The 69904-nt window shown below is 40.0% G+C and overlaps 2 protein-coding genes across 2 annotated transcripts in view; both read left to right on the top strand.

Annotated features, from left to right (window-relative positions):
- Positions 1 to 1812, top strand: part of ADGRF2 (adhesion G protein-coupled receptor F2) — a 22238-nt gene extending 20426 nt beyond the window's left edge. Inside the window, exons 8-9 of the mRNA XM_037140844.2 lie at positions 440 to 522; positions 1630 to 1812. Of these exons, the coding sequence (XP_036996739.2) occupies positions 440 to 490 (51 nt within the window). The 3' untranslated portion in view covers positions 491 to 522; positions 1630 to 1812. The remainder of the gene's footprint in view (positions 1 to 439; positions 523 to 1629) is intronic.
- Positions 1813 to 5020: 3208 nt separating this feature from the next.
- ADGRF4 (adhesion G protein-coupled receptor F4) lies at positions 5021 to 27276 on the top strand. Its single transcript, XM_037140845.2, has 11 exons — positions 5021 to 5206; positions 6517 to 6559; positions 13250 to 13358; positions 14443 to 14497; positions 17352 to 17503; positions 18664 to 18915; positions 19748 to 21127; positions 23227 to 23268; positions 23684 to 23743; positions 24764 to 24820; positions 26544 to 27276. The coding sequence occupies exons 3-10, from the start codon at positions 13272 to 13274 to the stop codon at positions 24809 to 24811; spliced, it is 2076 nt and encodes a 691-aa protein (XP_036996740.2). The 5' UTR covers positions 5021 to 5206; positions 6517 to 6559; positions 13250 to 13271; the 3' UTR covers positions 24812 to 24820; positions 26544 to 27276.
- The last annotated feature ends 42628 nt before the right edge of the window (positions 27277 to 69904 follow it).

Raw genomic sequence — 69904 nt, forward strand, 5'->3', positions numbered from 1 at the left:
ACGTGGTAATAATTCTACCAGTGAATTAATGCATTACCTGTCTTAGGCAACACATACCTAAAACACAAGGTATTTTAGACTCTGGTTCATCATGAGGGGGTGTCCGTAGCATTGAGGATTTCAGGCCAGCTGAGAAGGAGCGATCCAGGGGCTAGCAAACATGTCAGTGTTGACCCCTTCCTCCATTCCACTGACCCACCTTCTCCCATTTCCCTCCCAAACCAGAGGCTCCTGCCGGAGGAGGTGGCAGGCCAGCCCCGGAGTGGGGATCTCTCCCACATCCCGTCCTTGTGCTGTCAGTGGTTCCGAATACAAACGAGAGAGGGAGAAATTAAAATGATAAAATAACTTGCTGTGGTCACAATGCTTCATGCACTTTGGATAATTGTGATCATTGTAAACAGACTAACAATAAGTGAAATGACACTTTTGTCTTCAGCAGAACCTTTCTTCTGATTACTCTTGTCACCCCACCAAAGGGCCAAGCTAACGAGCCAGCCTACTACGCTCCTAATTTGGGAGGTGAGTGCAAAGCAAATGGGGTCCCCATACATATACCATATATATGGCATTTCTTTAAATAGATCACAATCTGAGGACTTGTGATTGGAAATTATTTTTTCTTGGTTGAAAGGATTTTTCTTCTGCAATCTGTTCTCATCTAGCGAAGGTCAGAGATACATTTACCTGTCTCATTCTTGTCCTACTACTATTTTGGCTGTCCCCGTGAAACAGTCAGGCCTGTCTGAGAACGCTCTTAAACGAGTGTGGGTGTATTTAAGAGGAGAGTGAGCAGAGCTGCCATCTCCCCACGGCCTCACCCTCTCCTCCTCCTCTGGTTCCCCCGCCCCAGGACATCTTCTATGGTATCAACAATATGCCCAGATTTCCCACTTCGGGAAATCTTTCCCCTCCTGTTAAATGATCAAGGAATTATGAGAAACACTATCTATGTGAGGCTTCAGGGATAATGCAGAAGCAAACAGGCAATGGGAGGATTTAGACTCTGAGAGACGGAGAGAGAATGAAACACCCTTAGAGAAGTGGAATGACAGGGGAAAACAGAAAGAGAGACCCTTCCCCAGAGGCAGGGCGACTCTCTGTTGGAAGGGAGCCATCCAGCAACACAGACATGCGCGGAGAGTCTCCTGCCCTCTGTGTCCAGGTCCCTCTAGATCTAGACAGAGACCAGACAGGGAGACGGGGACACTCACATGGGGACACCCACATTCAGAGTCAGACAGAGAGATGAAAATAGAGGCCAAGGGTTGCAGAGAGAGACCCCAAGAAACACCAAAACAGGGAGAGAGAGAGAGAGAGGCATACACACCGAGACTCATACCGAGACACACGCAGAATGACAGAGACAGAAACGAAGAGAGATGCAGAGAGAGGCACCCAGATATGTACAGAGCACCTACCACTCCCACCCCAGTACAATGGGTCCCAGAAGCCTCTGTTGCTGAAACCTTCTGCAACAGCCAAGGGCCTTGTTCAAAGAACAGGGTATTTTCCAAGAGGAAAGAAAGTGGTGCAGCTTAAAGAGAGAGGGAATCAATAATGCAGTTCTGGTAAGGCTCTGGGTCTTGCTGCTTATCCATTAAAGCTGTGATTTCTGTTCTTGACAAGGTCACACATTCCAGGAATGGCAGAACCTCCAGGAGAAGTGTGCTTATTCCTGTGTTCTTGCCTCTGGGGAGTATGAAGGAAGCCTCCCAGGCTGTGGTGCTGATGGCGGAGGGAGCGACATGAGGAAAGGATGGAAGGCCTCGCTGCCTCCCGACTTCCGTGCTGCTGACTGCTTCTCCCACATCCACTGGCAACATCTAGTGCCATTCTTGGCATCCACGAGGGAACAGAAAGACTACATGGGTCACGGCTGGACCTTGGTCTTGTCCGGGCCTCCAGCTCCAGGCTGTGGGTCATGTTTACCCCCAGGCTGTGGCTCATCTTGGCAAAGGTGGCCTGAGATGTCACCTGGCTGGATTTTGTGGGTTGCTGAGGGAGAGGCCCTCATGAATAGTCACCAACAGTTGGGCTGACTCTAAGTAGGTCATTGATGGCTCTTTGTACAACAGGAATCCTACTGCTGGCATATTCCACCCTTCAGAGTTAAACTGATCTTCAGGCTCCCAGTCCTGGACTTTCTCCAAACACAAGGAGCCACTGAGGGACTCTGTTCTGACCATGTAAGATTAACCCTTACCAGCAATATGTTTGTTTTTGAAACCTGGGATGAGGAAGGGGAAATATCATGTTCCAGGTAGAGAGATACTCATACTATTAACTTTGTCTATAAACAAATTCAACATTCAAAGTGGGAGCCACTTGATAGGAAAGCAGTACTGCAAAAACAAGCCCTTTTAGAAAAAAATATTTAAAAGCTCCTTTATAAAGCAAGAACATAGGCGGATGCAGCAGAATTAGTGGATAAAGGAAATTAGTGGATAGAGGAAAAGGGGGCAATGGGAACCCCTAATTATCCTACCAAGAAGCCTGCATTAATGAAGTTACATTGCAAATGAGACCATGAGACTCACTTTGTGAATGGCTGGGGCATTTCTCTCTGTCTTGGTCTCCCCCCCCCCAATATTTCCTCTAGATAGGAAAGTTTGAGAAATAAAAATAAAATAAAGAGGCCAATCAGAATGTAGAAAAATATACCAACCTGAAGAGTGGATCACGTTTCAAGCGGCACTGCTCACGTTGTAACAACAGTCGCCCCTTTCTCAGATGAAGTCAGACAGTGGTTTGAGCTTGACATTTCCCAGTATGTCGGTAGGGTCTCTTCAGGCGAAAGAAATGGGACAGGCACAACGCTGGCTTCTCAATACAGAGATTTCAAGTGCAAAGAAATGTCACTTACACGGAGTAATATATTGAAATGAGGAGGGAATCTCATGAAGTCAAATAGTTATAGTATTATAAACCTGGAACTTTAGAAAATACTGGGTCCCACTGTCTCATTTTACAGATGGGAACTCTGAGCACAAGAGAGAGGGTTGGGAGAGAGAGAGAGCGAGCTCTCATATGCGTTGTGCATTGAGCAGTCACACCTGGCATGGAACCACGCTCTCCTCCAGTAGGATGGCAGGGAAAACATCTCCCTGGGGATTATTATTAACTAAGAAAGGCCCATGAATGCTGAGAGAGATACTCTGGAATTATTTGGGAATCCCTTGAACAAGCTGTTTCCTGTCTCCTGCAGCCCACAACTCCATCCGCCCCATCCTGAAAGATGTCAATAAACTTGCACAGGTTAGGGACTGTGGAAGACCTGCAGGTGAAGACACGTTCCATGTCCTGTTCACACCTCACGCAGGAAGTGACTTGGTCAGGTGGCTCAAGGAAACAATGGTGCTAACAGCATCTACGGCAGATGCATGGTTAGAACACTTAATACGTGGTGAACTTTGGCAGTTATTTAAATTTCTTAGATTTTAATTTCTTCATTTATAATTTAAGCAAATTAGAGCCTACCTCCTAGGGTTGTTGTAAAGATTAAATGAATAATTATAGGTAAATAATAGAACAGTGCTTGGCAAACACTATTTGCCCATTAAAATGTTAGCATCTTTCAGTACTCTAAAATATTAGAGTACCTGTGAATTATGCACACACACAAGCAAACACACAGCTAAACAATGAGTTTGGATGTAGACACTCTCCTGGGAGTCAGTCCAGTGACTTGTAAATGAGAGTTAAGCATTTGATTCAACACAATGGGTGTCATCCAGCAAAATCTGCTGAGCTTGCCATTGAATGGACCTTTCCCTCAATGTCACCAGGGTTGTAAAATGTGGTCCCTGCCCAGGAAAGAGTGTCTGCCACGGGTTCTACTCAGGGCAGCTTCTATCTGAGCTCTGCTTCACTCTTTTCCTTCCCTGCAGAGCCTTTCCCGATTAGTCCAACGGGAAGTGCTGGTTCTCCCCACCTGATTTCCTTTAATATTTATAATCTGTGTCATTCGCTTCACATTTTGTGTTTATTGTTACATTGTTGAACTTTTGTCTTTCTGTGTGCATGCATTTCCCAGACAAGACCGTAAACTTCTGGAGACAGGATAACTCACGTTTGTTACTGTGCACTCAATTTTGTAAGCCCAAAGTGCAGAGCAAGGTGTCCTCTTTTGTAAAAATTGTATTTTATTGATTATGCTATTACAGTTGCAAGGAGTCTTCTATGTTTAATAAAATTCTTTAATTACACAACCAAAGGTTTGATGATACTGACTTTTCCAGTTGCCGAATGACCTGGCACTTCACTAACAACCTCAATGGAACTGACCTATTTCCACAAGCAGTACCTTCTTGATCTTCCTTACTGCAGAAGACATAACAAAATTGCTTTCCCTTATTCTCCTTTATTGTCAACATTCCCCCTGGTGATACTTAAATGGAGGTTTGCTTCATGTTTTGGGGCCAAGAATATACATGAATAGAAGACACTAGGGTGGGGGTATGTGGGGCTATTTGGTGGTGAGGACAACCCAAACTGCTACCCTGTCGGGTCATGGGACCTATGCTGCAAGTGGAGATGGTGCCTTCTGGGCTGAATTCCCTATGGCCATGGCCCCACTTAGAGACTCAGTAAGAACAATGTGGCCCAATAACTAAAAATTAAAACAAAAATCTCTCTGGTGCTGAAGTAGGGATTAGATCAGGATTTACTGATCAATTCCCTAGCCATTTTCCCAAGTCCAACATCAGTACAAACAAAAACTTGATAGCCTCTTAAAATCATCAGGACAGGGGCACAATCTTGCATTTTATCCCCCACATCCCAACTGCACCAGCGCAACAGAGGCAACACAGAGTCTCATGTGATCACCTGAGATCAAGGTGAGAAATGAAAGGACAAACAAGTGACTCATTTAAATGGATACACTTCAGACGAGAGAAACCTGTAATTTCTCTCAGGCGTGCTTGACTTGACAGACGCATCACAGGGTGAATCACAGCCTTACACAAGCCTCGAAACCCTGGGCAGTTTTACAGTTCTCAGGCTGGCCTCTCGCAACGCACAGCTGGTTTGCTCGGGGCCTCCCAGGTTTCCCCTTCCAAAAAATGGAGAAGAAGGATCACTGCCGCTGAAGGGTCACAGTTACCCACGGGAGGTGCCCGGGTGGACACCCGTGATGGTGGGGCCCGGTGGTGGGAAGCTCAGCGCTGACCTTCCTGCTGGGCTGCTCTGTCTCCTGGATGCTGTGAGTACAGATGCCGCGCCGACACCTTTTGCCTCCTGAAGACAGGGTTGCTTTTGCACATATTGAGAATGGGGGAACTGTGTGACTTAGGATGGTGTTTTCTGAAACATCCGACTGGGTAGGAACCTTTCCCAATATTATTTAGAAATTGGCAGGCTCAAGTTTGGATTATTCGCTGTCTTCTTCACATTCGTTTGTCTTTAAAAAGCCATTCATCAGGCTCTACACTGCTCACTCCTAGGAGTGAAAATGCAAGACACCCTGTCAGGCAATTAGGCTGTCTCTTCTCTAGTTGTCCTCTTGCTTGATAAATGGATGAGCAAAGTAGCTTTTGATCCCCTTCCTTTAGGTTGAATGTAAAGTAAATTTAAAGAAATATCTTTAGAGGGGAAGGGGAAGGAGAGAGGAAGGGAGAAGGAGAGAGGGAGAGAAACATCATCTCCTCCCCTGCTGGACTCTGAACAGCCAACCCCCCGAATCCCTACTACACCACAGGCCTAGAATTTTTTAATGAGACTTTTTTTTCCTTTAAGCCTTCACCCAAGAGAGGACATGTTTGCTGACCTTAGAGAGAGAGAGGAAGGAGGAGAGAGAAGGAGAGAGATGGAGGGAGAGTGGGTTTGGGAGAGAGAAAGAGAGACATTGATGTGAGAAAAACATCGATTGGTTGCTCTCTGTATGTGAACTGACTGGGGATAAAACCCACAACCTACTATGTGCCCTGATAAGGGATCAAATCCGCAACCTTCTGGTATATGGGGCGATGCTCCAACCTATTGAACAACCTGGCCAGGGCAATAAATCATTATTTACTAGTTTTTTCTCCTAGTGGGCTGACAAAGCTGTCTTTATATCAACTTATAAGGAAACATTTCTTCCAGTTAGAAGTTGCTAAATCCTTTTTGCAAAAGCATCTCCTCTCATTTCGAGTGACCACTAGGACAGCACTTGATGTTTGTGTTTCTTATAATCTGAGGACAATTGTAGGAGTGCAGAAATGTTGCATCACAAGGTGCAATTTCTTTTTAACTGTCAGCATGCCAGTGAGCTTTCTTCATGGAGCAGATCAGTTGCTCAGCGGGTCAATTTCTTTAAAGTCATCTCAGTATCCACATAGTTGGTTAAGATGCTGAAAGCCTTCCAACTGTGAAATTGCGTGATTCCCCAAACTTGTCAGCATCTGAATCCACACTCCAATTCTCAGAAAAGATATTGAGCGACAAAGAGATTGGCTGGGAGCCATCTAAAATAGCCAAGGATGAGATGTTTCTGATGCTAATAGATCTTTTTTATCTTTCTTTCCCCCCAAGGCTCTTCTTTATGAAACAGCTCATCCATGGCAAGGGAGAACTGGTAAGAGTGACTGCATACACTGTGTGATTGAGGCCAAGAAACACTAACTCACTAGCCCTCTGACTATATAATCAGAGTTCTAATTACACTAGTGGAATAGTGGGGCGTGCAGTTATGAAATTGGGCTGTGGGGAACAAAGCACATACACACACCCCGAAATGTGGGCCACCCAACTCTAAGTTCCTCGTTCCCCACGTAACCTTCCAGAACTGGTCCTTCCCACCAGTGGGACTGGCCAAGGAGTGTGAGGTGAGATGCCACCTAAAAGATTGGCAAACCACTGAGAATATGCCCTCCCTGTCACCTTGGGGTGAAGTTGGATGGAGAGAAACACTTTGGGAAAGTGTCTACTTAGTCTATAGGAATTTCCACGCAGCTCACCTTAGGGTGTCGTTTTGCATGAAGAATGTTGGGAGACCACACCTTTGGAGGTGCTCCTTCCTCCCTGAGTGCAGTTACAGTTCCCAGGCTGTATCTTTTTAAAATTTTCTTTGGGAGTCCAGATGCCAGCTCTCACTCAGCCTGTTCAGACAGGCGGAGTGCCTGAGGCTGTGTGAGTCATTCCCTACAACTCCATCAGAAATCAGCTCCACAACCAACAGAGGCAAATTGTATCTTTGAATTCCAATTCATTCAGAAACTCAGCTCTAAGTACAAGGAAGAGGGGACAAATCAGAGATCTTGCACCGCCATACTCCTGGCTGACATCGCTCATCTGGCATGACATTATGTCTTGCTAAACCTCGACAGGACCTTACAATCCATTTTAACATAACGCTCCAGGTCCAACACAAAGGATGTCTTTAGGCTGGGGGCATTTCTACCTACATTGCCACATTCCAAAATTACTTGGAGTCACAAATATGCTCACACCTGCCCCTCTGAGACAGACAGGCTGCCTTGTGATTCTAAAACAAAATCTTTCCAAGCTGACATTGCTCTCTGCAAGGGTCATTCATTCATTCTTTTGTTTGTCTACAATTGTGTACCAAGTGTCTTTTATGTACCTTACACTCTGCTGGGGTGCCAGGGACAGAAAAACTTCCCTCCATATTCACATCCTGACTGATGGTAATATGATTTATTATTTTATTCTTTTAAAATTTTTCGCCTATCCTACTAGGTGCAGCCCAATTTCTCTTAGGCTCTGGGGCTAAGAAGAAATTAGCCTGGTACTAAGTCTCATGTTCTGTCAACCTCTTATCATTATAGCTTAGAGTCACAGCACTGGTGTGGGAGGTAGATCCCGAGACACATTTCTTCTCGAACTATTGGATCTAGTTATATTTTCCTTTAAGGCTCTGAGGACAGCAAATACTACTTTCTCTCTGTTAGAGCAGAGAGCCTGGCTTTCATTCAGCAGCCTAGAATGCTGTTTATTATTCAATGAGAAACAAAAATGGATGATAGTGGGCAATCACACTTTTACAAGGATGCACAGACAGAGGCAGGTTGTGGAAGCAGGGGAGAGAAATTCACGACATTATTTTTATAGGTGCTGAGAAGCTGCCATTCCAGGTTCCTTGTTGCTTTTATCTCTGAAATGTTGCCCTTTGGACACTTTGGGAACAAGATGCAGAGTTGCCTTTACTGGTGACTGACTAGCACACAAACTGGAGGGAGCTTCTCTGTAAATGCCACATAACTCTCCAAATGTGAAATTGCATGGTCTCCGGCAGGAGTTATTTTGCATCTTGTTTTATCTTCTGATTTGTTCTCCATTTCTGAGTCCCCTTCCTTTCCCTGGTGACCATTCCCAACTTCTCACTGCCATTCCACCCATGCCTGCTGTCCCTCACCTCTCCACCCTGAGCAGCATGTTTCGGGGTAATTTTAACTCACTGTACAAGTTAAAGGAGACCTGTCCACTGCCGATCAGGATTGACTAAGGCCAGGGCTATTACTCTGTAATGGGTGACTTTAGGGCCAGAGAGAGTAACTTCACGGAACTCCTCTGATAGTAGCGGCACGGGGACTGGCATGGGGTAGATGCTCAGCAGGTTAACAGACAACACCTTGTCCTTGAGCAGCAGCCTTTAATCCTCCCAGAGCACTTCTGGTGATCAAGTAAATGAAGTAAAATCTGGGTCAATCAGTCATTTTACTGAATAATCCCCAGAACTTTTGCTATGCATGCGTTTGTGAGAGGTGGCAGTTGTGGTGGTGGTACACATTATTTCCCAAACTGATCTGACTTTGGAACCCCTGAGACTTTTGTGAGACCAGTGTTCCACAGAAACCCACTGCAGGACATGATATCTTGGCTAAATAGAATGGATAAAACTCTGTGTTGTTTTCCTACTAAGAGTAAAGCAGGCGGACTTGCTGCATTGATAGAATGTTTAAGTCAGTATATAACGCTGTCCTCAGAGTTTTTCTTCCATTTTTCATTTCTTTTAGTTTGGTGCCTGCTACAAACTGTTGGCAAACAAATGGTGGGTCTCAGGCGTAACTATGTCTATTACAGCACTATTCTGTCAAGATTACTGTTTACTGCTTTTATTTACCCCACTGGGTACTAGGGTCTTGATTGACTAATTGGTTTTTAATGATCAAAGTTTATTTTATGAATGTAACATTGAGGGATCCATAAAAAAGAGACCCTAGGATTTTGATTTAAATACCCAGTGATGGTTCTTTCAAACAGTGTTTCCCAGACACCAAGCCCAAGGATTTATGGAAATAGGGATTTCACAAACACATATGATTTTTAGATAAATCTAATGCACTGTAGAACCAGAAGTCCATAAATGGTATAAAGGTAATTTGAGCATAACGTAGACAGGACAGCTTTGGTGTCCCCACGTGGGGAAGGATCTGATGCTGATTCCAGCCCCTCTTCGCTAGGAGCTGCTGGCACACCGCTCAGGTGGCAAAGGTGGACTCCATTAGAATCATGTCTGAAAGCCTCTTACGATGGCACTGTCTAGAGTGCTTTGCTCATGTTCTTCTGGAAAACCCACACTCTTCCAGTCACATTTAATTCAATGTCTTTAGATTTTGTGTTTTTGTTCTTTTCTTTTTCTCATTATTTCAAGAGATAACTTACTACATGCAGACACTATGCCAGGTATTGGAGAGGTACTTTATTTGTATTTGCAGATGTTTTTCAGTTTGGAACGATGCCAAACTGGAAGTTCACTTTAATCACTATATCTTTATCAGCAATACACCTAAGAAAGTGTGCTACCTTCATTCTGTTCTATAAAATGTCAACCTCCGATTTGAATTATGCCAGCAATGCTTCTTTTTATTTTTAAAATGCCTCCATTCTCAGAGTCCTTAGACACTTGTCATTCTCCACTCTGCAGAGCACTCTGGCTTTTGGCCTCAGCCAGGGTCTGATTCTGAAGGGAGGGCTCCCATTTCACAGTTTCGGGTGGGCAGAGAAACAGACCAGCTGGGGCTGGACTGAAAACATTTATCCATCTGGCCCATACATGCCAATAAAATGGGCAAAAAGAAGATTACAACTCCTCCTGGGTAGCATCGTGGGCATTCTCCACCCCTTCCCCACACACATTTATAACAACTGAAAGAAATTTACCATATAGTTATTACACCAAATGGTATGAGGGTTACTTATAGCAGACTACAAGAGCATGAATGATCAAGTAGCAAACTGATTAAAATTAATTAACCAAAACCCTCCAAATAACCAATTACACTCAATTCAAAGTTTATGTTTTTATGCCCATGCTGATGATTTATATTGCATATATATTTCTGCTAGTAAATTTTTAAATTTATATGAATCTGTGAAATGCACTATTATTTCATAATATTCCATGGAGAGCATAATGATCTACGTAAAATGCCATGACTATTGGACCCTCTACTTGAATGCTTTCAGGAGCTGCTCAGTCAGAGACCCCAATGCTGGCTGGGGTAGGAAACATTCACGGACTCCATAATTCACACCACAGCCCATGACATCACTATGCCAAATGCCTAACTTTCTTCCAGGAAGGTTAGCATAAGTGAAATTCCTATACTGGAAACTTAAATAGTAAGTGTGGTGCTTCTATGAACCTTAGATAGCAGGCACTCACCCACTGAACTGTGCGTTTCAAACTGTCTTCTCCAGACAGGTGAGAATCTCATGTGTCCTCAGCATCAGTCCAATTATTTGGTCCTAAATGCAGGTATCTTTTCTCCCTGATATAACAAAGAGGTTTCAACAGAACTGTAAGCCAAACAAAAGAGAAAGAATAAAAATGACTGCTTTCATGCAAAAAGTAAACAATTTTCAATTTGATAAGTACTGAATCTTATAGTCTATATTAATTACGCTTTTCTACTTGCAGGTCATAATGCATAGGGTTAAGAATTCAATTTACTTTTTTTAATTCAATTTAGTGGTGGTAACCAATCTTTAAGAGAATGTCAGACAAAACAGAATGTAACATAAGATAAAAATCATGACATATCATAGTGTCTGTTATTTCTTGTAGGTAGAAAGGATAAGTACTTTTATAAAAAAGGTTCTAAAATATAAAGAATACATATTTTTCAGTTTATATATAGATACGTACACATATATGTATATATATACACACACATACATTCGTCTATACACACTGAATCACCATGTATGATCTGTTCCCATTGTGTCATAATAAAACATTTGGTATATAGGTGAAACACATGGGTACATTTAAGACAGCCTATACTGGTTTTTCTGGTCCTTTTCATAATCATAAGTTAAAAATTTATCTAAATGACATTATCATTGCAAATTGCTTAGTGTGCCCATCCACCAATATGCTGCGAGCATGAGAACTTCTTTCCACCCACACTATAAGATCATGGATTCTGTACACATATTCCGACACCTATGCAAATCGATTACCACACTTAGCTCTTCATCCTGCCGCGTTCACTTTCCCCTGCTCAGACTTGCTCTACAAGACTGTGGTATAAATCAAAATACTTTCCCCCATGTTCAATGGTTAGGAATTCAAAGGCAATTTAAACTCAAAGACCATTTGGAAACCTCCCTCTAAGTGTCTGTGTCTCATCATCGCAACTGAAGGCCACTGGAGTCATGAAACCCCATCTTAGTCTTGATCCAGCCAGGAAAAGTTTGACCCCAGATCAGTGAGCTTCATCTGTTCCAGGGCCACTGCTTGCCGTGTGAGCCTGGAGAGAGCGGAGTCAGTTTATCTCCATTCGGCCACAAGGAAATTTCTGTATCCTGTAGGCTGGGCTGTCAGGCCTTGCTCAGTAGGTATGATATGCACATGACCTCTGTTCTCACGATCAGTTTGGCTTTCTTGTATCCCCTACTGCGTTCCCTTTATAAAAAGGACAGTAGTTTTTATGTATGTAATCCCAGTATCTGATATATTTCTTGGCAAATACAAGGCACTTAATAAATATTCATTGATAAAATGAATGATCATCCTGTACTTTATGAAATAAATGTGAAAATAAGCTCAGCAAGGGTCAACTAGTTCATCAACAGCGGGGATTAGATTACAATATAGCTCTTGCTGATCCTAAAACTCATGATACTTTAACTGTGCCTGCACTACCAGGAAAGTCATTCTAAGGGAATTTCTTCCCAATAAGGGGTCTTCATTGCTTCTATCCTAAAAGAAAGGTGTGCTGATAATGATCCTGATCACATTTATAAATGTCAACTGTTGTAAAGATAATTTCTTGTAGATCAGGCTTTGAAAGGTGAAACTATCCAGAAGACAAAAAACAGAGATGTGGCAAAAGAATACAGAGTTATTGTCCAGGGCCTCTAGTTTCTCTTTATAGTAGCTTACTAATTTAATAAGGAGTCTTAGTGCTTGTCTAATAGCAAACAATAGTCCATATTCATTTCATTTTAACTTACTTAACTACATATGTCTAGAACAACAGTATACTGTAGGAGAATGATTCTCATCCAGGCACAGGTGGCAATGTCTGGAGACATTTTTGGCCATCACAACTGAAGAGGGAGCTGCTCTGGCAACCAGTGGGTAGATGCCAGAGGTGTTGTTAAACAACCTGTAAGTCACGGGACAAACAACAGTGAAGAATTATCCAGCCACAAATGTCAATAGTGCCATCATTGAGAGACCCTGCTATAGAGATTAAGAACTGATCTCCATGCAGACTATATGGGTTGAACTCTTGGCTCCACCATTTTTCTTTATCTCATTGTTTGGCTTATAGTTTCTCAAGTCATTATCCCTTAGTTTCTCCACTGATAAAATGAAGACAGTAATAGTGTCCTGTATCATATGCTTAAATGAGTTTAATGAAACAAAAATACTTAGAATAGTGATTGGTAAATAAAAATTTTGAATGAATTTTACAATTTAAAAAGATATTGAATAGTAAAAACACTATTAAAGGATAGTAAACTCACCATTAAAGAAACTATGGATTAAATAGGAAATGATGCTTTGGTGAATATACAATCTCCCTGGTACTTCCATCATTCTTGTCTACTGTTTGTAAACATGTCAACAGCTAATAGTCTGGGGTTTTTTTTGTTTGTTTGTTTTACATCTTAGCTGGCTTGAATGTAGATGTTGGTGTCCTTCCCTGGGGTAGATTGTTTAGTATACACATTTTGGAGTACCCCGTGGAGTGACTACGTGGTTAGCTAGTCTTTAGTCTGTTTAGTATTGTATTATTTGTGTGACATTCTCACCCTCATCTGGATCCACCTTCATTCTCTATTGTAGGCGAAGATCCTAATGTGTGAAAATGAAGCCCCTGCCAACCATGATTTGCTGTTTAATGTTATTTCTGGCCACAGAATGTTCTCACTATAGAGCCAAGTTCCACACAAAAGTAAGTTTGATCCATTCTTATGTGGCCCTATGAGAAAACTGGCAGTTCCCCTAGATGGCTAGATTTATGATAAATAACATGTCATGTTAAAGAAATTTTCCAATGATTGCCATTTTACTCTTGCTGATAGTAGTTTTCTAAAGACGGGAACAAAGAAATGTTGAGAGGTGGCTGGGACTTGCAACAGTTTAGTTGCAAGGTGCAACAGGGTGCAACAACACAGAGGAAAAATCAAGTGGAAGACTACAGAGAACGTACAGAGGCAGCTACTGAGAGGAGAGGTACAGTCATGAGCCTCTTCATGACAGACATGCATCGTGATGTGATTTACACCATTGTGTGAACATCATGGAGTGCGCTTACACAAACCTAGGTGGTAGAGCCTGCTACACACCCAGGCTGTGTAATAGACCACTGTCGTACACATGGCCTGTCATCGATTGAACTGTGTGACTGTACTATCCTGGCAGGTAAGTAGTTTAGGGTCAGACCTTAACTTTGATTCTTATTAGTTACACAAATTGCTTTACTTTTCTGTTTTAATTTCCTTATTTATAATAAGAAGTGCTTTTTTTCTTTTAGATAATCTTTATAGTCTTTTATAGCTATAAAAGAGTTTGTGGTTCTATTATTGCAACCTAATGCTTATTTCTAGTATTGGCTTATTTATTCTTTTCTAAGAATATATAATATCTGGTGGAATATATTTGCGATATTGCACAATTACAGGTAAGAGAATTAGAGAAGAGCTTTAGGGGTTTTAATTGCTATAATTGTCCCTGTGTTCTCTCTGGGTACTTAAACTTTCCAAAAGATCCACCCAACTCACTAACCTGATCTTCACAGCTCAAGTAACCACTGTCCAGGTTCTAGACCTGCCTGGAGGGCAGTGTGTTCTCCGCCTATGCTCGTATCCATGTTTCCTTCAGCAAGTTCCTACAATATCATCAGCACATGAACCTGCTGCATTTTTCTTCCCAGTCCTGAACACATTTTATCTTCATATCCACATGGACACTCCAAATTCAGATGAGAGAGGAGAGTTCCACGGTAAAGAGGACTTTTGGGGATTTATGTTTTACAGGATGGAGATAAACATCAGCATTTTGAAGAGAAACCCAAGACTAGAAAGATACAAGGTATGTGGCTACAGAAGAGTCTGCTTCCATCTGGAGACATGGCAAGCATGTCCCCAGACTACAAGAATTCCAATAAAATAAAAATCTCAAGTTCTCAAGGTTTTCCAGTATTGATAGATTTTTGTACAATTGTGCCATTATCCATAGCATAGTTAACAGAGTAAGTTGGCAAATATTCACGTTATAGAATAGTAGCTAACTGTTTATTTTTGTTAAGATTTTATTTATTTTTAGAAAGAGGGTAAGGGAGATAGTAAGAGAAGGAGGGAAATATCAATGTGTGAAACATAGATCAGTTGTCTCTCACACCCCCACAGCTGGGGACCTGGCCAGCAATCCAGGCATGTGCCCCGACTGCAAATTGAACTGATGACCTTTCAATTCACAGGCCAGCACTCAATCCACTAAGTCACACTAGGACAAGTCTTTATTTTAAAACCCATAAGGGAAATCTGAATTAACAAGCTAATAAGAGGCAGAAGAGGATGAGAACAGAATTCATCCATTCCTTCATTCAAAGATATTTTGAGGTTGCTTACACATATGTAATGCTTTAGTGCTGGGGGTATGCTGAAATGGCATCACAAAGATATTGTTTTGCTTGGATTGGTTATCCTTGGGAAGCAAAAGGCAAACTATGGAAGTAATTGTTGTTTGAAAGAGAGTGAAGTTATGTGATTCTCACCCAAATAATAGAAATGACTAGATTCTGCACAGTCATGGCCAAGTATAATTTTGGTGGCCAATCAATCTATTTAGATATAGAACTGAGTAAAAGAAAGAGGAGAGAAAGGAAGATAACTTCACGGAGCATTTATGGCCTACGTGCTACACAAGATGCTATCTCATTCATTGTTTGTAATAACATCATGGTGCCTTTCCAAATGTTATGGATGAACAAATTGAGAAGCACTTAACTTAAATAACTTGCTAAATTAATACACTGGATAAATGGCAAGCAAAGATGAAAAGCCACTTGTTTCCTTTCTCTGTGAGTTGAGTCATCTACAAAGCTACCCAAGCCATATATATGGATGCATTCCTTAACTCACAGCCAAATGAAATGGTCCACACCTTATTTATTTATTTATTATTTATTTATTTTCTTTAAGATTTTATTTATTTATCTTTGGAGGGGAAGGGAAGGAGAGAGGGAGAGAAACATCAATGTATGGTTGCCTTTCCTGTGTCCCCTGCCGGGAACTGGCCTGCAGGGAACCAGCCTGCAACCCCCCAGTATGTGCCCTGACTGGGAAGCGAACCGCGATTGTCTGGTTCGCAGGCCCACGCTCAATCCACTGAGCTACACCAGCCAGGGCTGGTCCACACCTTATTGATGTCAACACTTGAATAGCTCTCAGCATCATTTACTTCTTTTCATTCCTTTGTCATTATCCTAGGGCAATTCTTCGTAGGAATCCTTCAACAGCCTCATTCCTGGGCACCCTATCTCAAGTCAATCCACTCTACTGATGGACCGAGTTAAGCCTGTCATCAGATTTTGTCAATAAACTTGTATCAGAACGCAGACATTCCCAGTTATTTATATATTGATTTTGACTGTTTTCATGCTACAAAAGCAGAGTTGAGTAGTTGCTACAGAGACTGTATGACCCACAGTGTTAAAAATATTTACTCTCTGGCTAGTGTAGTCATATTAACACATTAAAAAATAGGATGCCTAATTAAATTTAAATTTCAGGAAAAACAATGAGTAATAATGCATGGGCCATAGATACCCTAAAACATTGTTCACTGTTCATTTGAACATCCTCAGTTGATCCTCATTATTTGTGGATGCTGTATTTGCAAATTCTCCTACTCTTTGGAATGTATTTCTTATCTCCAATCAACACTCTCAGCTTTCTTGATTATTCAAAGACTTTCACAGAACAGCAAAAAGATTGAGTTGGCCATTGTGCAGTTCCCAGCTGAGACTAAAGATGGTGCTCTGCCTTCTTGCTCTGGCCATTACTATACACAAGCATTCATTTTGTGGGCTGTGTAGTGCCATGTGTTTTACTTTTCTGTTGATGATCTTGCTGTTTAATATGGCCCCCAAGTTTAGGGCTGAAGTGCAATCTAGTATTCCTAACAGAACTGTGATGTACCTTATGGAGAAAATATTTGTGTTAGATAAGCTTTATTTATATGCTATCATGAGTGAGTGTTATTGACCATAAGTTCAATGTCAACAAATCAACAATATACATTATAGAAGGTGACTTTAAATAGAAACTCACATAAACCAAACATAGATTAATACTTATTTGTTGACAAAAATGTTGCAAGCAGAAGCTCCCAGAAACTAACCCAGGAGCAATGGTTAGTCTGCTGATTCAGTGTTTGTGGTGGCAAATTCATAGAAAATAACTACTGCAAATAATGAGAATTGACTATATCTAAAACAAAATTAACATTTAACTGAGCTTCCTGTATTTTACTTGCCATTTGTCCCATCCTTTACAGAAAATTTTACAGACCCCTGATCTATGTTGCTGTTAATTATTTTTCAAAAACAAATTTAAGCTTGTCTTCTGGTAACCCCCATATGAGCACAGCATTCAAGGTCCTTCAAAACTTGACCGGAAGTCAAGTTCTGCTTTGCTGCCCCTCCTCATCTCTTGCCACTCTGATGCTCTCTCTGAACAAGCCTTTCTAAAGGACAGTGATCCCTTCTTTCCCTGTGCCATTCACTCTGCCTAGCAGACCTTTCTTACTGCTGAGAACCCAGGGCGATGTCACCTCCTCCAGAAGCAACCCAACCCCCCCCCCCAGTATGAGTTTGATCCCCCCCCCATCAAAGTGTAGAACTGCTAATTAGATTTTTCTCTCCCTCTTTCTTCCTTTTCAGAGAAATGTCATGGACCTTGCTTCAGTCCATTCAACTGCAGCGAACCTTGTACTCAGCCCTTTCATGGAGAAATAGGATTTACGTGTAATCAAAACAAGTGGCAAAAGTCAACTGAAACGTGTACCAGCCTTTCTGTGGAAATGCTCTTTAAGGTGATGCCTTTGTGTACTGCTGGCTACAGGAGCCAGTCCTTCAGGAGGTGGTAGAGACATTCTCAGTGTGTTTGTTCTCTTCAGTGTGACAAGTCTCAGATCAGGACTTAAGAAATTCTAGAGTGGATTGAATTGGTCTCTCCTTCCTTTCTTACCCAAACTCAGATTCTCTCCTCTGTCCCCACTGTCTTCTTCTCCATTTCAGAACCTTTTCTCAAAAACAGAACTGAGACTCATTTACATAATGGTAAATGCTTGTAGGTTAAAGTTTTAGCTCTAAAGATGGACTTGCATACTTCTAATCAACTAAATGCTTCTAATCAACTAAATGCTTCTAGAATCAAAGTTATTTTCAATTTTGTTCTAATACTTTCAATCACTTGACCAAAAGAAAGGAGAAGTGTTTGACCCAAAGGAAAAGAAGTCCAATGAATACAATAAACCTGAGTTCAAATTAAAATACCCTATCTTATGTCCTTTAACTTAAGCACTATGTCCACCTACCTACTGTCCAATCCTATAGAAGCACATGGATCTCACCTTAAACTCCAGCAGTGATTTCATGAAGGGGTTGCTGCGGAGTCTCTGTCGCTTAGCATAGATAGTGACATTCAAAAGTGAATTAAATGTAGTGAATTATTGACTTATCCAAAGTCACATTCTGGGTGACACTGGATAAAAGGATGAGGAAATGAGCAAATAATTTCTTCTAATTAGTGAACGCAGCTTTTTGAAATTGCCCTTCCTTTGTGTTCCTTGTACCTGCCAACCCCTACCACCACACCCTCCCCTGAAATTTCATATGGCTCCTCTTAAAAAAATAGTAATTAGGGAAGTTTTATTTCTAGAATTTCACCACATTTCTGGAGAAAATTGCCTTCCTCTAATGTCGGAGTTAAAGTCACAGTCCTAAAAGCAAATTCCAATCATTAAAGTCAGAATGCTGACTTCGGCAGGAATTCTGATAGCATCTCCTGCCTGTGTGCAACCTCACCTCACCCTCTCTGCCCTTCTCAGCACCAAAGCCACTTTCTAGAACCATTGGCTTCTCTGTCTGACTTCTCCGTGTGAATCATTTGTACCTTTAACTCATTTAGTCTGATACATGTTAGTTGCTTAATCATTTTTTAATAAAACAACATTTTTTTGTTAAAAAACAGGACTTAAATGGTGCATCACGCCTTTCCATCGCAGCACCCTCTATACCACTGCGCATCCTTGACTTCCGGGCCCCAGAGCCCATAGAGAGTGTGGTGCAAGGAATCCGCAAGAACTGTGTACAGGACTATGCCTGCATCGTCAACGTTGTGAAATCCTCGGAAGTCACGTCTGGAAATATTGCATTTATTGTGGAGATATTAAAAAATATTTCTACAGACTTGTCTGATAATGTTACCCAAGAGAAAATGAAGGTAGGTGTTCTTTGTTAATGCCATTAAAAACTGACCCTTATTTTCCCTGAATTCTTGCACTTTAACACTTTCAGATATATTTTTCAGGATAAAAACTCTCTCCACCACAAGAAGTGTAACAACAATACAGACATTTCACTTCAGTTTTTCACATTGATTCATTCTGGTTTATGGAAGTTGTCAAGAAGTTAAAACATTGTTTTTACACATTTTTGGACAGAATTAATGTTTTCAGAAAAATGTCATGTAGTGATGGCAGTGAGCAAGCTCATGTTCACTCTAGTGTTTCCAAAGTTTTCTTCTGTAGAACATAATTGTCCTGGGAAATGTTAACAGAGTTCATTTTTAATAGAGAGATCCATAGCATGGCAGGTGGAGGGACTTTGAGTTAAACAGGTTTCCTTGTGGTAGGACTTATTAGAGCTTTTAATGTGTTCATGAATATTGGCACTCTTTATAAGAATGGAATACATAGGGATATGGTATTTCTCAACCTTAAGTTAGAGAATCTACTCTCAACCCCCATTATTAAATAGGTCATATTATTTCATGGGTAACTTGGGCTATACATACTGCATTTTAGAAATGCTAGGCACATAATAAAACAGATAAATTTTATCAATGATACATTTTATTTTATTTTTATTTTTAGAATTCTTCTACTTTTTTTCCCTGCAGGCTTACTAGCATGAAATGCAATGGATAGGAAATTTGGAGAGAAATATGTCAAATAAGATTAGGTCATTAGACTCACAAATTTCAGGCTTTAGAAACCAACTTTGTAAAATAAAGTGTAAATTTTTAGTATAATACCCATTTTTCTCCATTGCAGAGCTATGGCATAGTGGCCAACCACATCCTCGATACAGCAGCCATTTCAAATTGGGCTTTCATCCCTGACAAGAATGCCAGCTCCGATTTGCTGCAGTCAGTGAATTTGTTCGCTCGGCAACTCCACATCAAAAATGAGTCTGAGAACATTGTGGATGAGCCCTTCATTCAGACAAAAGGGTTTCACCTCAACCACAATACCTCGGAGAAAAGTTTCAGATTCTCCAGGCACATTAACAATACAACGGAGGATATCTTAGGAATGATAGAAATTCCGAAGCACGAGCTGTGGAAGCTGCCACCAAATACAGTCCAAGCCATCAGCATAGCTTTCCCCACCTTGGGGGCTGTTCTGAAAGAAGCCCACTTGCAAAATGTGAGTCTTCCCAGGCCAGCAAATGGTCTGGTCCTTTCGGTGGTTTTACCAGAAAGATTAAAGCAAATCTTACTCACGTTTGAGAAGATCAATAAATCCCAGAGTGCCAGGGCTCAGTGTGTGGGCTGGCACTCCAGGAAAAGGAGATGGGACGAGAACGTGTGTGAAACGACGTCAGATACCAGGAACAAAGTGAAGTGCCGGTGTAACTACACCAGCGCAGTGATGTCTTTCTCCATCCTAATGTCCCCCAAATCTATAGATAACAAAATCCTGGACTACATCACCTGCATCGGGCTCAGCGTCTCCATCCTCAGCTTGATTCTTTGCCTGTTCATTGAAGCCATGGTGTGGTCCCGGGTTGTTGTCACAGAGATATCATACATGCGTCATGTATGCATTGTGAACATAGCCGTGTCACTCCTGACTGCTAATGTGTGGTTCATTATATCCTCTAACTTCAGCAAAAAGGCCCAGGACCACAAGTGGTGTGTTGCAATGACATTTTTTAGCCACTTTTTCTACCTCTCTCTGTTTTTCTGGATGTTCTTCAAAGCACTGCTCATCATCTATGGAATATTGGTCGTTTTTCATAGGATGATGAAGTCCCGCATGATGGCCATTGGCTTTGTCATTGGCTATGGGTTCCCGCTGATCATCGCCGTTACCACAGTTGCTATCACTGTGCCAGAGAAAGGCTACGTGAGACATGATGCCTGTTGGCTGAACTGGGACAACACCAAAGCCCTTTTAGCATTTGCCATCCCGGCCTTGGTCATTGTGGCTGTGAACCTACTTGTGGTTTTGGTTGTTGCTGTCAACACTCAGAGGCCCTTTATTGGCAGTTCCAAGTCTCAGGATGTGGCCATAATTCGGAGGATCAGTAAAAATGTTGCCATCCTTACCCCACTGCTGGGACTGACCTGGGGTTTTGGAATAGCCACTCTCATAGAAGGCACATCGTTGATATTCCACATAATCTTTGCCTTGCTCAATGCTTTCCAGGTAAGTTCCAAGAGGGAGACTTATTTTATTAATGAACATTATTAATGAATATTTTATGCATGACATTATTATTTTATAATTTGTTACTCTGGTTTTCCAACAAAAATAGCTCTGATTTTAAAGTATAAAATACAAAATATTTCCTCCATAACTTAGGGACATTTAGATGTGGTATCTCTCACAGTATTGATTATTAAGTTGTATTTAACTGATCCCCACTTCTCTCCCCATTGATCCACTTATTTTCCTCCTAAAGTTTCAATGTAAGAAGAAGTCAACCTGCACTTTTTAAGGACTAGCTAGTCTTTGGTCAAGGAGGTGTGAGGCTACACTCAGAAGTCATGCCTCAAAGCAAGCACCAATTTTTATCCTTTCTCAAGTGGTTAGAAAGCTCGGTGCAATGAGTCCTTTTCTATGGTGTGCATTCTGTTTGGGTGTTAGCCGGTCAGGCCTTGTCATGCCTCTCTTCCCTGTGATGCAATTGTAGGTTGTTATACGTAGAAATAAATCTTACCACATGTCACCCGATCCCAAGAAAATCACTTTTCTCTGGGCCTCAACCTTCTCACCTATAAGATAAAAAGATGGATCTAATATGACCTCTAGTGTCATTTTTCTTTAACACACCTGATTGGCACCATTATCCCTCTCAGAGCTGTGAGACTCCATCTTGGCTGCTAAGCTTGTGCATTTGATAAACTGCCATTAGCCACACTGCTTTCCGTACCCATGGGTAACAGACAATTTGGCAAGTTTATAGTCTTAATTATGTTTTTAATGAAGGGTTGGCAAACTATGGCCTGCTGACTGTTTTTGTAAATAGTTTTCTTGAAATACAGCCATGCTCATTCCTTTACACTTTGCCTCTGGCTGTTCTGAGCTCCAGTGGCAAACCTGGGGTACGAGTAACAGAGGCTGTGTGATCTGCAAAACGTGAAGTATTTATTATCCCCTTCTCTGAAGCAAAAAAAAAAATGAACTGGTATTTATATAAAATAAATATAACTGCACAACAAAGCAGAAAAATATTCTTGTTAACATGCCATTATCACTCTATTTAAAAATGTGGTACAAAATATAAAACGAGCTTCAAACAATTGCCAACTTAGATACGTTATACGTCTTACTCATAATTCTTTAATAGCTATGGTGAACACTTATTTCACTCTTTTCCTTGCATTACTTTAAAGAGAAAACGTTGCCTTTAGTTTTTTTGTTATATATATTTTTTAAACCAAAGGTTTTTGGGCTCATGTAAATCTCCCCACTCTTGAGAGAAGACAGATTTTCACCAGTTACTTAGGTCGCTAATGATCTCATCCTATTTTTACATTGCAACTCAGTTAATCTTCAGAAGGCTCCGTGGTTTTGTTCAGATCATTTATTTTCCTCCTTTCTTAATAGGAATAAAATACTAAAACAATTGTGACTCACATGTTAAAATTTCAGTCTTCTAATCAGTGTTTCTTCACCATAAAACTGTCTGTAGAAACCCAGGCTTCCTTCCATTCTCATGTCAGGATCCAGAATTTTCTCGAATCTCAATTCCCAGCTTTTGAAAAGATTGCCTTCTAATTACTGGAACTTCGTAAGCAACTAAGTACATTAACTCGAGGAGACTCTGACTTTATCAGTTTTGGGAGTTCTCTTTTATGCAGAAACTTCTCCCACCAACCCCAAAAGTCTAGTGTGAAATTAGTCTAGAATACATTTTACTTTCTCAAGACACCTTCCATGATTGTGACTTTGAGCTACAAGATCCCATGCCATGTCTTATTATTATCATGAGTGAGAACAACTATCTCAATATTTGGGAAGAAAATACCCAAATTTAATAAGATGGAAAACTCTATCCTGCATCTGTAGCCATTTAGTAAGTATGAATAACTGCGGTGCACAGACACAAAAGCGATCCTCTTTTCTGAGGTGCACTCAAGGAAACAGACCGTCCATCAATGCATTTATTTGCATCAGTAGAAATTAAAATTTCTAATGTCTGATAATGGTCCTAGAAGATATCTACCAGAGTGATATTAATGTAACAGCTGAGATGTTGCCTGCACCACTGTCTCTCATACTTCTGCTGAATTTTGCCACAGGGATTCTTCATCTTGCTATTTGGAACCATTATGGATCACAAGGTAATTTGAATTTGTTCACTCATTGTACATGATTTCCACGATGGCCGGGGGAAGCAGGAGGATGAAGCAGGTTTGATCAGAGAGCTTTGTCCATGGGAGTTGGGTTTGTAGGGGTGGTTCAGGGTATCAGCTGTGAGGGGGAAGAAAAGAGCTCTATTCTCTCATTTCCTGCACGTCATCAAGTCAACAGGAGGCTGCATATGAGTATAGCTGGTGAAAAGAATAGAAACTATAACCGCAATTGTAAACCTTGTTACAACTACACCTCAATACTTATTTAAGCATTTCTACTTGCCAAGCACTGTGCTGAGCCACTGGGTGCTGCTTCTGCCAGTGTTACTGCTTTTCACAGTTTCAGGACAGGGGTCTGGGCATTGGGGCTGTTGTCATTTCTACACTGTCATTGCTTCTTCAGATAAGAGATGCTTTGAGGATGAAGATGGCTTCACTGAAGGGGCATCCAAGAGTAGCAGAGGTAAGCTGCTGCCTTTCAGTCTCAACACTAGAGGGTCAGCATTCTCAGAAGAGTCACGCAGAAAAATATGATAGCTCAGCACTCAGGATTTGTTAGCAAAGAGAATTATCAGGGCCTACCTTCATTCATTCATTTCTCCATTCAACAAATAGTGTAGTATCCTGCTAACAGTTACAGTGAGCAGAATACACCCCCGAAGAGAATTTTACACATTCGACGTATTTCAACCTGACATTTGTACTACTGATATGGGTAATGTGGACCCAGGACCACAGATTCATAAAATGCTAGTGGGCAGAAATGAGAAATGAATGATAAGTGAGATACTGGTGTACCTCACTCATTTCATGGGCAAGGAAAGCAAGGCTCAAAGTACTTGGGATCTGCCCAAAGCCACCCAGCTCACCGTGAGAATTAACATTCTGCCTGCAGGACTGGTTCAGGAAACTATACTCTGTTGGACTGGAGCATCTGTGTGCTTATGGATCTTGAAGGTGACCTTTGTCATCTCTCTAGATACCAAGGAAAATTGCTACTATTGCTATGTTAATTAGAAAGAAGTGATTTACTCAACTAACAGTTTCTAAATAAGAACTACTCCCTTAAAAACAAATAAAAAACTTTCTGGACACATTGGGAATCAGCATTAATGGTTATCTAGGATTAAGTGTGACTTTTAACATAGTTCACCAACTCAATGGCAGCCATTTTCTTCACCTTTTAACATCTCTGAAATTAAAATGTATCATCCAATCAATGGCTTGTTATAGTTTAATTAGCAAGTTGTTTTTTTTTCTTTTTCTTCTGTGCTGGAATATAAAAATAGTATTGAGCTTCTGATGTTAGCTTCAGTGAAACATGATAATTTAATTCTGTGTAGCTGTGTCAGTCTAGGTCTTTCTCCTTGTGTCTTTATTTTTACATGTTTGTCTCTAGGCAGGCATTTACATAAATAATATATGTGCATTTTTGTCAGTGCAATTGTTCATTGAGATCACTGTTATTTTTGTTCCTATATAGAATGCATCGTTGAGCCCAACCAATGGATCTAAGTTAATGAATCGTTGAGGATGAGATGTAAGTATTAAAAACCCAAGGAGAAGCTTCACTTGCAAGTTGTGACAGACCACTCAGCGACCCTTCTGAGCATGCTCTTTCCTCCTCTCTGTGACACTGGGGCAAGTGGGGAGGGAATAGGTGGACATAGCTTTCAGAGATCAGAAACTTCTTTATTTCCCAGCTGGTACATGGAAATGCACACATCTTCTTTCAAAACCTACGTCATCTCAATTTACAGGACGAGCTCTTAAACACTTTTTTTCTATCTGCAGTAAGAGGATGCTCTCATCACACCTGCACTGCTACAGGATACACCTTGCTGTCTACAGCGCTCACACACCTAATTCCATCTTGGCAGGGAGTGGTGGCAATTATAATAGGCCAGTTGTCAGAGGGAAGACTTAATTGATTTAAATTACAGAACAAGTCTGCCTTTCCCTAATGAAGTTGCCCTCCCACCCCTAATCATTCCTCAGGGGGTATGGGTGGAATTGCAGCAAATTAGCTGTTTGCTGATAGCCAACCTCTGAGACCTTTCTACACAGGGGAAATTAGGGGGAAACAGATATTAGGCAGTCAGGGGAGAAGTCACAAAATGGCAGCCAGGGGCCTGAGAGACAAAAGGGAATAGAGAAATGCGGGTAGGAATGATCAATCGTGATATGGTTTTGTCTTGGAAAGTTTTATGGTTTCCTGCATGGATATAGATGGGTCTCAGGTTTTGTTTTTGAGCACCACCTGGCAACAGGCACATCCTCTTTTACATTCCTTTCCTTTCTGAGTCATGGCTCATATATTCAGCAATGAGACAAAGCAAAGGCAAATCTCATGGAACTAAAGGATCCTAAAGGGACTTCCTGTGTTAACAGATAGTACAGCCTGATGTGCTGGTGTCCCAGAGAGGGGGAGGGAGAGTCAGGAGGGCTCTGTTACATACATTGACTGGCACATGTGGGGTGCTGGGAAACCAGAGGAAAACACTGGATTATTATCATAAATCAATCATCCTGACATTTGGGTTTTTTATATTAGAACTTTAAAAAGGAGGTGTAGATTCAGGTATAGATTCTCATTGAAAGACCCCATTTGGGGAGGCAGGGTCAGGTGGGGAACCCCATTTTTATGATGAAGCCACAGGTACATTGCGCCCTCTGCTGGTCATATGAAGGGCGGGCCTTTCATAGAACCCAAACAGAGCCAGTTTCACCTAGAGCGATCTCAGGTTTATGGCTCCGTTCCCTTAAAATCTCTTCCACATATTTGTTATGCCAGAAAGTCACCTGAAGGTTTCCACTCTTTATTACACCGTGAAAAATAACACTGTTTGACAAGTACCCAGAGAGAAGCAACACTGTTCTCTGTGTGAAGTTGTAAATGCAGAGCTGCAGCCTTTGTAGAGACCAAGCTCAGGGAGCAGCGGAGGAGGGAGAGCAGGCCCTGAGCACTGACTTCAGGGTTCAGGAAGCAGTTTGGGGGGAAGGCTAGGGCACTGACCAAAAAACCTGGGAAAATAACCTTCCTACTGCGTGACCTTGGGGGGCAATCACAAAATGCCCCCATGCCTCTATTTCCTCATTTGCAAACTGGGGCTATTAAGAGTACACACCTCCCAGGATAGTTTCAGGATTCAATGAGCTAATGCATTAAAAACTTGTAGAGTAGTGCCTGGTTCAAATTAAATGATCAGTAAATGCCAGCCGTCATTCTTTCTGCTGACCAGTGCTTCAACCATTTTGCCTAGGTTTCCCTGTTTCTCAGAGATATTCCACGTCCTAGACTGAGAATCGAGCTCCAGGAGAAGGAAGGCTGGGATGAAGAGAGACAGTTACGCTTCTTAGGAGACTTTCTCTTTTTGCCTGGAGCAACACCTTAACTCTGAGTGTGAAAGTGTTTCCTGAGGAAAAGTTGAGGCTAACATTTGGTGACTAGGCTTTAAAGAAGTGGATCTCCTGACCCTTTGACCTACCAACCCTTTGATCTACCCTTGACCTGCAAGAGCTTGGCTTCTCGGACAACCTTGACAAGATTAAGACTACAAGCTGTTGGACATCCTCTGCAAGAGCCTGAGGCCATCCAGGCCCTGCTGGACTGGATCAGCTCTCACTACTGGGCCAGCAGCTCCGTGCCTGCATAGGCTCAGTCACTCACAACTCTGCATGGACTCTGGGCATGTAGAGGGACAGGGGGTAGATTTGGTTTCGGAGGCAGGGTTGTGGGTGCGAGTGGGAAGGCAGGTGGCAAGAGAAATATTGAATCTGCTTTGAAGACAGTTAAGTCATATGGAAAGGAAAGGAGACTAAATACCCTCCTTGGGGAAGTGCCTGTTCAGGTCCTTTGCCCATTTTTTAATTGGATTGTTTGTCTTCTTGGAGTGGAGTTGTGTGAGTTCTTTATATATTTTGGAGATTAAACCCTTGCCTGAGGTACCATTGGTCAATCTGCTTCGACAGGCTTCCCAAAGATAGGAAACAGAGGAGAAATAAGAGGACTTTTAAAGGTGTTTTTGATCTTAGATTATTTTAAACCTTGAGTAAAATTAATTTAGCTCCTAGGACGTTAGTTTCCTCATTTGCGAAACAGGAAAAATATCCTTGTAGATATTACTATTATTGTTTTTGTATGTGTTATATGTCTGTTTAAACTACTATATAAAAAGATTCTCATTGTTATTTTAGAAATTAAAATGGAAATATTTACCTTCCACAACTTCTTTATATGTGACTTTATTCGAGATGGACATTTCCACGGGTACCACAACATTCTTGGATACCAGTCCTTTTATCAGTCTACCTGAACTTAATGATCATGTAACAGGGCACAGCCAAGAGGGGGCGCCCAGAAAAGGAATTGGGATGGGGTCCAGAGCTCAGGGTGTTTAGGAAATAATTAAGACGTCCTCACCCCCCCCCCCAGGGGAAAGAAACAAATGGAGCAGGGCCATTGAGAGCTGTTTTGCATAACAACAGTTTTGCAGCTAACCTCTGGAATGATTATTTAACATATCTATAACCTTTAACTGGTTTCATGGATATGTTAAATAGCTGTGGCCAAGCTTTGAGCCAGGCAGAAGGGTGAGCAATGGGGTTTTCAGAAGAGTGAAAGAGTACCACTCAGCTTTGCCAGAATGGGGACCCCTGTAGCCAGATGAAAGAGGGCCATGCGGTTTCAGCAGAATAAGAGTCCCCTCTTGGCCAGGTGAAGAGAGAACCATGCAGTTTGGGTGACAGGGCACACCCCTGCAGCCAGGTGAAAGAGAGAGCCACACAGTCTCAGCTAAGACCCCCCTCTTGCTGAGGTGAAGAGGGGGGGGAACCATGCGGTTTTGGCCAGAGTGCAGACCCCTGCAGCTAGATGAAAGAGAAAGCCACGCGGTCTCAGCAGAGTGAAAGAGTACCACGCAGCTTTGCCAGAATGGAGATCCCTGCAGCCAGGTGAAGAAGAAAGCCACACGCTTTTGATGGAGTGCTGACCCCTGCAGCTTTGGTAGAAGAGGCCCACGCGGCTTTGGGGTACCCCCTTTGGCCGCGGGGCCTGAAAGCAAGAGAGACTTTGACTGGAACTGGGTACAAAGAACTCGTGCCAGTGGACCATGAGAGGGTACCACAGTACTTTGGATTAACTCGAGATCCTGCACAGTGACACAGCTGACGGTGCCAGCGGCCTGAAACACAGACGTGTGCTCTTTTCCTGATTTACGGTACCCGGAGTTGGGACAGTGGGAGAAGGGAGCGCTGTGTGGGTGTAGGTGTATACCCTAAAGGACTTTGCTATTTTAGTGGAGGCATTAAGCCTAAATAGCATTAAATAAACATTTTGTTTCCTTTTCACAAATCTCTGGCATTGAGAGATGTCTTTCCAATTGGTGGTGGACAGAAGAGCCCACTAGATATTAGCATTCTGTCCTTGGGAGGGACCCCTGTTCTGTAGCAGTTTTTGGCATCCCTAGGTGGGCCAAATATTGGCCCCCGTCAGACCTCTCGTTCAGTATCAATCAGACTCACAGGAGGCCCAGGGATGTAGCCCTACTGTGTACTGGTAAAGTGAGACCTGGAAATACTTGGCAAACAGCACTACTGTCCTTCAGAGATGTCCAATGAAATTTCTATCTCCAGTTTGGTTTTAAACAGCAAAGCAGTCAGGAGGGCTGAAGATGGCCATGTGGTTATGGGTAGAGCAATTTGATCAAAGCTGAAACATAAAAGCCATTTAGTCACCCTTTTTACAAAACACGCCAGCAAATGAGTGCGCACCTCCTTGCAGGACTGCTTTCCAAACCTTTTAAGGACTTTCAAAAGTACAGATAGTTTAGCAATAACACAAGGATTGGTTTCAAACAAATAGTAATTATTCAAGTGATAAAATTTTCCAGTCAATTGGAAATTATCTTCTTCTTATGAAATTAAAATAAATTGTTCATAATGAGAAATATGAATCTAACTTCCAGATTTATAAAAGTTCCCAAGCACTAATTTATTGACCAACATTGCCTTCCTGATTCCTGCCATTATAAAAACGACTTTCATTTCTCTCAATACAAGGTCTAGAAATTCCAGAACATCATGTAATTCAAGCCAAACAATTGCCTTTAGATCAGTAGATCCATTTGCAACTGTATATGAGGTTAAATTAATAATTTCCTAATGCTGATAAAATTTAAAGTGAAATTCAAACACTAACTTACACTGTACACAAAAATAAACTCAAGATGGATAAAAGACTAAAATATAAGTCATGACACCATAAAGTCCAAGAGGAGAACATAAAGTTTCAGATATCCCACACAGCAATATTTTCACTGATACGTCCCCTAAAGCAAGTCATATAAAGGAAAGAGTAAACAAATGGGACCACATCAAATTTAAAATCTTTTGCATGGCTAAAGGAACCATCAGCAAAATGAAGAGGGAACCAACTACATAAGAAAATATTTTTGCCAATGATACCGCAGGCAAGGGTTTAATCTCCAAAATATATAAAGAACTCACACTACTCCACTCCAAGAAGACAAACGATCCAATTAAAAAATGGGCAAAGGACCTGAACAGACACTTCCCCAAGGAGGGCATTTAGTCTCCTTTCTTTTCCATATTTTCCTAAGACCTTCATCTTTTCAGTGCGTATTAAGGGGAATGTGGTGCTGAGTTTAATTAGTTCTGCAATACCAGGACACATGCATTTCTAAAAATTATCATTCAATGCAAAATTGGCAATAAAACCCATAGAATATATAGAAATCGGGTTAGGGACATAACATGCCTGGCATGCACCTGGAAGATAAATTTTCTCCTAGGAATTTTCCTCACCTGGTAATTCTCATCTTGGATACAATTCAGTGACTCAGTGTTTGTACTCCCACTTAAGAAACCCATTTTTCATTTGCATTATGTAATCAGGTGACATTTTCTCATCTCTTTCCACCCTCCCACCTCCAGTTAATTCCATTAAAAGGTGTGGCTGAAAGTCTACAAACAGAAGAGGTGGCCTGTACCGGATGTTTGATTTCCCAACCCAGCTCTCCAAGAGCTAACAATCTGCTCAGGGAGTGGAGACCTGGTTTCCAAAGAGATGTAGGATCTTTGGAAAACAGCCAGTCAAGGAGTGGCAGTACTGAAGGAGTCAACCAGAGAATGAAACCCATGTCCAGACATTTTCCCACAACTTTCTCTGGCAGGAGGTCTGTCAAGATTTAACAGCCTTTAATGCAGGGTAGGATGGGCCAGTAAAGGAGAGATTTTAGCTGATAAAATGGATAACGTTGAAACTTATTAAATAGGAAGCAATCAAGTTACAGAAGACATTTTAAGACAATGGGTAGAATCTTTTGTTCGGCCTCACAAATGGGTTGTGAGAGTCAGGGAGTGAAAAGCATCAGCATCGCAGCCTTTCAGTCTGGAGGGTTAGGGTAGGATAGGTACGGATTGAGGCTTGCCTCTGGGATGCCTGCAATACATCAGCAGTGTGGGCTGGTAGAAAAAGACAGGTTTTGGAGACCGCCAGATGTGTGTTTCAGTGCTGTTCTTTTCATACTCTTAGGGGTGACATGGACAATTTATTTAGTCCCCAGCATTCATCCACTCTATGGTAATATAAAGCATACCTTATGTTATTGTGAAGAGTAAGGAAGATGATGTCAATGAAAGCATTTGCCCCAGTGTCTAACACCTGGTAGATGTTTCAGAAATGTTAGTTCCATCCTGGCCGGGTGGCTCAGTTGGTTGGAGCCTAGTCCTATATACCAAGATTCCAGGTTCAACCCCTGGTCAGAGCACATACCTAGGTTGAAGGTTTGACTCCTGGTGGGACATGTACAGGAAGCAGCCAATCAATGTCTCTCTCTCTCTCTCTTCCCCCTTCCTCACTCTCTCAAATCAATAAAAATATCTTCAAGTGAGGATTATTTTTTTTCTTAAAAGAAATGCTAGTTCCCTTTCTCTTTAGCTCTATTTGTCCAGGGATGTGAGCGTGAGTATGGAATAGCATGCTCTTTGAAGGTGCTTTTGGCTCTGTGCTCAAGAGGGCTAGTGGCACAGACTAGAGAAGTGAAATCAAGAACTTAAGTGTCAGAACTTTCATTAGGTTCATGAACAAGACTCAGAGGTGGCCTTCAAATGTTCTTCTAGCAGGCTGACCTGGTCATAGGGTAGACAAGGAGAGAAGGTTTCAGAGCAAGGAATCTGCTTCAGGAATAAAAATTATAATTGCATCTGGACGCAGGTGAAAGACAGCCAAGAATGCTATATAGAATAACAATAATTTCAAAGTAACAACTTGTGGAGGGGATATGTTCCATTTTTGGATGGCATTAGCCACTTAATTCATAATCCAAAGTAAGTTTAATGAAAGATTAGTGTAACAGCCCTCTGTATGCTAAATAACTAAGAGTGCACAAAGGATTCCAGTGAGGAGAGATATTTTTACACTGACAATACAGTAAGAAGACAACCCATTGAGATAGAAAACACGAGCTGTGTTTCAAGGCATTCAACTTCCCTGTCTCAGCTTCTCTGGCAATAAAATGGCAATAAAAGCATGAGCCCTCCTCACGTGCTATGCAGGCTGAGCTGTGGTCCCTAAATTCATAGGTTGACATCCTAACCCCCATACAGCAGTATGTATATGAATGTATTATACTTGAAGAAAGGGCCTTTTTAGAAGTAATTAAGTTAACATGAGGTCATAGGAGTGTATCTTAATTCAATATGGCTGGCATCCTTATAAGAAGAGCACTTTAGGTCACATACCAGTACAAATGAAGGATCATGGGAAGACACAGGGGGGAGACGTCTGGAAATGAAGGGGAGAGGCCTCAATAGAAACCAGCCCTGTGACACCTTGATCTCAGACTTCCAGCCTCCAGGGTAATGAGAAACTATAATAAATTTCTCTTGTTTAAGCCACCAAGTCTGTGGTATTTTGTTATAGCAGACATCACAAACTGATACACATACCCAGAGATTTTTTTTTTTAAAGGCGATTTTCATTGAACATTTTTAAATTCATAGGAAAACTGACAGGAAGGTACAGAGGTTTCTCATAGACTCCGTGCCCCCACATGCAGGGAGTCATTGACCACATGCACAGCCTCCTGCATTATCGACGTCTCCCCAAGACTGGGACACCGGCCTCCACCAATGAGCCTGTATTGTCTTATCCGGATCATCCAAAGTCCATAGTTTACATTAGGGTTCACACTTGATGTTGTAAATTCTAACAGTTTGGACAAATACACAATGGCATGTATTATCATTACTAGTATTATACAGAGTATGAAATAAAAATATAGCAACATACCAATAGCAGGGCAGATTTTATCTGAGTCAAATCTAATCCAAATATTTGTTGAAGCTGACTCTTTGCAAAGAGCATCAGAACAGCTAGTCGATTAGATATGGATAAATAAGATGTGATTCCATACTGCAAAGAGTTGGTGGTGAAAATGTGTCGCCCGTTTATATTACCAAGGCAACCATCTTGAAGAAGCCTTTCCCTTCAGGACCAGTACACTCACTCCTCCGGCTGCCAGGAGAGTGGCTGGCTGACGGCTCACAGCCAAGTTCCTCCCTAAGAACTGACCTCCAAGGACTGAAGGAAGCTGCCTCTCCGCAGGTCATGCCAAAGTCAGCTTGCATCTAAAGATTGTGTGATGTGGTATACATAGGTCCAGCTAGCTCCCTTGCCCAAATTTGGAACATTTCTGGAGGACCACCCCAGCTCCAGAGCTTCTTGTGGGTTTGGCAGAGGCCTCTGTTGCAAACGCATCAGAGTTTAATCCTCCTCAGCCTTCTTCCACTTCTCTCAATCTCTCGTGGGTGCCCTCAGGAGTTCTCCGCAACAAACTATGCAAGCAAATCCTCACCTCAAGGCTACTTCCCAGGGCATGTGGTCAATGATATCATTCACTGCCTGCTAATTTTATTGATTCACCAATGCTGTTCTTCACTCAAAGTGGAAGTAACTGACAGTCTGAATGTTCTGCATAGTGGACTGAGGAAATATTGGCAAAATTTTTCTAATATTTAATGATGTGTTGTGCCCTATGAAAGTAAGTCTCACTTAAAAATATATATAGCCACATGGCAGCCAAAGTAATCTGGAATCTAAATATTTCAAGTTACTCTACCATTATCAGAGACCTACCAATCAATTACCTTGCCGGCTACTAAGACCTTGTAAAGAGAAAGCACAGCCCTTGACCTTGAGTGTTGCCACACTAAATGATTATATTTTGGGATGTGATTTTTACCTGAGGGGTCAGCAAGCGGTTTATAAAGGAGCACAGACCAGTGCGAAAGCAGTCTAGCACTCTTGATCTTTAGAGTGATACATAGTGATGAAAAACAAGGAAATCTCAGGCTCCAGAAACTGCCCTAAACTAGGAAAGCACCTGAATGCTACTAGTCATGTGAACTGAGGAATGCCATAACTGTTCCATCCGTCCATTTCCTTACCTGTCACTGCGGACCAAGAGGAAAGAAGGCTGGCTGCAGTCCGGAATCTCTAATTCTTTGACAGACTGTTGTTAGAAGCTCACAAAGTAGAACTGCAGATGGGTGCTCTGGCAGTTCCTCTTTCTCACAAGCTCCTCAGTGTGCAAACATACTACTGTTACAGAAAACAACTCAGCCGCTTTCGGGTGTATGGAGTGGAAGTTTATTTTTACGCGCGCAGACCCAGAGGCGTCAGTCTCCAAATTCTGGGCACTCAGCAGCCGGGGAGCAGTTATTTTTATGGAGCAAGGGAGGGCCCGGCCTTCAGACCTTTACTTCTGGTGCAAAAGCAGGAGGCAGTTTACAGAAGCAGAAGGAGCAGAGCGTTATCTCTGATATGATAAACAGTCCAGAGAAGCCAAGAGAGGCTTTTGGCCTCTTTGGGTCAAAACAAGCCACAGGGCTGCAAAAACAACTGGGCTGCAAAAACAAATCACTCTCTAGTCACTGTGTTGTGTCTTAAAATGGCTATCAATTTCCCCCAACACTACCGTGTACCTGAGATCCTCAAGAAAAGACACTCTTTGTCCTTCTGGCCTAAGGCCACATGTCCTTCTTGGTTTCTTTCCTTTCTCATCTTCACTCTCAAAGTCCAAAATGAAGTCAAAGAAACATGCTTCGAATCCAGGTAAATATTCCTCTTTAGATCTTGGAGCAGTGGTCTACACTACAGGCTCCAGGATTCCTACTTAAACTACTTCTGCGGTCAGTGGAGTCACCCCTGGCCCACGCTCTGTTTTAGTCCTTGCCTCCCAGCCTTTCTTGCTGTGGTACTGAAGCCTCTTACTTATCAGCTCAGCTCTGTTCACCTCTGACCTAATTCCAATCACTTTGAAAAGCACACTCAGAGCTTCGTCTGCACCCAGGATTAGGGCAAGGAATCTGTGGCCATCAATTTGGTTCAGGTGTGCTGAAGATGAGACCTGAGTCCTGAGCATCTTTACCCTGGTGCTGTTTCCTTTATTCCCTGTATTGGTAAGATCAGGTTTGCTGAACTTTCGTGCTGAGCTGAGGTCTAACTTACAGGACCAGAGTCCTGATTCCCCTTCTGGACAGTCATCCTCAGACACTTCCCATGTCCTGGCTAGAGCCCTGGTCCATTAGTCAGCCCCTTGGGAAGGATTGTCACTCTTTATGCCTGTTTTGGCTGCTGCACCCTCTGCCATATATTAAACCCCTCAGACAGTGCTCCTGTCCCGGGCCAAGCACCAGTCACCCAGCCTACCCTTCCTTTCTCTTCTTCTCCATTAACTACTCCTGATGAGGTCTCAGGATACTTCAGGAAGAGCTTATTTCTTTGAACCCCTGTTGGGAACCGCCCTGGCTGGTTTCAGGAATTGTAACTGCCCCCCATGGCTGGGTAGGCGACCTCAGGAATGCCAGCCACAGGAGACAAAGCTTGTCTCTGGCAGCAAGCACTGCTTCTGCTTCTTCCCCTGCCCCCAAAGCATGGTCAGTGTCCATGGTGGGTATGACCCCTCAGACAGGGGCAACCTAGGCCAGACACTATCACTTGGGAGGCCCTCATGGAAGGACTCGGGGGGCTGTGACAAAGAGGGAGCGATGGACCCTTGTCCCCACCCCAAGCTATTGTGACATAGCCCGAGTCCCCATTTCTGTCTGGGAGAAGCAATGCCTGGTTCTAATCCACTTAAGCCTAAAAACCTAAGATGGGGAAGGTGGTGCAGCCCTGTGCTGGAAAGGGAGGGTATCCAGGGTAAATCAGGCATAAGAAAGAATATGTAAAAATCCTGTGAAAACTGCTTTGTTTAGAATGCTCTCATTTAAATGATAAGGGTCGAAGCAAGAAGTTGGTTCCTCAAAGTTTTATGGCTCCTTAGCTATCTGACCCTGACTAAGTCCTCATAGTTCTTTGAATGCTATCTATTGTTTGATCGGTACCTGTATTCTTGTGCAAACGAACCCAATAAAAGCCCCTTGAGCAGGGGGCTCTTGGCCCTTCCCCTCTGAGGGATCAGCCACCTTTCCTTTCCAAGTAGATCACGTCTTGGTAGTGTTTACTTTCATCTGTGGCGGATGGGGGGACTTTGCAGACAAAGTTGTCCCCACAAACCCCCTTCTTTGCCATCCCACATCTCACTGTTGCTCTCCAGCCCCAACACCACTGAGAGCTCAGTACAGAAGTTCTCAAAAATAACAACTTCTCTCCAATAAGGTTTCATTACACAGAAATATATGTATATATACATATAATTTTATCTCTTAATTGGTATATAGAAAGCGTCTCCAATAGATAGTGGAGCTACTTGGACCTCAAAGTTTTTCCCCAGCTGAGGCCATTTGATCTTAAACTTCAACATCGGCCCTGCCTTTGGCTTTAGGACTGATTTTGAACTTAAGGAGAAATATATAAGGAACCTTACTTGCTATGAGCTAGAGGAGTTGAGCATCTACACTGGGCTTGTAACGGTCAACAAAACCCTGTCCTTATCTTCAAGAAAGCTTACAGTTTACTGAAGGAGAGAGATTAAACAGGAAGTAGAAGTGGAAGATAACTATGAATGATATTATGTAAGTAGGGCCATTTTATCCTCACAGGAACACTATGCGGGAGATATTATCTCCATTTTATAGCCAGGAAGGTGAGGCTAAGACGTTAAGTGACTTGGCCCAGATCACACAGACAGGAAGAGGCTGTACTGTTAATCCTAACTCCAGGCTGTGATGGGCCAATTTGTCCCATTGATACACATAAAAATAGCATGCTGAAGTTTGGTTAAAATTGCTTTGACTTTACAGGGAATTATTAGCTTTGCAAGATAGTGTTTTCAAATTCATTAACATAGTTGATCTTTCCATGTTAGTCTTTTGATCCACAGTTCTTCAAATTCTCTACTTGTTTTGTAGTTTTTGTGTGTAGGAGTTTTGCATCTATTTTATTAGGTTTATTCTTGGGTGTTCGTTTTTTAAAAACTATTTTGGTATTATTTAAAAAAATATTAATTGTTAATTATTTATTGATGTCTAGAAATAAAAATAATCTTGCATATTACACCTACATCCAACCTTGCTAAATTCATTTATACATTTATAGCTCATCTATAGGTTTTTTCCTGTGTATACAATCAAGCTGCATACAAGTAAAGATAGCTTTTTTCCCTAATACTCACATATTTTATTTTTTTCTTGCCTTACTGTTCTTACATCACTTCATTATCTGAATAAATGAAGAATGATTAAGATGTCCTAGGATACTTTGTTTTTTTCTGACTAATTTCTCAAGTTTCTGTTGTCATTAGCATGCTGAGGTGTGTTCAGAAGTGGCCCTTCTGTAGCCAAAGTCAGCAGTGGGTGGTACCCAGAGCTGCTAAAAGCTGAATCTGTGTAGCTGTGTGAGAGCTTCTTCCTGTGACTCATTTGTTAGAAGGGTTTTTGTTCTAATCTCCATAACTCATGAAAACTTGTTAGCACTGTTTTGTATTTTTTTTATTTCTCTATGCATAGACTACACCTCAGAAGTGGGTGAGAGAGAGAGAGAGAGAGAGAGAGAGAGAGACTGTTAAAAAGCTGTCCCAAGCTTTGTCCTGTGTTGCAGCCGTAATACCTTCCAAACCTCTTTAGTGTCCTCTTATTCTGCTATGAGGCTGGTTTCTGTGGGGACTGGGGAATCAAGTCCTGGTTAACTTTGGGTAAACTTGGTGCTTATTTTTTTCCTATACTGGAGAGGCCATTGTTACAGGGTGGCTCACAAAGTAGCGCGCAGCCCCTAATTCAAAGAGTCACACTGTCAATAATCTTAGTAAATACAGTAGCCCCTCTTATCTGTGGGTTTGCTTCCTATGGTTTCAGTTGCTCATGGGCAAACCTGGTCTGAAAATATTAAATGGAAAAGTCCAGAAATAATTGATTCATAAGTTTTAAAGTGCTGCTATTCTGAGTAGTGGTGGAATCTCATGCCATCCTTCCTTTCGTCCAGCAGAGCCTTGAGATGTACATTACCCGCCCATTAGTACTTATCTCTGTCATCAGATTGACTGTCCTGGCATCTCCTGTTTGTGTTCGAGTCACCCTTTTTTTACTTAATCATGGCCCCATGGCATGAGCAATGGTAGAAACTAATACAGTATACGTAACCATGGAGTCATAAATAATTCACTTGCAAATTAGTTTAAAACTTAGCAAACCGATAGTGCAGACAATTGATTTTAATAAATTAAACACTTAGGTGCCACCTGGTGGCTGAAAACTTACTGTGGTTAATTTGACATGACATCACTTTACAGCTACCCCCTAAAAAAAAGTACTTACTGTACTCCACGCATGGCACTAAGCTTACTGTTTGTGATGAAATAATTTTTAAAATGTTGAAAATGATTTATTTAGGTTAACAAACAATACACTGAAAAAGAAAATAGCATTGTATTGCAAGGACAGGTGATGGAAAATGGGCAGCCAGTGAGACCTGCCTAGGTGTTTGTATACAGTAGAGAAAACTTCATGTAAGAAAGAGATAAAAATTAGGGTAAATGCATGTATTTGTTTATTTAAAATGTGTGTTCATAAGAAGGATAAGCAGAGAGTGGGAATATGGTTACTGATAGCAGCAGGGCGTGATGGGGGTTAAGGAAAGGGCTGGACTTGATAGGCACATGTATTAGACATTGTTGGCTGCTGTAAAAAATTGTCACAAATCCTGTGGTTAAAAACAACACAAGTTTATTATATGACAGTTATTGGGCCAGAGTTCTTGAATGAGTTTCACTGAGGTAAAATCAAATGTCAGCAGGTCTGGGTTCTTTCCTGGAAGCTCTAGAGCAGAATAGAATTCCTAAGGCTGCTCACATTCCTAGACACTGTTCTTCCATTTTCAAAGCCAGCACACTTGGTTGAGTCTTTCTCCCATTGGGTCACCTTGACCTTCTCTTCTGTAGTTCTATCTCCCTCTGCTTCACTCTTCTACTTCCCTTTTCTACTTTTAAGGAAACTTGTGATTGGATTGGGCTCACCCAGATGATGCAAGATGATCTGCCCATGTCAAAACCCTTAATCACAGCTGTCATCTCTTTTCACATGTAAAGCAACATATTGACAGGTTAGTGCGAAGACTACAATATGGGCATCTTTGGTGTGTATGCAGCAGGTGCGGGGAAGCATTTTTCTGCCTCCCACAGTAGGAAAATGATTATAATGGTTTTAACTTTGTAAATATGTCAATGTCTTGCATATTAAAAACAACAAATGGAAATAGGAAAAAAGTAAACAGGAAAAGGACGAATTAATATATCTGGTACATTTTACATGATTCAATATATCTAATCTTCCATAAAATAGGTGGTAGAGCTGTCATGTACAGGAAACTGCATGCCTTTGCTATTTAATCATTTACTCAAATTATAAAGCCAGTTGGTAGCAGAATTATGGTTCAAACTCAAGGTTTTATGATCCTAGATATTTCTCAAGGTTATTTAATTCAACTCGCATTTAAAACACGAACTAATGGTCTTTCCACTACTCCACTGCTGTCCACGGTCTGTCATAATGTTCACATAAGTCTTTCCTTAATCTGTTGTCTAAGAAAATAGCAAAATCTCCTCTACTGGCAAACTGTAATAAAATCTCCTTTTCATATGCTTTTAGAAGCTTCCTGCAGTTGGGAAATATTAGCATGAGTTGTACGTGTAAAACTGCTCGTAGCTGTGACCTGGTAACCAGGGGTCAGAGGTGGCTTAGATAAAAGCAGCTCTGGCAGCCAGGAGAAAGCAAGAGTCGATGGATATAGTGCTGATGGGTGGGCCTCAGCAATGGTGGGAGTCTGCGAAAGTTCTGTACTGGTAGCCTCAATTTTCTCAGAGAAAGAGGAAGGATGGCCAGGGGGGAGAGTAAGAATGAGGGATATAAGGTGTAGGAATCTGGGAGGAGAGATTGTGTCATTTTGGAGAGTGGGGTGTCCTTTGACTGCTGGGCAGCTTAAAGGAGCCACTTGATTTATGGCCATAGGTTTAAAGAGGAAGTAGGGAGGGAAGTCCTTGAATTGGCTTTTGCCTAATGGTGGTTTGCCAAACATGGGGGAGCACATGGGGAGAGAGGGATGAGAGAGTACAGGGTGGAGGCCAGGGGTTACTGTGGGATTTCAGTTGGTAAGGAGGACAGTGAAACCACCACGAAGGTGAGGAACAGTAAAGAGACTGAGAGTGAAGAATCAATGGTTGTAGACATTAGTAGGATAGTGGAAGGATAGTTGGCTCAAAACATTACAGCATGAGAGTGGGACGTACACAACCGAGGTTAGAAAGGGAGTCCAACTCTGTAAACGGGTGTAATGGTGAGATCTTACTTTCTGACCATGAAAATGGTTCCGGTGCTGGAATTCTCAAATACAAGTATATTGAAATTATCGAGGGTTAGGACCACGGTGAGTGAGTGACAGTGAACAAAGAGTCCCTTTGGAAATGAGGAGGAATGACTTGGGGTCAACAGATGACCCCAGAATTACGGAGAGGATGGCCCGAAAGCAGCGTGGAGGGTGAGGGGGGCAAGGAGGACACTTACTCCCCTTCTGAGTCCAGGGGAAGTGGCCACCACTGGAGATGGATGCAGGCTGCACAATGGCCGCCTGAGACTGGGCGTCTGCTGGAAAAAATGGTGAGGAAATATTTGGAAAAGAGGATGACAACAGAAGGGATTTGTCCTCTATGACTTGCTGTGAATCTGGACAATACAGTGGAAAGATCTCAGTGTCTGGGGGGAGGTGGAAGGCATGGGCAGAGCTGGGGATGTGTGGAGGCCACTCAAGGACAATGTGGGTGGTGAGGGAAGACTTGGGGCCTGGGGCTTTTGAGATCATTCTAATGAGCAGGGATAAAGTGAACAGTGTGGACCCAAGGGAGGTAGTGGGGTAAAGCTTTGAGTAGAGCAATGGAGAGGGTGAGTTCCTGGAGCCTCCTGGCTATCCTAGACAGTGGGGGTAGAGGGTAGAAGGAGACACGTTCTTAGACAAAGTACATCAGCTCTCCCTTTCTCCACTGGGGGGTGGGCATTACCCCAAGGCTGTCTGTGTGTCTGACTCCCTTACAGATATCTTGGAAGATTTATGGGGATGCAGGTATAATATCAATGGCACCTCTCTTCACCCATAATAATAAGGGCTGAAGGATTTATCTTGTTTCCATAACAATAAAGTATTAAGTTCAAAGAGCAACAGGCCAGGAAACAGAGTTAAGTTCCCTTACAGAGAGGGCAGACCTAACTGATGGTACCTGAAAAAAATGATGAAAGTTTACACTACTCTCACGGGAAACATTCCGAGGCACTAAGAACGATAGACTCCTGGGTTCTCTCTCATCACTCGATAGTGGGTGTCCCCTGTGCAGGGTGCGCAGGCACATGGCCGGGGCAGTGAAACACAGTCTGCCCTTGAAGCAGATTCAACTGGAAAACAGTGGGATGCATTGCATATAAAGCCGGTGCTGTCCCGAGGGACACAGGCCACTCAGTGAAAATTGTTGAGATGTATCTTCATTATTTATCTCGAGTTTGACTTTTATAACATGTCAGCAAACAAAAGCCAAAAACAAAAGGAAAAACAAAGATTGATATCTATTTCCTTGTATTGTGTTCCAGTGGGTATTTTCTGTATGCTTCTTATTTCACTGTGTTTGAGTAAAACTCTATTAATTCCTTTCTCCATTTGGCTTGCTGGCAAAATCGACGTTCACAGGCCTGCTTTTGATCGTAATGGAGAACGTGTGCAAAAATGTCAACTCATTCCCTGTGCAGCATGGAGACTTCTGTGAATATTACTAATATATCGGCTCATCCTGGTCTCCTTAGAAATATAATTTGAATAATGTGAACTTTGAAGAGTCTGAAATTTTGTAAATATGGCTGTCTGGTGAAAGTAATCTCAGGAAGAAAAGCATAACTCTGTCTTAGCTGATGTTTCTTACCCTAGCAGTAATGTGGTACTTGATATTCTATGTTCCTAACCAGTGTAAGTACTTGTAGAATTGCGCTGTCATAGTAAACAAGGACCCTCAGCACTTTAGTTTTCTCCTATGTGCTCAAAGAAGGAATAAAATCTGTCACTCTGCTCTATTGCTTGTTTTCATCAAAACAAAAATTAATAAAGTTTTCTTATCTATGTTGTCCAGGTTAAAAAATTTATCATTGTGCAAATTACATATAAACTGTTGCTAGAAGTGCTAATTACCATAATTGAAGACTTTTCTGTATTTTGAAGATTAAAATATTAAGAACTGAGTATTTCTATTTCGTATTTCCTTTTATATAGCTAATCAAAATAGCTAAAATAGCTAAAAAGTGATACATTTAGCTAAACTCATTGCTTTCTATGTGCATACAGCCTGGTTTGCCTCCCCTGTGATTTTTTTTCTTCTCTCTCAGTCTTGCCTTGGACCACTGTCTGTCTTGACACCAATTATATTGCTGAATCACCGTCAAATACAGGGACTCATATGCGTGGGGCAACTAGAGACGTTTGTCCTATTTTAAGAGCAAATTAAAACTTGCCTCAGTTGGTGGCATCCAACTCTTTAACTTGGAACAGAGAAAATATTAATAGGACTCAACCTGCTTATTTAACCGGTCGAGTTGGTCTGTGATGTCCGGGGGGAAACTTGAGGACAAGCCTGTTAACATGGACATGTGTGGAAACAGGATCAATAGTTTTCAGTAACTGAGGAAGATCACCAGAAGTCAAGGGAGCCTTTAATACGGGCCAGGTGTGTCAAGCACTTGGCAGGCGACCGAGAGTCTAATTGTGGCTGATGATGAGTCATTTTGCACCATTGGTACACCTCCGTTCTCCATGTTCCATTTTAGGAACAGTGTAACTTGTCCAGCCAGAACTTGCTCAATTTAAACCCTGACTCTTACCTGTATGAATCAAAATGACTGAGGAAGTGCAAACACAATATTCTTGAGAAGTCAGTGATTATTTCATTTTCCTCATAGTGTCTCTCCTCAGGACTGAGCTCACATGTACGTAAAAAGCTCAAGAACCGAATTTGGGTGGCCAGGCGAGGAAGAAATTTCTACAGGATGGAAAATCCGATTCTACATTTTTCTCTTATATGAGAATATAGTGTAGGCTACTTTAAAATTGGCGATCAAAGTTTTAGTTATACAAAAAATAAAATACTGATTCTTTAAAAAAGAGAGAGAATATCTGCCCATTTAACATCATGAAAACATAGATAATAAGCTGGAGCAGAGGGTGTGTATATGTGCCCAGGCCTGTTGTGATTTGGAGGGTTAGGTTTGAGACCCCGGCAATAAAGGAACTGCCACAATAAAGTGAGTAACATAAATTTTTGGTTTCTCGGTGTATATAAAAGTTATGTTCGCACTATGCTGTAGTCTATCAACTGTGCAGTGATAGCATTATGCCTAAAAGGACTGTACATGGATTACTTAAAAATGCTTTCTCGCTAAAAACTGCTAACCCTCATTTGAGCGTCCAGCAAACGCTGGTAGAAGGGCTGCTTGACACAGGGTCACCACACGCATCCAGTCAATAAAAGCTGAAGTGCAATAGAACAAAGCACAATAAAGCAAGGTTTGTCCACAAGCACACACAAATTTCACTCCTCTGTGTTAAGCACACACAAATTTCACTCCTCTGTGTTCAGCTTCTATCAGCCTCTGGGCTAAAGTGCTACCCAGTGTCCAATAACTTCAGTACCAAAATTGTTGATGAAATATGAAAGACTAATCTACTGTTTATGGCTGAGATTCATTTTGTTCCTCTATTTCTTATTTAATAACAGAGCCTAAATTCTAAGAGAAAGACTCCAGAAGTCACAAAAACACTGAGTAGTTAGACCATTCACAAGACATTATTTATTCCAGCATCTAACAAACACCGATGTATATAATAATATCCTTGAATCACTTAGAAAGTAATAGCTAACATTAATTTTTTATAGGATAATTTAGTTTTGAAACTGTTTTGATATATTTCATTTGACCCTCACAAATAACTTGAATAATAACTGTAGTATAAATTGTGGGCTCAAGTTATGCTCCCAAATGTCAAGTAATCCCATAAATCATGTATGTTGACCCTAATCTAATGATGAGTAAAAACATATAATACATAGTCCAAAAAATTTGAACATAAAAGTATTGAAATCTTTGAAATAGTGAGCATGTAAAAGTAAATGGCTCTAATTATCCACAGCAGTGACATGTGTGAAAAACATTGTTTCCCCATGCAATTATATCTTGAAAATATGTCATAATTTTTCACGTGCCAGTTATTATTTCTTAGTTCCTTTTACTTAATTTTATTTTATTTGTAAAGTTAGGTTGTTTGAAATCTCTTTTTTCCTAATATAGGCATTTATGGCTGTAAACTTCCCTCTGAGAACCGCTTTTGCTGCACCCTGTTTGCAGATTATTAATGCTTACCATAGTCCTGTAGGACTTGCGGTGGAAGCGCTGCTGCCTGTCAGAGTGGGTGCTCAGGTGGCATTTGTGTAAGCTGGGGCACTAGATGTGTGGACAGGCTATTTTCAGAGAGATACTGGCAATTTAGTTTCACTGTTGCAGGTAGCAGGCGAGAGAAGGTTGCGGGTAGTGACCACTAGCTGCCCTGGGCTTCTGGGAGGATCACAGCCATCCCCTAGAACTGTGCTAAGTATAAACTGGGCCCTCAGGCTGCAGCTGGTAAACTGTACAATCAAAGTCCTTTCTGGGAAAGACTTGGGGGTTGGTGCTTTTGCCTGCACTCTCTGTGCTCAGCCACCAGAGGCATAACCTCTCTGCAAGTGCCTGGACATGACCCCATGAAAAACTGCTTATTTGTTTATTACAGTCCTATAGCTCTCAGGAAAGCAAGCCCTGTTGGATATGAGAGCCAGGCCATCCAGAGGCCCAGGCTTGTGCACAAGCTTCTTCCAGAGAGAGGATGACGACCTGGTGCTATTGTTGGAGTGAATGTCTTTGGTTCCTTTTAAATTAGCTGTTCCCTGTTATGTGCTGAAGGTCCCTCTTTCATAAGCAATCTGTTTTCATACTGAATTGTGGTGTGAGTTAACAACATAGTATAACATTACTTTTTACTTATTGTAAAGGTTATACATGTCATTGTAGAGAAATTGGGAAATCTATAAATATATTTGTTTTAAAAATAAAAATTATTCATCTAGAGGATAACCATTCTCTAGATTTTATGGTATTTTTATTAATTTTTTTCTTCCTACCCAGGCATTTTAAAAAATGTAGCAAGGATGTACTATATATACAAATTGTGTATTGTTATTATTTTTCTTATTATTCCAGAGTTACTTTGCCATGTAATTAACATTTCTTTGAGTCTATTTTAAATTGCTCTATGTCTCATACATAATTAATATGCTACACAATTTATGTAGCCATACCCATATCATTGGACATTTATGTTATTTCCAATTTTTTTGTAAATACAAATAGTACCAGAATGAGTATTGCCCAAATTTACGATGATTTCCTTGGGATAGAGTCCTGGAAGTGGTATGCTGTGACGATGCAATATTTTCAGTCTGTTAACATATATTGCCAATTGCTTTCCAAAGAAATTAACCCCGCACTGTGCAGTGGGCTCTGTCACCCAGTGTAGAATTATTTGAGTGGAATTAGTGTTAAAAAGATACATTACTGCTGTAACAAGTTACCACAGTCTTGGTGGCTAGAACACTACAAATCTGTTATCGCATAGTCTGGAGGTCGGAGATCCTAACATCAAGGCGTCAGCAGGGCCGCATTTCTTCTGGATGCTGCAGCAGAGAATTGTGTCCTTGCCTTTTCTGGAGTGCAGAGGCTGCCTGCGTTCCTTGGCTGGCGGTCTCTTCCTTCATTAAGCCAGTTGTGCGGCATCTTCGCATCTTTCTTTCTTTGATCCCTACTTCCATTTGCACAGCTCCTTCTCTCTCTCCCTCTTATCTTCCTGCCCCTCTCTTCTAAGAAGCCTTGTGATTAGGTTGGTTCCACATGAATAATCTAGGATACTCTTCCCTTCCCAGGATCCTTAACCAAATGACATCTGCAAAGTCTTTGTTGTCACGCAAGGTAGCAAATTCTCAGGTTCTTGGGATTAGAACGCAGGCACACTTGGGAAGCTGATATGCCGCCTACCACAGAAGATAAAAGGTAATTTCTATTCTAACGTGTAGTTTGCAGGAGAACTAACTAGTATACTGATCTCTGTGTATTGCTAATTCAGAAAAGTTTCCATCAGGATTTGTGCCTGGTGGGAGAAATAAAGCAGAATAGAGTATAGTGTTGACTGAGTCCCTGCAGGGGGACCTGAGATTCAGGGAGGTTATGAATCATCTCCGAAGTCAAAGGGCAGGAAGACGGGTGGTCTGCCTGACTTCTGAGCTCATTAACTTTTTGTCGTTGTTGTTATTTATTTGTTTTTGGTTGTATTATCTTCAATTAAAATTTAATGTTATCTTTGTTAAGTATCACATTGTACACCTTAAACTTATAGTGTTATATGAAGTCCAGAAGGAACGAACCAGACAGTATGAAAAATAGAGACACTTATTGAAGAAGATACAAGATACAAGAAGCATTGTACGTAAGACAATGACACCTCAGCACCTTTCAAAGTAGGCACCTTTGGACCTCATTATCATTCTCCCAATTGCCATCAGCTGTCTTATTTTCCTGAATCTCATAGATGGCCTGAAATCTTCCCTTTCAAAGGTGATTTTAGTTTTGAAAAAAAATAGAAGTCACAGGGTGCTGAACCTGGTCTGTAGGGGGGCTGAGTCACCTGGGTGATTTGATGTTTTGCCAAAAAACTGTATGAGATGTGATTCATGAGCAGGCACATTATTGCAGTGAAGCTGCCAGTCACCAGTTGTCCATAGCTGTGGCCTTTTGAACCACTGAAATAGTTTCTGCAGAGGAATGTACAAGCTTAATGCAAAATTTGATACAGATTTGTTAGATACAAATTCATTAGATAGATTAGTTACTCTACTCCCTCAGTCATTTTGAATGCAATGACCACACAGTACACATGCTCACTCAGTGGTGTCTACCACCCCCACTGACTAGTACGGTGAAGTCGTCGTTGTTCACACATGCACATTCCAGTCCACTCTCCTTGGCTGCCAGGTTATACCAGTGAAGCACAAACCATTCTCTTATATTAACAATGGCTGGGCTTTTTATGGACAGACCTCTCATGTCATTTATATCTTAATAAAGGTGAAAAAAAACTTTATTGATATTAACACCAAGGTCTTTAATGATATTAATACCAAAAGATATAGCAAGCTCCTGGCTTTAAAGAGTTAGTTGCTAATTCTAACTATCACTGCTGCCATAAAAGTAACCTATTTTCATGTCAGTAATCTTGGCCCCATCCAAAAATAATTATGGGAGGGTGTCCAGTCCTGCAGCTTCCCCACAGCAGGGTTTCCGGAGCACCACCAGTGGCCACTGGCAACAATGTATATTTTTGCCCATTCATCTTTAGAAATCAAATACGAAACTCAAAAGATATATACATTTAAAATTCTAGAAGAAATATATCTTAGAAGAGAGCAAATTTCAGTGGGTTTCATGTGTCAGGAACAAGAGAATGTTTTAAACTTTTTGTTTCATAAACTCCTTCTGGGAAGGTTTAAGTCCCCGTAAGTCAGCAAGCTTGAGAGCATCCTTTTGGAAAACCTTACAGAGGTCTTATAAAGACAACCAACCCACTTGTGTTCCTTCAAAGTATTAAAGACAAAAATTAATCATTGGTGTGGGGTCAGTACATGGGTTTCCCACCTTCTTTGATGAGGGCTGGCCAGGGGAACCATGGCCAGAAAAAATATGTATTGTTTTGGGAGTGGATTGTAACTCCCTCCTTACCTCCTTTTGGGAGTGGCTTCTTGTCCTGTGACTGCTTCTTGACCTTTTCCTTCTGCACATAAACACTGATGTAATGTAGCTCCGGGCTACATGTAGGTTTGTGCAAACTGGACCCATGCTGCCTTTGTCTGGGACCCCTTATAACAAGCTTCGGACGGGAGGAGATGCAGTCTCCTTTGCACCAACCTGCTGCCATCAGTGCACTCACCAGTAATGTGAGCACGGCCTGTCTGCATCTGCTAGCCCTACAGCTGGTTTTTCTTAGAATACCATAAGCAATTCAGCAACTCCCCGGTATGGAGCTCCTGTGTTACAGTTGGCCATTACTTCAGCAAGTGTGTTTTGGAGAAAACACATGAATATGTCATTAGTGATTTGGATCGGATGAACTTAAGTTTTATATCTGACCCTGTGGGTTTGTGATTTGGTATATTTCTTTGCATTAAGCTGTTATCTTTAATATTATTCATACTGCTTATATTAATCTTGCTATTATTAGTGATATTAGGGTTTATATTATACTTTGGAAAAAATTCAGCTAGTATTCAATGTATCTGTCTGCAGCTCCAAATAAACAGCTTCTGCTCTCCTCCCAGTTCTGAAAATTTTTAGCCAGGTTACTATCAAGATGACAACCAAAGATTTAAGAAAAGGGCTGGTGCTTTTCAATTAATGAGCTTAGGTTGGAGCATATTATCAGTTTACTTGATGCAGTTATTAATAGTTTTACCTGCTTGACTTTCTTCCAGTAGTATTTCACGTTGACTTGGTTACACTCATAGCAAGTTTGATGAAAATCCAAGAGGGCAGGGAAGAGAGTACTGATCCTATAACGAAGCCAACTAGGTATCTGCTGTTTCAGGAATGCAAGATTACTGTTCTAACTATAGACTCACAAATGCTTTTGAAAAGAGTTTACAAAGTTGAGTCTTTGAATCTTAGTTATTTTTGAGGCCATAAAGAAAGGCATGACACACTGCAAAGAGATGTCCTTGCTTCTATATTCTGCTAGGAATCACTGAGAAAAGAAATCTACAAAGGTCTTGGTTGTGGAGCAGATAGTAATTGGTGGAACAGGGTACATGCCTTTAGCAGAAAGACATTCAGAATTGCCCTCTCAGATATTTCTATTATGCCAGACAGATCATACCATTTTGCAAAGAGCAACACTACTATAATATTATTTGTTATTTCTGTTTTTAAGTATATCTTATTGATTATGGTGTTACAGTTGTCCCAATTTTCCCCCTTTGTCCCCCTCTGCCCAGTATCCTCCTTCTCTCCATCAATCCCCCCCTAGTTCATGTCCATGGGTTGTGCATGTAAGTTTTTTGCCTTCTCCATTTCCTATCCTATTCTCAGCTCCACTGGTTTATTTCGGCCCGCCGTTATTGTTCGTTTACCCTGATTTTCCGTTTTTTTTTCTCCCCCTTTCCACCTTCTAAAACCTTCTTAGATAAGTCCCAATTATAACACTTCATGTAATAACTGCTTGGTGATGATGAACTTCTTTAGCTTTATCTTGTCTGGGAAGCACTTTATCTGCCCTGCCATTCTAAATGATAGCTTTGCAGGGTAGAGTCATCTTAAATGTAGGTCCTTGCCTCTCATAACTCTGAGTACTTCTTGCCAGGCATTTCTCGCCTGCAAAGTTTCTTTTGGGAAGTCAGCTGACAGTGTTATGGGAACTTCTTTGTAGGTAATTCTCTGCTTTTCTCTTGTTGCTGTTAACATTCTTTCTTTGTCTTTAACCTTTGGCATTTTAATTATGATGTGTGTTGGTGTGGTCCTTTTTGGACCCAACTTGTTTGGGATTGTCTGTGCTTCCTGGACTTGTATATCTATTTCCTTCACCAAATTAGGGAAGTTCTCTTTCATTACTTTTTCAAATACATTTTTAATTTCTTGCTCTTTCTCTTCTCCTTCTAGCATCCCTATGATTTGGATGTTGACACTTTCAGAGATGTCCCAGAATCTTCTTATACTCTCCTCATTCTTTTGAGTTCTTGTCTTCATTCTGTTCTGGTTGAATGTTTATTTTTTCCTATGTCCCAAATCATTGATTTGAATCCCATCTTCTTTGCCTTCACTGTTGGTTTCCTGTGGATTTCTCTTTATTTCACTTCATTTCTTTCCTTATGTTTTTGCCACACTCACTGATTTCTCCGAACATTCTGATCACCACTGTTTTGACCACTGCATCTAATAGGTTGGCTATCTCCATTTCATTTAGTTCTTTTTTCTGGTGTTTTATTCTTTTCTTTCATTTGGGCCATATTTCTTTGTCTCCTTTTTTGGCAGCCTCCCAATATTTGTTTCTATTATTAGGTAGAGCTGCTTTGATTCCCTATAAAATGTACCCATCTGGATGACTGTGGCTTATTTAAATCCTTGGTTGTTTGATTTCTATACAGTTTGATATTTCTGACTGTTCTGGGTGTTAATGGTTTTGAGATTCAGTTGTAATTCTTTTTGTGGTTCTGCAAGGAGGTTAAATGTGTCTACCTACATGTTCATTTTTTGGAAGTCTATTTACCATTTTCTTGATGGTATTGTGCAAGTTGGGAATATCCAAAGTGTTTAGGACACTCATGTGTCATTCCCACATCCTTTACTGGAATACAATTTTTAACATTTTAATTTTCTAATTCAAAGTCAACGGCAATTATCCTTGCCTCCACTTTGATTTTTTCCTGATAATACACTGGAAATTATTTCAGTTTATCATATAATGTACTGATAAGCATATCTTTATTCCACTCTTTGCTAACTTGTCTACAAAAGGTACCCAGTTTCATTAGTCTACCTGTGATGACTGCATATTCAGTGAGCTACTCCTGACCTTCTCCTCTTCACCTAATGTTCATACCCAAGACCAGTGAAGAATGAATAAGAAAAGCATGGGGCCAGTAGGCCAAAGCACTGGCACCTTCCCAGTACAGGAGACCAGTGGCCAGCACAGTGGTCTCCTCTGTGAATATAAAATGAATGAATGAATCCTAGGGGTGGCATCTGCCATTATGCTGTGGACCACCATATTCATTAACTTGTAGTATAAGTTAAACATTAGGATAAAAAGACAGGAAGTGGAGAATGGTTTACTGAGAAGTCGAGCTACTAGGTTATGATATAGGATCTTGACAATAGAGAAAGTAGGCAAACTTAAGATTTATTTAACCTATTTCTTGGGAAAATTTTTTTCACTAATGATCAGCTATTCCATAAAGGGTCCGAAGTAGCTTAAAGGAGGAAGACAATAAAATAAAAAATAAATAAATTAAAACAAAAAAGTAGAAAACATGGACAAATAGCAAAGGCAGATAAGGGGAAATTTAGGAAACAGAGCAATCTATGTCCATCCTCCTGAAGTCACAGGGAGAGAAGAAAAGTGTTCTTTGGTTCTTGCTACAAAGACTTGCAATGTGTTAATGGGAGCCTGGTGCTCTGAGGGAGTTTACTGTAATTCACCCTGCTCTTCCTAGTAAGCCAATTTAATCTTTTCTCTTTAAATAAATATAGCTTTTTGATGGCTCCTTGTTTATTATGCTTTTTACTTATAATATTGAATTTTCTGATTACTGCAAATGGTATTTTTTTAGCACCCAATTAAAAGTTCAGACTACAAGCAACTTTGTAGAGCAAGGTTCTAAATCAGCTAACTGGTGGGCGATATTCACACTTCCTGGTTTTTGCAAAACAAGTACTGAACGTGCAAATATAAGTGTCAATTTTCTATAATGGCTTGTTTTCTATCCTATTTCTGCATGCACTGAACCCAAATGACCCTGAGTGGCTCATTATTTTTCTAAAAGTAGTTTCTATGTGATTTTTAAAAATAGAATAAAAGGGAAAAAAAAGAAAATCCTTTACAGCCATCCATCAATTCTTCCAGAATTAAAAAAATATTTATGAATCATAATACTTTGTTAAATATATCTAACAAAGCAAATCCCATTATTATATTTTAGTGATAAAAAGTTCTGTTATTTTATGAATAATATAGTGAATGATCACATCAGAAGTCCCATTAGTATAGCCTTTAAAAATGTAATCATAATGCTACTCATTATGCAAGTTTTTCAATATATATTTTTTAAATTCAGGAATTGCATCGAGGAAGATCTCATTTTTTTCAAGTTAGAAAAGCATATTTTAAAATGTTTAAAATATAGCCTTTAATAATTTTAGAGAAAATAATATCTAATATCCTCTAAGATCCTTTTAATATGATATTTATTTTTTAAATACATAGTGTTTACATCTGTGTAGATATATATGATTTTAGTTCTATGTTTTTATACAACTTTTATTTCTCTTATGTTGCTTTGTGTTCTTCATGCTTCCCCTTTCAATAATTGCATGATATAAGACCATCTGGCATATTTTTGGTTTTTTGAGTATTATGTTGGCATTGGAAATTTTTATTTCTTTCATTTCTTACCACTATTATAAGTGTGCAGAATATATATTTATAGGCTTTAAAGCATAATTTCATTAATTTTAATTCTTTGATCTTATTGAAACTAGCTTTGGGGCCCAGAAGGTATTGTTTTATTTCATGTGCATTGAAAATATGTGTGTTCTGCATTGCTACATGCAGTGTTCTGTATATACAGGTAAAGTTGATCATTCTTGCTATTCAAATCTTCTATATCAGCACAGTCCAACAGAAATTTAATGGTATCACATGATGTAATTTTATTTTATTTATTATTATTTATTATTGTTGTTCAAGTACAATTGTCTCCATTTTTCCACCACCACTTTTCCCTCACTCCACCCACCCCCATCTCCCACCTTTAGCTCAATCCTTCCCCCCTTTAGCTTTGTCCACGGGTCCTTTATACATGTCTCTTGATGACTTTTCCCTTTCTTTTCCATGTTATCCTCCTGCTCCCCACACCCCTCCACCAGTTGCTGTCAGTTTGTTCTTTATTTCAATGTCTCTGGTTATATTTTCCTTGCTTGTTTGTTTTGTTGATTAGGTTCCACTTATAGGTGAGATCACATGGTATTATTCTTTCACTGCCTGGCTTATTCCACTTAGCATAATGCTCTCCAGATCCATGCATGCTGTTGTGAAGGGTAGGAGCTCCTTCCTTCTCTCTGTTGCATAACATTCCATTGTGTAAATGTACCATAGTTTTTTGATCCACTCCTTTACTGCTGGGCGCTTAGATTGCTTCCAGCAATTGGCTATTGTAAATTGTGCTGCTATGAACAGTGGAATACATAGGTTCTTTTGAATTGGTGTTTCAAGATTCTTAGGGTATAATCCCAGCAGTGGAATTACTAGGTCAAAAGGCAGTTCCATTTTTAGTTTCTTGAGGAAATTCCATACTGTCTTCCACAGTGGCTGCACCAGTCTGCATTCCCACCAACAGTTCCCTTTTCCCCACAGCCTCACCGGCACTTGTTTATTTATGACGGCCATTCTGACTTGTGTGAAGTGGTATCTCATTGTGGTTTTAATTTGTATTTCTCTAATAGCTAGTGATGCTGAGCTTCTTTTCACATGTCTCTGGGCCCTTTGTATGCCCTCCTTGCAGAAGTGTCTGTTCAGGTCCTATCCCCACTTTGTAATTGGGTTGTTTGTCTTCTAGAGTGGAGTCATGTGAGTTTTTTAAATGTATTTTGGAGATCAAACCCTTGTCTGAGGTATCATTAGCAAATATGTTTCCTCATACAGTTGGTTATTTTTTCATTTTAATGCTGTTTTCTTTAGCTGTGATGTAATTTTATTTTTAATCTAGTAACTACATTACAATATAAAAACATAGGCAAAATTAATGTTAGTCAGGCATTTTATTTAATGTGCTATACCCCAAACATTATCATTTAAAAATAGGATGAACATAAAGTTACTAATGAGATTTTTTCACATTTAGCCTTCAATATTTGATGTATATTTTATACTTTCTGCACAACTAAATGCAAGTGCTAAATTTTAATCTCTATTTAGATTTCATAAATTTATTTTTGAAAAGGGAACACAGACTCATATCCAGATTATTTTAAGCAAATTTAAAAGAGTTCAATGCTTGAATCAAGAGCAAAACCTCACAGTTTGTCAATGTGATTATTTACATTTCATTTCTGTCAACATGAATATTTACATTCATATTGAAAAAACTAGTTCATCTGTTTTAGAATACTTGATCTAATTTTCTAAGCAAATGCATATAATTTGCAAAACTACATCTGTTCAAATTTAATAAATTTAGTAGCTTTTGTGCCAACTCAGTACTTATTAACATTAATTTCAAAGCAATTAAAGTTGAAAGCAATTTTACATTTATCAACATCAAGAAAGCATCATTCAAATTTGTCTGTAGTGCTAATAGTCAATTTATATAATATTTCCAATTACAATTAAAATCTTCTATGTGTTGATTCACGTTAAAATATGTAAAAATATTTCCAACTTGTATTATAAAGAGTTTTGATGTTAAATTATCATAGCCGTCTAGTTACAGTTGTTTCTTTTTCCCCTTGGAGATTGAAAATTTATCTTGTTCATGTGCAGTGTGATTCCAGTGAAAGAAAGATCAAATCTCTGATTTTTTGTCTTTGATTATGGCACATTTGAAAGACCTTCCTTTTGTTTCAAGAAAAGTTTGAATTGGAGTTAACAATACAATAAATATTTGTTAAAATATCGCACAATTCCACCAATGAATATTGGCAAAGGACACAGATAATTAAATGTATTGTCTTCTATTTCTTTCAATATATCCATAAATTGACGATGGATTCTAGCATTTGCATATGTATATCAAACAATTTTAACAACTCCACACCTGACATTTTCACAGAGATTGTTTTAGAAAGAGAAGCACAAATATTTTCAATATGCATCATGCACTGGAATACAGGGATGAAGAAAGCAAGAATCTATGATCTAATTTGCAATCAATATGAATTTTTGATTTGATGTAACTGGAGTACCACCTGTTGTGGCAGAAATAATTTTTTCATATCTAGTTGAAATTTTTCTTTGACAGATTTAAAAGATTTAAGGATATGTCCCAAGCTTACATTTTTAGGCTTTGAATTTCCAACTTTAAAAAAAAAAACAACTCCTTTAAGAAGTTACATATCCAAAATATTAGTTGGACACTCTGTTGTATTGTGTGACTCATCTAAGCCTAAAGGAGACAATTTATAATTTTCAAAGTTTCAGTCCATTGATCTTTTATATTTTTAGAAAGATTTTATATTTTACTGGCAATGGTTTGATGGTTTAATCAAAGATATTTTACAAAGCTAAAATTTTCAGGCTTTTCTGGAAACTCTCCAGCAAAATTATTGGAGAGTTGTTTATTTTTTATATCTTGTTGTTTATTTTTTATATCTTTACCTAAAAATGTTTTTTATATTTTGTGTAAAAATCCAAGCTCTTTTACAGCTCAACAAGGTTATGAAGCTTCCTCCTGTTAAAAAGTGTTTAACACTTTTTATTGGACATCCAATTCTAATTTCAAGGGGCTAGTTTTGCCAATTCTTTTTCATTGTTGAAAGTAAACTTCTTATACGAGGCCGAACATTTTTCTAAATATTTTTCATTGTATCTTTAAAGAGTTTTTACACAACAAATAGCTTATATGCTTTGTTCTGTCATAAAAAAATTAAAATAGCCATTTATTGTAAAATTTGCTGCACCTTTTCCCTAGTCTTTAAAAAAACCTAATGTATTAGTTATAGTTCCAGTTTCTGCCTATCTACTCATTTCTGCACCTGTAGGAAGACAATTTCAAGTTTAGAAAGTTGTCCTTACTAATATTTTAAGTTAGAAAAATAATTAAACTGCATTATAATTACAATAACTATTTAATTAACTATATATACAATTTACAAAGTCTTTGATCTTTGCTATATGCGTAAAATAGTCAAATAAACACATTAAAATGTGGCATCGGTTTGCAGAAATTCCTTCAAGTTTGGTCAATCTGGTAACACCAAGTAGACTGATGATATCTTTATGTTTAATACTAGGCCTGGGCAATCACTGGACACATTTAGTACACACAGCAATAATATCTTGCCCAATGAAATACTTAAGGTAAAAGGCAGCCCTACTAAAGCAAAAAATTTGTGTTTAACAAAAAGTATTTCATAGTCCTTTATTTTTTAAAGTTGAATGGAATTACAATTAAATTTACATAAGAAGTTAAACATTTAATTCTTTAGTTGCACTAGCCATATTTCAAGTGTTTAATAGCCACATGTGCCTAGTGGCTATTACATTGGACAGCATAGTTCTATTTTCTTATTTATTTACTTTGCATTTGTACTGTGGTAGGCAGTTAGACAGACATAAGCAGGTCAAGGACAAAGACCAGGTAAAGAAGGTGTCCAGGGCAAAAAGCCCCAGGTGTCCAGCAATGGGCAAAATTGGGAAAACAAGGACCTTACCCTGAGGGTAATCTTTCCTCCCCTAGCATATCACTGGTGATGTGGTTTAGACCCCCTGACCTTTCATATTGAGAGTCATACTTTGAACCCTCTCCTGACCTTTCCTTCCCTAACATGTCACTAGTCATTTGGCAGAACCCTTGGTAGAGGTACAAGGGACTAAAGGGTGACCTCATATGACTCCCATCTGGGCCCTTGCACAACCATTCCCTTAAGCATTAACACCTATGGATAAATAACATCTAGGCCTCAGTTGTATTTCAGCTCCAGACCGAGAAAAGCAGCAAAACCAGACAAGCAATGCCATAGCTGACATCAGGACCAGCTGCATTGATTAAGGACCCCGGCCTTGTCACCTACCAATCAGTGGAGATGATCACAACCCTGAAAGAACATACCTGGAAAGCTGATGAATCCTTTCCTATTCTGTTGAGATCCTCCCCTGGGACCTCCTCTGAAATCCTCATCTTTAAAAGCCCTTAGGACAAGAGAATTCTCTTTCCCTCTAATGATTGTTCAGTCACTCATCATTTCCTACCTTTCTTTAAGAATCAGACAAGACCGAAGTATAAATCCTGACTCTTTCTCCCCGATGCATAGCTCAGGGGATGTTACCTATCTTCTCTAAACTATGTTTTTCTGAGTTTATAGAAATGGGATTTAATACCTGAAATATTAGTCGTTCATAGAGATTTAGAGAGTGAATTAATGTAACATTCAGCACAATTTCTAACAAGTAAAAGCACTCACTAAATAGTTATCATTGTACTCACTAGTAGTACTCACCTATTGAATATAATATTCAATACTTTCTTCACATTTTAACATTTCACAAGTAAGATTGTGTTTTGTCATCAATAGTATGTCATAGATTATACGCCAGAGTCAATCCTCTCCTGATTCTAGAAGAATCAATGCATAATTATGTATCTTTTAATAAGTGGTATCTAAGATTCAGTGAATAAGGTAATATTATTTATGTTATTGTATCAGCCTCCTAATGGGTCTTTATTCCTCTTAACTTTTTATGTAATATATCACTGTCTTCCTAGTTTTTGTAAATTAAACTTATTTTACTGGCCCCCCAAAATAAAATAAAAGCCCTTTTATGACAGAGGACCCAGTATGCTCTCCCTCTTGGAAGCATGCCCTAGTCTTTGGCTCTGAAATCTTTTATTTTTTTTCTAAAGATTTTATCTATTTATTTTTAGAGATGGGAATGGAGGGAGAAAGAGAGAGAGAAACATCAATGTGTGGTTGTCTCTCACATGGCCCCCACTGGGGACTTAGCTCACAATCCAACCGTGTGCCCTGACTGGGAATCAAACCTGTGACCCTTTGGTTCACAGCCTGCACTCAATTCACTGAACTACGCAAGCCAGGGCTGAATTCTTTCTTATCCAGAACTCAAGTACCAAGTTTGCTGAATGCCAGTAACACTCTGGTGCTGTTTTCCTTGCTATCAATAGTTCTATTAAAAATAGAGTACATTAAGGCCTCTCACTATGACTGGGAAACTGTTTATTTCTCCTTTTATTCTGTCAGCCTTATAATTTGAAGCTACATTAGTGTCTAATTTTCCTTTTAACTTATCATCTTTCTCATTTCTAATTTCTGTTGTGTTTTTCAGTTCTAAAATTTCCATTTCATGTTTATTGTTGATTCTACTTCTCTGGTTAAATTTTTTATCTTGATAAATATCGAACATGTAAATCACTATTGTGTTTCAATTCCAACATCTGTATTCCTATATTTTTATCATCAGTTCTATGTCTTTTCTTCTTTCTTAATATATGTGTTGCAGCCTGTCAAAGCCTGGCGGGTCCCCTCTGCATTTAGGCAGATGGAAGAAAAGTCCTGGGGCTGTAGGGATGCTTGACATGCCTTTTTTCAAAGGTGGGCAAGCCACACGCACGCTGCAAACTGCATGTTTTGCACAGCACAAATCCCCTAACGCCCTTATATACTAACTACACACAAAGCCAGCAGGGAGCCAGAATATTATATAATACAGCATGATTCTGAGTATGTGAGCCCACTCACTGTTATGGGAATGGTTTATCAGACCGTCTCAAGGCTATGAGAATCCTACTTATCTTGGTTCCCCAGACATCTGGGGGAGGGAGCCAGACTGCCTTTGTTTACCCTACAATACATATGCCTGCTAATTCTTGTTTGACTATTAACTATCGTGTATGAAATACTGAGGTTCTAGTCTGGATGATTATCTTCCAGAGAAGAGCAGATGATCTCACTTCAATGAGGGTTTAGATTGATTCTAAGTTTCATTTCAGTCTTTTTAAAGATCTGATCTATTTCTACCTCACCTTAAAATAGGATAGAGTCATTCTGAAGCCTTGAATTGTTTATAAGTATTCTTCCCAATAAGCAGACAAATAACTCCAGTTTTTATTTGCTTAGCACAATGAGATTGCCAATAGCCATGCTGAGGCTTTAAGCCTTTTTACCAGGCATTCTTTGTTGACCATAGACATTAAGTTCACTTTTCTGAGTTTCTCCTGTCTATAGCATTTTGGTTGGCCAAGTTCTGATTGTATTGGTAGCTCTAAATACCAAATATATCTTTCCAGACACTTGAGACCGCTGAAAATGCTACTTAAAATTTCTCCTGTTATCCAGTTTTCACTGAACTTTTGATCCCCCTTGCCCACATTACTTATGAATTAGCAAATGCCTTGAAATGAAAAGCCTAGAAGAATGTCAAGTACCCCTGTGTGATCTCAGTCGCTTGGGTTATGGCTACCTTGGTGCATTTTGATACTTTCATTCATATTAGATTTTCTGTTTGTTTCTTTGTTTTGCATTTCACAGGCTTCTGTTTTTATTATTAAGTAGGAGACTTGCTTTTCTCCAAGTTAAACCTTTATGGCTGGAAGCAGGAGCCTTTCTAAGCCATAGAAATTAGTGCTCCCTGTAAATTTTCTTTTCTTCATTACATAAAGAATATTTGTTTTAGCAAATATAGATAGAAGACCCAGGAAATATTAAAGGAAGACATTTATCTTTCTGATAATTTCTTTCAACGATGACATAAACTATGGACTACATTCGTGTCCCCACCAAAATGCTGACTTAATCCCCAGTGTGTTAGTGTCTGCAGATGGGGCCCTTGGCGGGAATCAGTGATTAGGGTGGGGCGGCGGAGGGGCTGGAAGAGCTGCATCACCTGAGGAGACGTTTCGCTGCCTTATGGTGGAAGCAGCTGAGACTCTCAGGAAGTAGATAACAAATGAGGCAGTCCTCAGTGTTGGGAACTGAGAGATCAGATGAGGAGGAGTTGGCAAGGGGCAGTAGTACTGGGTGGATCAGCGATGAAACAGACACTGGGAAGCATCATTGAAGAACTGTAGGTACAGAGCAGCACTGGTGGACAGAATGGGGAGTGGCATGACGCGGAGGCATCCGCTCATGTGATTGGATGCCTGAGAATTTGAGAGGGTAGAGTGAGAATTGCAGGTCCTATTCCTCTCGGTTTATAGCCTAGGCTCTTGATTTTTCTTTTCCCCATAAACAATGTAGCTGAGAGAATCATATGGGTTTTTGATGTTACTCATTTTATTTTCTTCCTCCTGGAATAAGTGTATTGACCCTCAATAAAGTAGGACCACCTTGCAAATTAACCAAGAAATCAGAATGCTAAATCATACTTCTAAGAGCCTTTCTCCTAGAGCAAAATTGCAGCATACGATCAGCAAAATGCACAAGCAAAAAGTAAGGCAAAATACACACCCATAGAGCTCTTTTCCAAGTTTTCATAACTGACAGAATTTGTGTTTCATTTAATCACAACGTTCAGTATTTACGCTTTTCCCAAGGAAGTAGACTAGATTCATGAGTGGGCTCATCTTCCTTACTGCCTCATTCAGGCAGGGAGCATTGCAGAAGGAACCTCAGGTCTTCAACTGATCAGCCAGTATAGTGTGGGTTTAAACCAGGAATAATAACTTAATATCCTAAAATATGGTTGTGATGAGCGTAATTGGCTTGCTGATCTAAGATCAACAATTTTTTTAAATGTACATTTGGGGACTGCTTTCTAATTAATATTTATGAGATAAACACCACTATCGGGCCAACATACACACACGTATGTTTGGCATGCAGTAGCCACTTAAGAACTATAGGAATTGTTATTATTACCAAAGTTGCCATTATTCTTATTGTTAAACTGTTTAATTTGAAATATATTTTTATTTTCATTGTTTACATTATTACAGACGTCTCCATTTCTACCTGCTTTTGCCCCCCACCCCACCCCAGACATCACAGCACTCTTATCTGTGTATGGGTCATGCATATATGTTCTTTGGCTAATCTTTTCACCTTCTTTCATCCAGCCCCCTTTCCCCTCTGACAGCTGTCAGTCTGTTCCATGTTCTATGCCTCTGTTTCTATTTTGTTCATCAGTTTATTTTGTTCATTAGATTCCACATATAAGTGAGATCATATGGTATTTGTCTTTCTCTGACTGGCTTATTTCACTTAGCATGGTAATCTCCAAGTCCATTCATGCTGTTGCAAAAGGTTAGCATTCCTTTTTTTTTATATGGCCACATACTATCATCTTAATCACAGGTGAAAAGAAGTTCTTTGGGTAGTAGTGATAGATTTCTCCATGAGGTGCTGATTAATTTTTATGTTTCTTGGAAAGAAATTTTTTTGTTTTCATTATTTTTGAGCCTGTAGATTGAGTAATATTTTATAATGTGTGCGGTTGATTTCATACTTAGTTGTGTTTCACCTTCTACCATGTTTGGGGCATGAACCTGGGGGACAGGGACCGCTATGGGTTGTCATAGAGGCCATTTTATATTATGGTGGGGGCAGGTGGCCATGTAGTAACAGTGGGAAGTTGAAACTCACCCCACCATTCTTTTGACATTGTTTCTGTAAGTGCTGACTCTGAATAACAGGTAGCTTATAGATGAACAGCATATTTGTATAATAATCCTAGGAACCAATTTCAAAAGATACAGGCTCTAACTTCAGGTATGCAAGCTCTAGGAGATTTGCCGACCTTCAACTGTGGAGCCAGGATGACGTGAAGCTGAGATGACCAAACCAGGAGGATGCACAACAGCCCATCACTTGCCTTTTTGGGAAGTGTTGGGAAGTGTTGCCAGTCTTGTGCTGGTCTGCACATAGGGAACTTTTCAGTCCCCTTCCTTTAGCTCTTTGTTCTGTTCCCCTCTCCCTCCTTATAAAAACCTCTGCCAGCACTGAGAGGTAGAGATGGGCTTTGAGATGTGAGTCACTTCTCTTCCCAGGAGACAGGCTTTGAGACATGAGAACCCCCATCTTCTAAGTGGCTGGCACCTGAAAATGAACAACTTTCCTTTACATCAGCACCTGCCTCTTGAGATAGGTTTCTGACTGGCAGGCAGCTGTACCTGCTTTCTTTTACAACGTGGAAGGGAAGGGACTAATGTTCTTTCCATTTCTTACTCTCCTGATGTTTTGTCACTGCTCACATGCATTTATTTCTAAGGAATTCTTTGCTTCAGGAGAACCCTGTCTCATTACCTCTGCACATTAACATGAAGACAAATCTAGGAGAAATATAGCCTCATGTCTCATAAATCAGTAGTCTTAATAATGGCTGTGTGTTTTGTCAGCTGCAGAGTGCCTTATATTTAGCATGAGAACCTTACATTATACTTCTCTTCCTTCACTCCTGATTTTCGTAATGACTTGACTTGCTCTACTTTTATTTATGCTATACTTTCCATATAATATGTTTATTATTTTGCTTAAGCAATTACATTTCTAAGAGATTTAAATAATTAAAAGAAAAATGTATATATTTACCCACATAGTTATGTTTCTGTTGTTCTCCATTGTTTTGTGTAGATTCATATTCCAGCCTGGCATCACTTTTCTGCCTTAACAGCTTCCTTGAATGTTTCTTACAGTGTCGATCTGCTGCTGCTGTGTTCTTTCAGCTTTTGTATATTTTAAAATATCTGTGTTTACTTTTGCTTTTGAAATACATTTTTCTCTGGTTATAGGATTCTAAATAAATACTTTCTATACCATTTACTGCTTGAACACTCTGGTCCACTGATTTTTCTCTTGGTTTTTTCTGGCAAGAAATTTCCTGTCATTTTATCATTGTTCCTCTCTATGTGGTGTGTGGTTGTTTCCCCCCACCCCCTGGCTTCTGTTAAATTTTTCCATTAATCACTGGTTTTAAGCAAATCAATTATGATGCACTTTGGCATACGTTTTCTTCATGTGTTCTATACTCGGAGTTTGTTGACTGCCTTGGACCTGTAGGTTTATAATTTTAATCAAATTTGGGAAAATTCAGAAATTACTTATTTGAATGTCTTATGCTAAGGCAACTCTAACTACATATATACTGAACTATGTAAAGTTTTCCTGCAGCCCACTGATTCACTTCTAATTCTTAAAAATATTCTGTTTTCTTTATCTGTTTTATTTTTTGAGTTTCTATTGCTTTCTGTTCAAGTTCACCCATTTTATGTTTTATATAAAAACAAGTCTCTAGTTAACTTTTGAGCATACATGTGGCACACGGTCATAATAAGTGTTTATATGTACCGGTCTGCTAATTCTAACATCTGTGTCAGATCTGGATGGATTTGGATCAGTTGCCTAATCATTAGAGATGGCATTTTCCTGTTTGGGTTTGTTTTATTTTACTTTGGTTTGTCTGTTTTAATCTCCTAACTCTATCTTTTCAACTCAGGGAAGTCTGGATCCTTTCTTCCAAAGTGTCACCTGGAAGAAAGCCTTAAAGAAGAAATAAGAAAAACTTTAAATAATTAATTATATTAAAACTTAAGTGCTGTACTAATGTGTTTATCAAGTAATATGTTTTAGGGTAAGGGTATTAAAAATAATGATTAAACAGCCCTTAAAATAATTTGATAAATTCAGTTTGTTCCCAGTGAAGATGGAAGCAATCCTTTGAAAATATGGACCTAGTGAGCTGGATACAGGCTAATACTCTGGAGAAAATATTGCTAGATATATTATTCATTCTAGCTCAAGTGACAAGTTGGATTATTTCAGGTTGGCTAAGGTGTAGCTGTTTTCTTTCTGTGTGGAAGGGACTTTCACTGAGATGGGTTTTAACAATGATTGCTTTCCTTCTGTAGAAGGAGGAAGAGTTCTGCACCGATCCTGAAGCCCAGGTTTATATGTAACATCCCAGGGGAGCAGCACTATCTTACAACCATCTTCTTGGGTGTTCTTGGTGGTACATCAAAATGACAGATAAAGGGAACTATGAAAAAATAAATGGATGAGAGAAATCTCTTTTCTATAAAAATGTGGAGCCCAGAGCTTATAAGTTAAAGTTGTATTGAAGGATCAGGAGAATGGTACTATGACTAATAATATGGAGAATTTAGAAGCAAGAGAGATGAAAAAATGGAACTTCCTACTCTATTTTATGAGGGAACAAATCAATGCCATTAAGTCTTCTGTACAGGACTTCTGCAGCAGCTTTATTCAGGTTCCTTGCCCCTTGGTTCTACTGCTAATGTGGAACTCTTCTTGTATCATTAATTGTTTCCTTCAAAAAATACTTATTGAATGCCTACTGAGCATGCTTCTCATACTGTGCATGGCCCTGGATACACCACTAGTGACCAAGAGACAATCCTTGTTCTCATGAATTCTTCTCTGAGGTAGAAGAGACACATTGAAAAAGTAGTCACCAGTTTTACAAAGAAGTTCAAGATTATTTGGAAATATATAACAGGGGAACAGAATTCAGTGAACCAGATGCTGGGAACTACTATTGACATTTGGTGGCATCACTGAGATCCTTTGGGCTGAGACCATGAGATGTGTGAGATGCGCATTTTACAGGTTCTTTCATCTTGGTTTGGATACCAAGTGCCCCAGCAGAGGTCAAGTGCTGGATCTAATAAATGGACCCTTGTTCAGGGTCGATGATTTTACCAACCTCAGGACCCTCATCAAGTACACCCTCCCATATCCTTTGGCCTTTGAAGTTGAGTTGTTTGCCCACCTCCAAAAAAGGGATTTGCTGATACAGATTTTGGAGACATTTATAATTCTTCTTAATGGTTATTGGATAGGCACTTATCCCAATTGTAATTAAATAAATTTTGTGTAGTGACCATGCACCTCCATTAAAATTAAAACTCTATAAAAGCAAGATTAAGATTTGTCGGTCTTTATATTGTTGTATTCCCAGTGCCTAGTAGATTTCCTGATTCATAATCAATGGAATAATATATTTTTTCTGTTAAATAGATAATATTACCAGATAGACACGATTATACTGAAAAGAAAATTCCAACATCTTTCAATATATTGATGTCTTCCTCCTCAAAATTGCAATGTTTGGGCCTTTATTTTGACACTTAATTCTTACTTTATGTGGCCATTAGTTATTTTTTCATACAGATTGTAAATACAACTAATCCTGGAACCTGGGTCTTCTGAAGCCACAGTCAGAGATTTCATTTTGTGGTAGGTATGAATCTATGCACAAGGTATGGCCTGGAGCAACCAGAAAACCACATGCAAACTAAGGATGTCAGTGCTCTTTGTATGGGCTTGCCTTCATTTGAGCATCTTTTAATTACTTTTATAATTCCAGAATCTTTCTTTAGAGAGACATATAATTTTTAAGGTTTAAAAAAATAAATCACACATGTCCAAAAAAGACAAATTTTTCCTCCAAGTTCAGGCTTTTGAAAGTAAGGTATTTTATGTCCAGGTGGAGGGTAGGTGGATAAATGGGAGATAAACTGAGGCATGACTTACAGTGAATCTTTTCAAAAAAGGGATCATGTCAAGAGCCCAAGTATAGAAAAACCTAAGTATCCTCCAAGGGGTGAAGGGATAAAGAAGGTGTGGTACTGTTACGCAATGAAATATTATTCAGCCACGAGAAAGAAGGAAATCCTCTTACTACAGCACAGATGGGACCTGAAGCCACGCTGCTAAGTGAATTAAGCCAGGCAGACACAAACACCGCATGGTACCACTTGTATGAGGAATTTAAAAAGAAATTCAAGCCCATAGAAACAGAGTCTAAAAAGTATTTGTGACCTTCTTTTCTTCTATTTTAGGACTCCCCAAGCATTTATATTAGGTCATTGAAGGCAGTACATTTTGATAAAAATTAGGCTAAGAAAACAAATGATTAATAAAAGCTCCAGGATTTAATCCTTGATTATTTATAGATTAATATTAGAATTTAAAATATGAAAAGAAAATAGCGAGTAGGTGGTGTCTTAAAGTACGTTCAGCAAACAACACTATTCTAGTTTCTGATCAATTATAAGAACCAAGTGCTGCTGCTGGGTTTTTAATCACCAATAAGTTAAGCTTCCAAAAATTGCATCTCTCCTCATAATTCAATAAGATGAGATTATTTTTCCAATGATACGATTGGTCCTTTCAACGGAGGGGTGGAGAAAAGACGACAGTCTAGAAAATGAATACCTTTCACTTGCTAATGTCTGAAATCAGCCTAAGTGCAGAGTAACTAGAGTGTTGCTTTGGGAAGGACCAAGAGTAAGACATTGCAAGATCTGAGCAATTCAGCCTGAGAGCCCAGGAGAAGAAACTTCTTTTTTGGCAGACCTTTAAACTGGTGAGTTATACAAGGGGATAAAATAACTAAGAAACAGTAAGTTATAAGATGTAGTGTCTGGAAAATAGGACTCTGGATGCCATAGCCACTTAACAGAAATTACAATGATAGCCACAGCATGATTCATAGGGCGCAGAGACAATGGTTCTTAGTTACTTTCAGGGGTTTTCCCCTCTTTCTGTGGTTAGAAGAATTAAGCTCAAGTGAGAGCCTTTCTGTCTGAATCTTTATTCCGAATGCCACAGTGTAATGGATGACATTAGCCAGATTTTTTTCTCCTGCTGAGTTTAAGCGGATATCTATCAACAAATACTTATCAATTTATGCCTAAAAGACATCTCAGAAACAATTTCAGATCAAGAGTAAAACTAGGAAGATGCCCAGCAGTAGAATAATAAAATACTGTAAAAAATTATAGTTTATGATCTGTCTGAAGCACTCTGAGATTTTTGTCAAAGTAACTGTGTGTCTAATCTCTTTGTTCCTCTTAGTTTTTATTTTTTCAAACCTTGTGTGGTGTGGTTCATTTTTTTTTTGAGAAAGTGTAAATAGATTCTATTGCTGAAAATTCTGCATGTATTTGATGTTGACCATTATGATTACTGATGGCAACTTCATAAGCTGCCATTAATCGCAGCTGACATTAATCACAGCTGACATTATCCGTAGAGATGTTGTGATCTCAAAGCAGGAGCATTTAAATGTGGGGAGTAAGTAGGGGATTTTGGACTCTGTTTTTCAAAGTTATTTTATTTTGCCTGTTCCTTTTGCAGCAGAATTTGAGGGTTGGAGGAGGAAATAAAAGGTCCGGAAGGAAGGGTGCAGACAAACAGTGTTCCCAACCTGAGAAGGATCTGTAGGTCTTGGGTTCTGTAATGATGCTGATGGGAATCTGAGGTTCTAGTTTCAGCTCTGAGGTTTAAAGTGTCCTGGATACTTTTGAGCTAATCTCTAGGCCAGGTGCTACCTTGATTATCTGCAGAACTTTGGACTGTTTGATTGCTTCCTTGGAAAGGGTGCGTGGGAGGTTCCCCAGAGAAGAATAGAAGAATGAACCCCACGCCAAAGCCAAAGCTGGGCAGCATTGTCTGGGACTTGAGTTGGAGAGGCCTCGTGTTCTGAGACAGAGAATGAGGGCTTAGTGAGGGCTGGTGATTAAAATAGTAATTATTACATGAAATTTACCCTTCATCCCTTTTGCCTAGAGGGAATAGGTTGGAGAGAATGCAGGATAAATTCATTTGAAATGTATTACTGAGACATTCAGAAGAGGACAGTTTGTTAAAATAAGAGTTATATGAGAGTTGACACTCCTGAAAAATTAATATCAAAATTTAAGACAATATTAAATTAGATCTCTCTGTTGCTTACAATTTTCCCATTATGTTAGTCTTGTCAATTTGCTTCAAGCTGAACTGCTTAGGAATAAGCCGACACAGACACTATTATTCCCAACAGACAACTCTGCCCCTTTTTTACATGGCTGAGGAGATATTGAGTTGAATTGATTGCTCTCTTGCTGGCTTGGTTTTGTAGAGGAAAATATTTTTTTCTTCCTTTTTTCCTTCTTTATTTCTTACCCCTTTTCCTCCTTCCCTCTTTTCATTTGTCTCCTGCCATATTTCTAGTTAAGTGGCTCAGAAAGACCCACAATTTTATTTCTTCTCTAGCATCATATTGAACCATGGCCAAAGACCCTGAAGATGTGTGTGCATTCTTGTTCGGCAGCTAACCTCAGCTGCTCACTAGTTTTCTTTGTGTCTGGGAGCTTTCCCCTGTAGCAAAGGCAAGAATACTTCAGCCCCCAAATTACTTACTTTATTTCTTGATTGCCACTTTGTAAAAGTGCTTACAGCTTCTTTTTAATGCATATAAAATATTATATCTTCATACATGCCAAAGTAATCCGAATCTGTTCAGTAGAATACAGATTTGATCTATAACGTATCGGTATGGGTATTATTACTTCTTGATGTACGTTAAGCACCTATAGCTGCTGACGCAGAAAAGTAAATCATTATGAAGTTCGGCCTAATGCTTATTGAATTTCAGAGCAGTAGAACACTTGGTGAGTAAGAAGAGACACAATTACTGGGGGTAAGTCCCCAAGGTTTCACTTGGGGCCCAACCTGTACCTGACACCCATCTAAGGCAGTGCTAGGCTTGTGATGGGCAGCACAGATGTGAACTGCCGTCTGTATGGAGAGATTTCAGGGCCATGAATGGAGTCCTTTGTGGAAAAATCTATCTCAGGTCCCTCGAAGCACCCTGTTAATGGCAGAGCCCAAGGGGAAGTAACTCATGGACACAGTAGGGCCTGCCATGTCATCTGTAGTCACTAAATATTTACACAAATGAATGAATGGATGTAAAATCTCACTAATGTTATAAGTAATCTCTAACAAACTTTTATTAAAATATAGACAATACATATTATTAAAGTAACTTTACATGATTAGAAAATGGATATATGAAATACCACCCCCATGAAGGGTAAAGAAAAAATTACTCTTAACATCACTAACATCTTAACTATACTATCACTATTCATAATTCCGAAATTGAACCCCTCGACATATATCTTTCTATATATTTTTCACTATGTATTTTTTCTCTTAAAAATGTTTCCTGACACTGATAATTAGAGTTTCTCCCACTGAATATATTATGAACATCTTATGTCAACAAAATGTACAGAAGAATGTGACACAGGAAAGGAGTGGGCGTGGGCAGAATGGTGCTCAAACAAGACTGCAGAGCCCGAGGCAGAGGAGTATGGGGACCAGAACAAAGGCGCCTAAGAAAACGCCACTTCCTGGCCTTTGTCAACGTCCCTCCTGCATACAGTGGGTGACCCTTGCTGGCTGACATCAGGGCTCAGGCACTTGGAAATGTGGGCCTGGGGTCCTGGCCCCTCAGCATGAAACACGGGCAGCCATAGTCTCTGGAGTCGATGTCAGGTGAATTTAGCAGAGACCCTTTCTCCTACAGGCCCAATGCGGGCAATCCTGGAAGACACTGGTGAGAATAGGTAAGCTCTCATTTGACAGAGACCTGTGTAAGCCATCCACAAGACATGTCTTAATATTTTCAAAACCATTGTTTCTTTGCTTATGTTTTATCAGGCTTAACACTAAGAAATTTTACCCCTAGAGGCTGACTATGTCAATTATTGCTGCTTATCTTTCTTTAGCATCCTTTTCCTCGCTCTTGAACACTTCATTGTTAGCTTTGTGGACATTTCACGGCCTTCCATGTTCTCCCACGATACCAGGGATTGTGTTGTTTTCAGCTCCCTCCTCTGCGCCATAATTGACATAACCCGATCACACCTATTTTCAGCTCCACTGGCTGCTGCGAGATATCGAGTAACTAATTTCATGAACTCCTTCATATTAAAGTTTTCATGGGTGCTGACAAACTCACATCTTATGTTCTCAGATAATATATACCTAGAAATAAATTCAGAGGCAATGATGCCTTAAGGAAAAAGATGGTAAAATTTTCAGAGGCAAGAGCAGGCTAGTGGGAAAGGTCATTGTGAGTAGAACACCTTCAGATACTTTTGTATAAATAACTATCCACACTTTTTGCTAATTCCTGCCTTTAGCCAGTGAAAATGTAGTATGACAAAGAGAAAATGTGTTGCCTAACTTTTTCTTCTTTTTTTATAAATTTTGTGTTGCTGTTAAATTATAGTTGTCTCCATCCCCCCACCCATTACCCTCCCCTGCCCTACCCACCCCCACCATTCACATTCAATCCTCCCTCTACTCCACATTGTCTTTGTCCATGGGTCCTTTATACCTGTTCCCTGACTTCACCCTTCTCCTTCTTTCCCTGTTGTCCCATTCCCCCTTTCCCTCTGGTTACTATCAGTTTGTTCTTCATTTCAATGTGTCTGGTTATATTTTGCTTGCTCATTTGTTTTGTTGATTAGGTTCCACTTATAGGTGAAATCATATGGTATTTGTCTTTCACCGCCTGGCTTATTTCACTTAGCATAATGTTCTCCAGTTCCATCCATGCTGTCATTAAGGGCAGGAGCTCCTTCTTTCTTTCTGCTGCATAGTATTCCATTGTGTAAATGTACCACAGTTTTTTGATTCACTCTAACATTTTTTGAAGTTCATTCTAAGACTGGATAAATTCGAACTGCATTAGATTGTCATCTTTTATGCTAATTCATTGCATTTATTTCTTCTTAGGAGGTAACACTTTGAAATTCTGTTTTTCATACCT

The sequence above is a fragment of the Artibeus jamaicensis genome, unplaced genomic scaffold, assembly GCF_021234435.1.
Source record: "Artibeus jamaicensis isolate MK-2021 breed Jamaican fruit bat unplaced genomic scaffold, CSHL_Jam_final contig_484, whole genome shotgun sequence".
In the NCBI taxonomy this organism is placed as follows: domain Eukaryota; kingdom Metazoa; phylum Chordata; class Mammalia; order Chiroptera; family Phyllostomidae; genus Artibeus; species Artibeus jamaicensis.

What these genes read in the sequence shown, in the direction of transcription:
- ADGRF4 (XM_037140845.2), top strand. Translation starts at nt 13,272, where the DNA reads ATGAAGCCCCTGCCAACCATGATTTGCTGTTTAATGTTATTTCTGGCC. An exon ending in GAGCCAAGTTCCACACAAAA is followed by an intron (nt 13,359 to 14,442) that starts GTAAGTTTGATC and finishes TATGTTTTACAG; the next exon opens with GATGGAGATAAACATCAGCA. An exon ending in CTGTGGAAATGCTCTTTAAG is followed by an intron (nt 17,504 to 18,663) that starts GTGATGCCTTTG and finishes GTTAAAAAACAG; the next exon opens with GACTTAAATGGTGCATCACG.